Source organism: Vigna angularis, chromosome 6, assembly GCF_016808095.1.
Source record: "Vigna angularis cultivar LongXiaoDou No.4 chromosome 6, ASM1680809v1, whole genome shotgun sequence".
NCBI classification, from domain to species: Eukaryota; Viridiplantae; Streptophyta; class Magnoliopsida; order Fabales; family Fabaceae; genus Vigna; species Vigna angularis.
In genome coordinates, this window is record NC_068975.1 from 15,779,834 (window position 1) to 15,851,922 (window position 72,089).

The 72,089-nt window shown below is 38.3% G+C and overlaps 1 protein-coding gene across 3 annotated transcripts; it reads right to left on the reverse strand.

The window, feature by feature from the left end:
• Positions 1-13,060: 13,060 nt before the first annotated feature.
• Positions 13,061-49,703, reverse strand: LOC108318922 (uncharacterized). 3 transcript variants are annotated; one of them, XM_017549913.2, is made up of 11 exons: positions 49,258-49,703; positions 48,373-48,494; positions 48,130-48,281; positions 37,632-37,713; positions 37,513-37,549; positions 30,129-30,373; positions 29,415-29,657; positions 29,155-29,256; positions 28,969-29,019; positions 28,655-28,739; positions 13,061-13,432 (listed from the first exon to the last, which is right to left on the reverse strand). In XM_017549913.2, the coding sequence occupies exons 1-11, from the start codon at positions 49,436-49,438 to the stop codon at positions 13,263-13,265; spliced, it is 1,470 nt and encodes a 489-aa protein (XP_017405402.1). In that variant the 5' UTR covers positions 49,439-49,703; the 3' UTR covers positions 13,061-13,262. The 3 variants fall into 3 exon arrangements, with proteins under 3 accessions (XP_017405402.1, XP_017405401.1, XP_052734923.1); XM_017549912.2 differs by having other exon boundaries at positions 30,129-30,388; XM_052878963.1 differs by lacking the exon at positions 13,061-13,432 and adding an exon at positions 20,499-20,635 and having other exon boundaries at positions 30,129-30,388.
• Positions 49,704-72,089: the final 22,386 nt, after the last annotated feature.

Below are 72,089 nucleotides of genomic sequence, written 5' to 3' on the forward strand. Positions count from 1 at the left end.
AAATAAGGAATTCCCTTGGTGATACCCGTCCTCGTTTGGCAATTGGCCGGGTGCGAAATAATGTAAGAAAGTAGCAGGGGTGGGCGTTAAATCGAGCACTTGGTATACTATTGCGAGCGCCTGTATATACGGCCAAGTATTTGGATGAAGTTGTTAAGGTGCTATATTCAACGCTTTCAACACGCCCATTTGAAAATTGCTAAATGGTAGTCGTACAAACATTTCATGAAAAAGATAAGCATAGGCAAAAAAGAATTCATTGGTATGGCTACCCTTTCCGGGGAAAACTCGCTCGTTTCCTTTATAGGTTATTAACCTAATCAGTGGACAAAAATCTAGGGTTTTTATTATACAGTTACGCTCAGCCCAATCCTTGAAATGTACTGTAGTGGTAAAGTAAGTAGCAAATTCACTAACGTCTTGGGATGCCCACTCGTAGCCAGCAATACTAGGAGGGTTTCCCTAGAAGCCTCTTCCTCTTCAGGGCCCTCGACCATGACGTTACCATAGATGAAAGCCCTCTCACCACTAAATAGCGTTTCTTTTGTTTCCTCTTGCTCATTGGGTTTACTGTAGGAAGACGATGACTTGGGCACCACCGTAGGTGATGCACCATCATTGTTGCCTCGCCTTCCCCTTCCACCGACTCTTTGGGTGAAGATAAGTTTACAGTAGTCATTATTACCTTTTACTATGGGTAAATCGAACGTTGTGCTATGAAGTTATTGTTGTAAAAGTGAAATGCCGTAATGGGCCTACCATATTTAAAGGAACTAAATCGCGAATTGAAAACCCTTCTTAGTCGTAGGATGAAGCTTCATCCAATGGATTAGTTTGGACGACTCTGTAACTTCCAACAGCGCGGGAAACAACAATGTTCATCCAATGATGCACCATTCTCATCCAACACGTTTAAATTTTTTCCTACGCTATTTTCTTGGGTGTGCGAACACATGAATTTTTAAAGGGTGACGAGGCTAACAGGCGAAATAGTTAAAGCTACTATAAGTCCTGTCGCCAACTATAGTCGTCTCGGACTTGGGGGTAGGCGTATAGTATGATCTAGGATCCGGACGGTATGCCATGTGATGAAGCAGTGCCGACGGTAAACACATTTTGTCAACCGAACGGTGTTGGTAGGATAGCTAGCACTGTTCGTTATATTGGCTTCATATTATAAATTAAACAGGAAAAAAGGGCTTATGGGCCTATGTAGTGTTGGGCTGCAATTGGGCCAACACAGACATTAGTATTATTGGGCTAATATTAGCTTAAAGTCCATTATAAACTCTATAAATAGAGAGGTAAACTACAGAAGTAAGGTTAGCTTGATTGAATTTTGATATTTAATTGTGGATTAAGTTCATTGATTAAAATTTGACTTGATCATCGGAGTCCCTTTGGCAGGTATCACCGCTTGGCTTGTACTGGAAGAAGACGGACCAAGTGATTCAGAAGAAAGAAAGAAGAGAATGTAACAACGGGAAGGTGTGTTTCTTGCCCCTACTCACAGAGAGAAAATGATTTTTTTATAATTATTTGGTTAAATTGAAAATTAAATGAATATAAAATATTCTGTTATAGCCAGAATATGTTTTTGTACATTATGTATTAGAAATTTTTGCTACACTATTATGATTTAAAAATTAGTTTTAATATACATGTTTACCTGATTTTCATCTCTACTTGTGTTATTGTTTATTTCACAAACATTACCATGGCAAAAGAAATGGTTAAAGATAATTTGGTAAATATGTTGAAAGGTATGGAGAATTTATTGAATGCTGTTATAACTTTAGCTCGTGAAGATACTGCACGGATAAACAACTGAAAAATTGAATTAATATTAAGGTTTAATGTTTCGGTAGGTCCCTATTTTCGTCTAGAATCTCAAATAGGTCCCCTACTTGTTCGGTGTCTCAATTGGGTCCTTATTTTTGTAAAATTTAAACAAATAGAGGTCTTCCGTCAAATTGGACAAACGACGTTGAAGATGGTGTTACGTGGCATGCTGAGGGTATTGTTTAATCTGACGTGGAATTAAAAACGTGTGTGAAGTGTATTTTGTATGAAAAAAGGGAGTGCAAAGAGGGGAAATCAAATTTAATTAAGGGCAAAGTGGGCAAACCAAATTAAATTAAGTGCAGCCCTTTCTCTTCCATTGACAAATCTAAATCAGATTGGGAAAAAAAGCGAACAAGCAAAATATTCCCAAGTTTCAAGTCACGGTGCACAAGTGGTTCTGGTTTTGTCTGGTTTAGGAAAAGGAGCCCAGTTGCAATCTTTGGAACAATTCAGAATCTCAGCTACCAGGGAAGAGCTCTTTTGTTGCCCCTCCAAAGAAGGCAATCTCTGCAACAATTTTGAATCTCGCGTTTTCCACACCTCCTACTGAAATTGTGCTTGTCCCTGAGCTGCATCTGGTTTCAATATCTTCACTGCACCTGGTGTGTGATCTAGTTCACATTTGTAGACTGGCCCATAACCACCTTCACCGACCTTGAGAGAGTTTGAAAATAAATTTGTTGCTTCTTTTATTTCCTCTATAGTATACTTCTGTACCTGGTGGGACAATGTGAAAACATATTTGTAGTCTTCTTCTTATGCCTAGATTCTACAATCATTCTCTTTCGTGCTTTCAACTCTGCAATTTTTTGAGATGTTTGTGTTGCTTCCATGGTAGCTACACATTTTGCTTTCTCCTTCTCAACCATTGACAATGTTGTTTCTTCAGTTAATTGTGCCTCTTCCATTTTCCTTTGTTCTTCCACTCTCCAATGTTGAAGTTCTAGTGCCTTATTTTAAGCTAATGTTCTTCACCTAGAAACCCTTGCGTTTCCAATCGAACAAAAATTATCTTTTTTTCTCTCCCACGAACCCTAATATGAAGCCCCAATCTTCTTTCCCCAATCTGATTTCGATTTCTCAATTGCAGAGAAAGGATTGCACATAATTTAATTTGTTTTGCCCACTTTTCCCTTAATTAAATTTGATTTTCCCTCTTTGAACTCCAATTTTTAATACAAAATACATTTCAGACACGTTTTTAACGACACGTCAGATTAAACAATACCCTCAGCATGCCACGTAATGCCATCTTAAACGTCGTTTGTCCAATTTGACAGAAGACCTCTATTTGTTTTAATTTTACAAAATAAGGATCTAATTGAGACACCAAACAAGTAAGGGATCTATTTGAGATTCTGAACAAAAATAGAAACCTACTAAAACATTAAACCTAATATTAAAAGTCTCATGTTATATAAAAACAAGACTAATTTAAAATACATAAGTACAAATCTTATTTCACAAGTTTTGTGAGATTAAGTTCATTTAAATTTCACTTCTTATCATACTTTCAAAGCCAAATTAAAATTTATTTTAACAATATTTGTTGTTTATTTGTTGGTCAAGAACCGAGCAACCTTGGAAGCAAAAGAAGTGACTCGAATGCACAACTAAAACTGAGCTTAATCTTCTCTAGTAAAAGCAAAACATGAAATACCAATATCCTTCCTTCAAGGATTCAATTGCGCAATTATGCAAGCTACTAATCTTGTTTATGCTCTTTTCAGTATCTATTTTTGTGTTTATTTTCATCTTATGTTTCCATCTTGGTGAACTTTGTGTTTTTTGAAGGAGATTGCCACTATGTGTGAGACCCTGGAAAATTAACACTGCAAATCAGCTGTCAAATCACAATTAATGCACCCCACATCACTGCTTAAGGTAATTAAAACCCACTACTGCACTGAAAGACGCGCCACGTCACTCCACTGAAACATTAAAAGCGCACTTTGCACCGCATGCACGCACGCCACCTGTCGCGAGAGAAGCTTCCAATTTAGAAGTGGGTGTGCAGGTGTCGGCTTGAGAGACATTCGTTCGAACGAACGTGGGTTTAACAAAACTGGGTTTTTGAAAAACTCTCTCTCACCTGCACCACTCATCTTCTTCCTCTGAACCCAACCTTTCGTTTTCTCCCGCTTCTCTCTAAAAACCTTCAACTTCTCTCTACTGTAGATCTCACGCCTCTCCTCCGATCACATTTCTGAACCGTAGGAACGTTCCCTAAGACGCGGACGTTATTTTGGACCGAACAGAATTAGAATCTAAGCTGGTAAGTCCTCTTCTCTAGTAGTTCGTCCATTAGGGTTTCATGCGAAACCAAGTTCTGGGTTCATGCATGGATTATATCTGAGTCATCTCTGATTTTGGTGTTTAGATCAAGTGAAAGTGTTTAGTAAAACTGAGGGTAGAACGCTGTTAGAGGACGCACCATACCCTTGCTTTAGGACGTTCGCATACTGATCCGGGTAAGGGAAGCTTATATATTTAATTTATACTTGCATGTTGTATGATTTGACTTGGATGTATGAAAAATATGCCGATTTAGCTGTTATGAGCGATCACTGATATTGAATATGTTTTCTGTTGTTTGAAATGCATGTTGATTTGGATACGTATGAAAGGTGTATGATTATAGTATAGTTTGATTTATTAATATAATGAAATCTGTATAGTATGAGAATTGATAATGGATATGAATTTTCAAAGTAAGAATCACATGAGAAAGGTTGAGTTAACTTAGTTGAAAATCTGGATATGATAAATTCCCTATGATAAATTACGCTCGTCATCGTACGGTCTTATACCGTTCGGTTTCCCTGAAAATTACTTAGAGTAAAATTCTTTCATTTGGGAAGAATTCGATTTGAGAACGAGCGTCCTTATTTCGAATTACTATGTTTGAGCGTTCGGCTCAGCATAGAGATGTCGTACACCTTAAATTGAATAAAACTGAAATAAGTAACGTTGGGTCTTATACCAGGCGTTCGTCCTAAATAGCGCTCGGTCTTATACCAAGCGTTCGTCCTAAATAGCGCTCGGTTTTATACCAAGCGTTCGTCCTAAATAGCGCTCGGTCTTATACCAAGCGTTCGTCCTAAATAGCGCTCGGTCTTATACCAAGCGTTCGTCCTAAATAGCGCTCGGTCTTATACCAAGCGTTCGTCATAATTGATGCTCGGTCATCTACCTAGCGTTCGTCATAATCGGTGTTCGGTCACATACCAAGCGCTCGTAATATTGAATAATCACTTGGATAAAACAACGTTCGTTCAAGTATTAAAATATTCATCTTCCTACGTTCGTTCAAATACTAGTATCGGTTTTTCATATGCAAACTTCTTCAAAGAAAATTTCTAAGTATTATTGAACATCCTTCTTATATTAAATCTGGTCCAAGATCTGTATTATGAAATTTTTCTAAGTATCAGTACACCTTCAATTGAGTCAGTTCATTTAACTGACCAAATAGATAGTCACGTTCGTCCTGTCTTTGCAATGATCATCCGTGTGGATGTGAGCAGATGGCGGTGCGTCACTTGAAGAAGTGCTAGAAGAAGAAAATTTGGAAGACGCCAATCTGGTGAAAGTGGAAGTTAAAGCCGAGCCTTAGAGCGCTCGCGTGTTTGCTTTCTTAGTTCGTTAGTTTTATTTTTGGACGTTCGGTCATAGTTTTGTAAGACCGTTCGTCTCTGAACTTTCTGTCTTTATCGCGTTCGTTATTTCTGTATGTTAAACCGTTCGTTTTTTTTTACCGCTCGTTCAGAATTGTAAAGACTGCACTGTTTTATTTGCTTAATGTAATTAATTCTGATTATGGTAATTACTATATTTTGGGATGTTACATTAGTGATATCAGAGCAGTTTTGTTCTATTAAAGGACACTGTAGGTTATGAGTATACCATGTTTTTGTTGTGTGCTCAACGTTCGTTAGTATAGTTTGGTTTTCCTGGTGATCGTATGGTCTCTTGCTAACTTGCTAGTGACTGAACGTTCTATTAATTGAACCGTTCGGTCATGCACTGTCTTGTTGAATAAACTGATTTGGCTTCTGGCGGTAGTCAGCGTTAGGTTTTGATAGTATCCTTGTTTCCTTGAATTAGACCGATGGTTATTTCTTCCTGTAAGATTGGAAGAGGACATCTAGGTCTCTCTCTCTCTCATCTGCGATCATGGATGCACTTAACCCCACGACATTGACGGAATGAAGAATCACAGATATGCGGCAACAGGACGTCGCGTTAGTTCAGGCCCTTCCGCTTTTGGGAAGCGCTCGGGTTTCAGCAGAGAAGTCTCAGCAGCAGCATGTGCATTTGATGAATTGAGAACGGAACTACAACTAAGGCGTATACTTCTTATACTCTTCATCACCAAGAGTGGAGCTTAGAAGATTCTTTGCTAGTTCATCCCGGTTGAGTCCAGTGGGAAATGCAGTCTGGATAAGAACGACCAGTGGTTCTAAGGTGTGGAGAGAATCTCTAATACTAAGAAGTGTCTTAGCGGGAACCAGTTTAATCATTCAGGGTATTTGCTGACTGGGGAACAAATCATTGGTGGAGTAACAATACATTCCTCTCATAGGAATTAGTCAAGTAAGAGTTTTTTTTTTACTTAGATTATTTCCCAACAATGTTCGGTTTGCGAAGGAAAATGGAGTTTTTGGAATGGGTCCAATGGAACATGACGTTGTACGGATATGCTGATCGATTTAAACATATTATGAGGTCTCATACTGTGAGAATGGATAAAGAAGGGCAGTGTAGAAAGTTCGCGAACGAGTTAAGGAGTGAGGTTAAGTTGATGATCAAGTGTTTGTGCATTCAGAGGTTTCCAGTTTTGATTGATATAGCGAGCGTATTTGACGAAGGCGTAAGTAGGAAGTCAGCAGATGCAATCACTAAGAGACGGAGGACGAAGGTGTATGGAGATACGGTTCTAGGAAGATTTTTTTATCATCTGTACCGTTCGGTATTTCAGGACAACAAGGTTAGTAAGTTGTTTTAAACTGCGGAGGACATCATCTGTGGACGGTCGATCCTAACATAGAGGGATACAGGTAGTGTAAGCGGGGTATAATGAAGAGTTATTACGAACAAGAATGCTTACTGGGCAGAAAAGTTAGTTCACGATCGCTACTTGCTGGGAGATTTCAACCAAAGGAAGATGGTAGATCTTAGAGTAAAAAAAGCCGAATGTCAGAGTCATAGGTAGTAATGTTCGAAGTCAAGACGAGTGTCTGATATTTTTGTTCGACCAAACAGTTTTTGTTTAACTGTCCTTGATGGTTGCTTTTCAGTTTTAAAAATGCTAAATCCTTGTACTTGTAAAGCTAATTGAAGATCAGTGGAATACAAATCCTCAGTGCGTGAGTTTTTACTATCTCTTTCTTACTTCCATTCTTGACCGTTCGTTACAAAGGGATTTACCGTTCGGTTTGATACTTTTGACGTTTCAAACCAATTGATTTGACGTTCGGTACAAAAATCTCGTCCTTTTTCTATATCCGTAAGTTAGATGTTCCGTAATATAGATGTGAGCGTGTTACTTTTTGGCGTTATCTCACTTGGAAGTTATTCCTAGTAGATAGCGTGTAACTTGCTCGTCTTTTTCTTGTGGTATGGACCGTTCCGCATCAAGTGGTATACATTGAACGACAATGAGGGACGTTTGGGACGTGTTTCATAAAGAGTACCTTTGAGTTATCCCTTCAGCATGAGGATGGTGTCCCTTCCTTATGGGAAAGTTTCAACTGAGTTGGCAGATCTGAAGAAGGACTAGCTGAAGTAGTTTAGAGCCGCACGTTCTGATTTAAGTACATACAAACCTTGCTAAGGAAGAATCAGAGTGGCGCAGCGGAAGCGTGGTGATTATTAGTTGAGAAGTAAATTATAAGGATTGAGTCAACACTACGACGAGGAAGTGGTTCGGTGGCTAGGAACGCTGTGTAGTAATGATTTGGATGGGGATACTCACCTACCTCTCAATTTCGACATCCATTGCGGAGAAGTGGACAACCAATTGAAGATTCGTTCAACTTATTATCCCAGACGAACGGCCAGGCGGATAGGACAAACCAAAAATTTGAAGACTTAAACGTGTGCACACGTTTTGAATCAATTAGGGGTCAGAGATAAGAATTATCTTTAGTATAGATAAAGAAGAAAATCCTAGTAAACGATCTCTAAGGATCTTTCTTTTTCTACGCTAACCAAGAAATTCATTACCTACTCTAAACCTAAAATATTTGATACTCTACTTCAAATTATATTTATTCAGTTTCTTGTTGTAAATCGTTTGGTTTTGTCTGATCAATTGTGGCCAAACATTCTCTTCCTTTGAGCGTTCGATTATGAATGAACGTTCAAATCTTTTGGGCTGCTCGGTTTCGATAGTTCTTTATCGTTCGATTATGAACGAACGTTCGTGTCTTTTGACTGCTCGGATTCATTTGTTCCTTATCGTTTAACCCTTTTCGTTCGTTCCTTATTGATTGGTTCCTTATTATTTGTTCTTTACATTTCGTTCATTCTTTATCGTTCGTTCTTTATCTTTCGTTATTTATCTAACGTTCGTCATTTTTGTCCTTCACTTGGATTAGCTATATATATATATATATATTGTAACTGTCTTGGTTTTCAATAATAATTTATTCCGGGATATTCAGATTATTCTTTTATGTTTTCTCTCCTTTGTTTCTCTGTTTCTTCTGTTTCTCTGTTTCACACTCAAATCAAATAATAAGAAACTTCCATATTAATTTTCCTCTTAGAAAACTTGTGACTCTTCCTAATAATAACTTCTTCTCTCGTTCGGTATTTATGTTACCGATCGGTTAACCTCTCAAAGCCAATATCTCTTTGTTTAAAAGTTATCGACTGGTTCCTTACTTCAGGGTTCTCCTGAAGTTTACTATCTCCCCATAAACATTTAGTCCTTGCCCAAACATAACCGTTTGTTATAGTTGAACCAGTCAACATTGAAGAATTGCTAAAGACGTGCTTGTGGGAAGAAGTCGTTTGTCCTAGGAAGCTGCTGCTGAAGGTTCTTGGACTGTAGACGCATTGGGACGGTAGCGTATGAAAATATCATTGCCTCCTCAATTAGCTAATCATCATCTAGTTTTCGCGAATCACCACTCTGGAAGTGTATTGGAGACTCGTCTAAACGTACTAGATCTAGAAGACGTTCGTATTTAGGGATACCGATTTGTATAGATCCAACCAGTATGTATTGGAGATACCCCAACCAAGTGTTTCAAGAGAAAATCCATCAGAGAGGTGAGAGTGGTCCGGAACGAGAAGAATGACGACATTAAGAGAGAAGTTGAAGAATTGCAAGTAGGGACAAAGTACCCCGTCTACCCTTTAGTATGCCTTGATTTTCGAGGACGAAAATTTTTGTAATTAGGAGGAATGTGAGACCCTGGAAAATTAACACTGCAAATCAGCTGTCAAATCATAATTAATGCACCCCACATCACTGCTCAGGGTAATTAAAACCCACTACTGCACTGAAAGACGCGCCACATCACTCCACTGAAACATTAAAAGCGCACTTTGCATCGCATGCACGCACGCCACCTGTCGCGAGAGAAGCTTCCAATTTAGAAGTGGGTGTGCAGGTGTCGGCTTGAGAGACGTTCGTTCGAACGAACGTGGGTTTAACAAAACTGGGTTTTTGAAAAACTCTCTCTCACCTGCACCACTCATCTTCTTCCTCTAAACCCAACCTTTCGTTTTCTCCCGCTTCTCTCTAAAAACCTTCAACTTCTCTCTACTGTAGATCTCACGCCTCTCCTCCGATCACATTTCTGAACCGTAGGAACGTTCCCGGAGACACGGACGTTATTTTGGACCGAACAGAATTAGAATCTAAGCTGGTAAGTCCTCTTCTCTAGTAGTTCGTCCATTAGGGTTTCATGCGAAACCAAGTTCTGGGTTCATGCATGGATTATATCTGAGTCATCTCTGATTTTGGTGTTTAGATCAAGTGAAAGTGTTTAGTAAAACTGAGGGTAGAACGCTGTTAGAGGACGCACCATACCCTTGCTTTAGGACGTTCGCATACTGATCCGGGTAAGGGAAGCTTATATATTTAATTTATACTTGCATGTTGTATGATTTGACTTGGATGTATGAAAAATATGCCGATTTAGCTGTTATGAACGATCATTGATATTGAATATGTTTTCTGTTGTTTGAAATGCATGTTGATTTGGATACGTATGAAAGGTGTATGATTATAGTATAGTTTGATTTATTAATATAATGAAATCTGTATAGTATGAGAATTGATAATGGATATGAATTTTCAAAGTAAGAATCACATGACAAAAGGTTGAGTTAACTTAGTTGAAAATCTGGATATGATAAATTCCCTATGATAAATTACGCTCGTCATCGTACGGTCTTATACCGTTCGGTTTCCCTGAAAATTACTTAGAGTAAAATTCTTTCATTTGGGAAGAATTCGATTTGAGAACGAGCGTCCTTATTTCGAATTACTATGTTTGAGCGTTCGGCTAAGCATAGAGATGTCGTACACCTTAAATTGAATAAAACTGAAATAAGTAATGTTCGGTCTTATACCAAGCGTTCGTCCTAAATAGCGCTCGGTCTTATACCAAGCGTTCGTCCCAAATAGCGCTCGGTTTTATACCAAGCGTTCGTCCTAAATAGCGCTCGGTCTTATACCAAGCGTTCGTCCTAAATAGCGTCCGGTCTTATACCAAGCGTTCGTCCGAAATAGCGCTTGGTCTTATACACTCGGGTGCAAAGACACCTCACATACAGTCCGTTCTTACGTGAGTTGAGCATTGTTAAAATTATTGATTATTGTGTTTAGAGCTGAGTGTGTGTTGTATCTGAGTGTGTGTGAGGTGTCTTCCATTCACTTAATCCTATAAATATAGGATTAAAGAGAAGGGTGTAAACATTCAAGAGAACCAAGTCATTCAATAGAATTTCATTTTCACATGGTATCAGAGCTAGTTCTCTGATCCTCTTCTGGTGGTCTATGTCGTCTGCCGGCAGCCGGTCGCCAAGGCCGCCGGTAGCCCCTAAAAATTTCAGTCGACAGTCCATTGTCTCTTCTTCTCAGTGCAGCCAGTCGCCTTTGTCGTCGACCATCACCGCTTTCCGCAGTCGTCGCTACTATCGCTGTTGCCGCCACTTTCCGCCACCGTCGCTGCTAACTCCGTCGCCTTCGCCACTGCCGGCCACCGTCACAGTTTCGACGGGTGACCTGCGGATCTGGACAGTCTCTTCGAGCGACGGCCAACCATGCCGGTTTCGAGAGCCACTTCTCAGTCAGCACCGCCACGCAGCGCTTCTTTCCGGCCAGTCCCCCATCGTCGCCGGCCGCCGTCACAGTTTGGACCGATGACCAGCAGATCTGAAGCGTCTCCTTGAGCGATGGCCAACCCCGCCAAAGTAAAGACCAGACTCCTCTCCACACGCCTCCACGCACCGCCTTCTCGGCTTCGGCGTCAAACCGCACCGCTGCCGGTCGTCTCGCTGGACCTCCCTCTCTCTGTTCAGACCCTCCAGAGCAGCCATTGCTACCATCTTTGTCTGTCTTTGTCTTCAACTCTTTTTGCCACTGTCCGGCACTGTTTGCCGCTGTCCAGGCACTGTTTGCCGATGTCCAGTTTGCTGCTGTCCGGCACTGTTTGCTGCTGTTCGGCACTGTTTGCCGCTGTCTGGCATCGTTTGCCGCTGTCCATGCGCTGTTTGCCGTTGTCCATGCGCTGTTTGTCGTTGGCTGGCGCCGTTTGCCGTTGTCTGGCGCCGTTTGCCACTATCCTGGCGCCGTTTGCCGCTGTTTGTCTACTTGTGATACACTACTAAGTATCACCACTTGGGAGTTGTCCAGCAAAGATTTTTGGACCTCCAACATGTCTTTGGATCTTTGATGCCTTTGTTTCAGCATTGTAACTTAATATTTCGTTTTGTTTTAGTGGCCCAGCAACTGTGATATCTCACATTTCTGCGTTCACACTAAGGGGAGTACGTTTCCAAGACACTACAAGTCACATATATATGGGTGTAGTCCCTGCAGTTTTGTAGATTTCAGCTACTACTGTTGATCCCGTCACCCAGCCATCATTGATGAGGATTTAGTGTAGTCCCTGCAGTTGTTTAGCTCTTAGCTTTCAGCTACCACTGTTGATCCCATCACTCATCCATCATTGATTGGAAATCAGTCCTTGCAGTTTGTCATTGTCCACCACTGGTTCCCTTCATCCACTTTTGAAGTTGAAGTTTCACAAGCTACTGTTAGTCCATCTATGTTTGCCTCACACTCTTGAAGACAAATCATCTGATTCAACACTGAGTTCATTTATTCCAAGCTTAGTTCATACAATCTGTATGTTCCAGCTTGAGGGGGAGTGTTAGAATTATTGATTATTGTGTTTAGAGCTGTGTGTGTATGTGCTGTATGTAAGTGTGTGTGTGAGGTGCCTTCCATTCACTTAATCCTATAAATATAGGATTAAGGAGAAAAGTGTAAACATTCAAGAGAACCAATCCATTCAATAGAATTCCATTTTCACAAGCATGAAAGATTCACATGCATGTCTAAGATTCACAGAACATTTATAAATATAGTTGGAGCTTACTAATCAATGAAGTGTTTTATCAGCAAGAACTTAAGTATTTGTAGAATACCAGTTTGATCCATCAATTATATTAACCTTATTAGTTAGTATATTATTTCTTATTCCTTATAAGCTGTGATGTAGCTTCATGTTCTTCCTTTGCCTCCACCCAACCAAAAGAACTAATAACGTTCTTACTACATTCTTGGTCTAAAATCCAGAAACTCTTGCCAACTTGTCATAATGTTTTTATTAAAACTGAAAAACGAAATTCACAAATACTTTGAGTTAATTTAACAATCATTTCAGTTTTCACTCCTATTGATTACAGTTAATTTAATTAATTGTATATAAAAATAAAAACCAAAGGCTCAGAATGTCCCCAAACTCTTGGTTTATTTAATTTTTAAATTTTGTTACATTCAATGTTTAATGTTTGTAACGAACTCATTCAAGATTAGTTAGTCACAAATAAAAAAGCAATCGAGATTTGCATTCAATATGCTTAATTTTATAATGAATTCCTCAAGATCAATTGCCAAACATATAAAATCAACCTTTAAAGGATGAAATCTTCCCCAATTCCAATGATACAATTGAACCTTGAGGACTTCCAAAACTTCTCAAACATATACTGCTTAAATATCAGGTAATCGTCCAGCTGAAAGTCACTGTACACTCAGTTCTTACAAATAAGAGAGGACAAAATTTGTATAGCATAATAATCTATTAGGGAAAAACAAAGAAAAAGAAAAAGGAAAATGAGCCTTGACTCAAGGGATACTAACACCAGAAATGTGAATGAAAATTTCACTAAAATTTAGTACCATAGAAGCCGTTTGGTCCTGGGACTGAAATAGGTCGTGTGACAGGAAAGCCAGGTTGCAGAAGTGGAATGTGGCTTTGAAGTGAAAAGGGCTGATGTCCACTGGTTAGGACAGGAGGGGGCACACAAACTGGCATTACTGGACCAATTGTCCCTCCTGCTTTTGCAAAACAGAACCATTATCACAAGGGAAATGCAAGTCCTTCTGTCCAAATTCTTCAATTTCAATGCCAATATAAAAGGAAACTATTCTCTGGTTTGGAAATATTTTTTCATAAACGCTTACAAGAGAAGAAAATAAATGAATTTTGCTTCTCCTACAAACTATAAATTCAGTTTATGCACTCTAGTTTTTGGAAGAGTTAAATGAGAGCTTCTACGAATATACTTAAATTGATTTTAATTTATCAGAGAAGCTTATAGGTTTAGTGGTCAGGTTTATTGTGAGAAGAAATACAGAAGGCAGGTAGTTATAAATTCCTAGTAGTAGTTATAACCTCTTGCAGTTGTGTTGTGTAATTATCTTTTATATTTTCTGTGTTAGATAATGGTAGGCAGTTTTTAGTGGGTTGTAAAGGGAAATTATGGAGAGACCAGTCCTCTCGAAAGACTTGGAGCATTGTATGTTGAAGTTCTTCTGTTTTTATCACTTGGGTATAACAGTTGTGGTTTCTAATTAAGTTCTTCTGACTAATATATTTTTACATCTATTTAGTGAATTCTGGATACCTATCAATTTGGTATTAAGAGCCTCTTTCTTGGTACAGTGAGGGCGTGTGGGGAGTATGGTGAATACAAGAATGGAATCTAGATTAGATGTTGTGGACAAGATGTTGCAGGAATTAATCCAAGATAAGGACAAACATGAAAATCAGTCTCATGAGCGCTTCCAGTGTTTTGAGGACATGATTAGAGGCTTAACAGCCATGGTTGAATCGCTATCTTGTAGTGCTACAAAGGGTGAAACTGCTTCAACGATGAATGTTGGTCAAGGGTCACGTTGGGAGAAAGAGACAAGTCATGATTTGTCTTCCTCAAAATGGCAGACATTCCAGTTTTTGTGAGGGAGGAGGCATATGGTTGGACTAACCCTCTTGAATGTTATTTTCGATTGAAGGAAGTCAGTGAGGAGGAATGCATGCAGGCTGTCATAGTTGCAGTTCAAGGTTGCAGTTGTCTGTCGTTTTCAACCCACGATGCTTCAGAATCCTTTCGAAATTCTGATTGGCTTGCGCCAATCGGGGTAGGTGGAGGAGTATATAGAGCAATTTGAACAATATGCTGGGTTTTTGAAGGGGATTCATCAGGATTATTTGGTTGGCATTTTTTTGAATGGGTTGAAAGAGGAAATCAAGGCTGAAGTTGTACGAACCTAGCACTCTTCCTAAGTTAATGATGAAGGCTCAAATAGTGGAGGAAAAGGTTCGAATCATCTCAAAAGGTGGACCTTTCCATGTTCAACGCTATAACAATGTCTCCAAACCTATTTCAGTGACTCACAGTTATTCAAAGGACAGGGGCAGTTCATTAGGCTTTAATAATTCCAACAATGATCGAGGGGACAACAGCACTTCTGCAGGAACGTTTCATAGTGTAAGATTAAGAAGGGCTTATGTTTCACGTGTGATGAGAAGTTTGGTCCTAGTCATATTTGTAGAAATAAACAATTGCAAATGTTACTTATGTCTAAGGAGGAATTATTTGGCCTAGATACCCTTCAAACTCCTATTGATACTCAAGAGGAAGAGACAAAAGAGATAGGTCAGATTTTACAACTATCTCAATGTACCATGGCGGGACTTACAACCACGAAGTCTTGGAAACTTTGGGGGACAATTGGTCATGAGAAAGTAGTGGTTTTGTTGGACTCTGAAGCCTCACACAATTTTATTTCACCAGATCTGATTGCCAGATGTGGGTTACATCAAGAACCCACTCTTCCATATGTGGTAGAGGTGGGTGATGGACATAAGGTGCATTGTCACGGGAAGTGTCATGGTTTTATTCTAGAAGTACAGGGCCTGAAAATTCAACAAGAATTTTTTGTTTTCACATTGGGGGGTGCGGGGATGTTATCTTGGCTTTAGAATGGTTGGCTTGATTAGGTGAGGTAAGGGCTGATTTTGGCAGTTTACGACTAACAATTGGTAAGGGGAACGACAAGCACATCCTTGTGGGTGATCCCACTCTTTCCAAATCAGAATCTTCTTTCAAAAAGTTGGTGCGTGATTTTAAGAACACAGGCTCATGTTATGTGATTAAATGGGACCAAGAGAAGGAAGAGAATGGTAGTATTGTTCATGTACAACTTCTCCCTATTTTGGAGTCCCATAATGACCTTTTTCAAGATCCAATTTGGCCTTCCACCTAGTCGCCCTTATGATCATGCTATACATCTTCATGAGGGAGCATATATTCCTAATCTTAGGCCCTACAAATACTCTCATCAACAAAAGAATGAGACTGAACGCTTAGTCAAAGAAATGTTGCAGGCGGGAATCATCAAACCAAGCATTAGTCCTTATTCAAGCCCCATCATATTGGTCAAGAAGAAAGATGGAGGGTGGCGGTTTTGTGTAGACTATCGGGCTCTCAATAAGATCATTATTCCCAACAAATTTCCTATTCCTGTCAGAGGAATTGTTGGATGAGTTGGCTGGTGCAACCACATTTTCAAAACTGGATTTAAAATCTGGTTATCATCAAATTCTCATGAGAGAGGAGGACATTGAGAAGACTGTTTTTCGAACCCATGAAGGCCATTATGAGTTTTTGGTTATGCCTTTTGGCTTGACTAATGTTCCAGCCACTTTTCAAGCTTTAATGAATCAGATTCTTAAACCATTTTTAAGGAAGTTTGTCCTTGCTTTTTTTATGACATACTGGTTTATAGCCCTACTATGGCTACTCATATGACTCATCTACAAGAGGTTTTAAAGTTGTTGCAGTGTCATCATTTAAAACGTAATCATAAGTGTATATTTGGCCAACTACAACTGGACTATTTGGGTCACATCATTTCCAAGGATAGAGTGGCTGTAGATCCAACTAAAGTGGAAGCTATGACCAATTGACCATTTCCAAAAAATGCCAAGGCTTTGAGGAGATTTTTGGGGTTAACCGGATATTATAGAAGATTTGTGAAAGGGTTTGGTCAAACTGCCAAACCTCTCACACAGTTATTAACTAAGGAGGGATTTTGCTGGACGCTTGAGGCTCAACGGGCATTTGACGCATTAAAGGGTGCTGTTTCTAAATTGCCAGTATTGGTTGTTCCACATTTTTCCAAATCTTTCACCTTGGAAACAGATGCATCTATCAAAGGATTAAGGGTTGTTTTATTGCAAGAGGGTCGGCCTTTGGCCTTTGGCCTTTTGAAGTCAAGCCTTGTCCGACAGGGGTCAGCAAAACTCAGTGTATGAGCGGGAGTTGATGGCTATAGTCCAAGTAGTTCAGAAATGGAAACATTACCTCATGGGCAATCATTTTGTTATCGTTACAGACCAAAAGAGCTTGAAATTTCTCACTGACAAACGCTTACTAACAGAACAACAATTTAAATGGGCTTCCAAGCTAATTGGCTATGATTTTGAGATACGTTTTCGCCCTGGCAAGGAGAATCACGTGGATGATGCTTTGTCCAGGAGACAATATTTTATGACTGTCTTTGTTTCAAACGGATGAATGGGAGACTTGGGAAACTGAAGTTCAACATGATCCTAAGCTGGTTTCTCTCATCCAAGAATTATTGTTAAATCCAAAAGCTCATGAGCGGTATGAGTTGAAGAAAGGAAGGTTGTTCTACAATGGGACATTGGTGTTACCTAGGAACTTTTCTCGCATTCCTAGTATCATCAAGGAGCTGCATGAGTCTCCTATAGGAGGCCACAGTGGGGACTTTAGGACTTTTAAAAGGGTAGCAGGGGTACTCTACTAGGAAGGGATGAAGCGGGATATCAAGGAGTTTGTGATGTAGTGTGCAGTATGCCAATGCAATAAAACATAGACATTGGCCCGTATAGGTCTGTTACAGCCACTACCCATTCCTACCCTGGGCAAGGATATCTTGGTTGTGGTGGATCGGCTTACCAAATATGCCCACTGTTAGATGTTAAGATGTGTGTTTCTGTTATTTGGGCTTAGTCTATTCTATATTAAGGGCATTGGCCCATATCTTACAATATAAATAAACTACCCTATGTGTAGTCTAAACACATAAGGGATATTTTATCCCAATCTTCTTTATTTCTCATATGGTATCAGAGCACAGGAATAGTTCCAGTACTTAAGATTGAAACTGTAAAATAATTCTAGAGGGCTTGATTGATCCCTCTCACAATCTTCTATTTATAAGAATAAATTGATACACAAATACATGATAAATAGGGTAATCCTAGACATAATATAATCATGATAAATAGGGTAACCCTTGACACACTATAATGATGATAAAATAGGATAAATATCCTAACACTCCCCCTCAAGCTGGAGCATACAAATTGTATGTACCAAGCTTGGAACAAATAAACTCAATCCGAGGACCCCTTAATGACTTGGTCAATACATCTGCGAGTTGATCGTTTGACCCAATAAACTCAGTACATATTTCTTTGGTCAACAACTTTTCACGAACAAAATGACAATCAATTTCTATATGTTTAGTCCTCTCGTGAAACACTGGATTTGATGCAATGTGGAGAGCAGCTTGATTGTCGCAATACATCTTCATAGTATGGATGTCACAAAATTTAACCTCTTGAAGGAATTGTTTCACCCATATAAGTTCACATGTTAGTGATGCCATTGCCTTATACTCGGCTTCCGCGGTTGATCGAGCTACTACATTCTGTTTCTTACTTTTCCATGAAATAATGTTTCCTCCTAGAAAAACACAATATCCTGTTGTAGACCGTCTATCAATAGGTGAACCTGCCCAATCTGCATCACAATACCCAGAGACATGAATGCTTCCTTTATCTTCATATAACAATCCTTGCCCGGGAGCCTTCTTTACATACCTTAGAATGCGAATGAGAGCATTCCAATGGTCAATACATGGAGCCTGCATGAACTGACTAACCACTCCAACTGCAAAGGATAGATCTGGCCTTGTAATAGTGAGATAAATCAGTTTGCCAACCAGCCTCCTATACCTCTCTGGATCGGAGAATAATTCACCTTCTTCTGTCCTTAATTTCTGGTTTGGGTCCATGGGACTGTCTACCGGTCTACAATCAATCATGCCTGTTTCTTGTAATATATCAAGAGCATACTTCCTTTGGGAGATTACAACTCCATCTTTTGATTGCGCTACTTCAATGCCTAAGAAATATTTGAGACTTCCAAGATCCTTGGTTTGAAAATGTCTACACAAGTACTCTTTTAGTTGAGATATTCCAACAGCATCATTTCCTGTAATGACCATATCATCAACATATACTATTAAGTAAACACATTTCCCGAGAGAAGAATGACAATAAAAAACTGAATGGTCTGCTTCACTGCGTTTTAGCCTAAATTTTTGAACAATGGAGCTAAACTTTCCAAACCAAGCACGTGGGGATTGCTTGAGGCCATATAGAGATCGATGCAATTTGCATACCATACCAGACTCCCCCTGAGCAACAAACCCTGGAGGTTGCTCCATATAAACTTCTTCCTCAAGATCACCATGTAGGAAGGCATTCTTGATATCCAATTGATGAAGTGGCCAGTGACGAATGGCTGCCATGGCAAAGAAGAGACGAATAGTAGTCATCTTGGCTACAGGAGAGAAAGTGTCACAATAATCAAGACCATAAACCTGAGTGTAACCTTTTGCAACAAGCCGAGCTTTGAGCCGATCAATTTCACCATCAGGGCCAACTTTAACTGCATACACCCATCGACAACCAACCGCCTTTTTTCCTGGGGGAAGGGGCACCAGCTCCCAAGTATTACTGTGGTCAAGAGCCTCCATTTCTGCAATCATAGCTTGTCGCCATCCAGGATGATCAAGTGCTTCTTTCACATTCTTGGGTATAACAACAGAGGACACTGAGGATAAAAGAGAAAAATAGGAGGGCGACAATCGATGATAGCTTAGAAAATTATAAATGGGATGAGGGTTCCGAGTGGAACGAGTACCTTTTCTGAGGGCAATAGGCCATGCTGAATCATTTGCACCAGGAGGCGTGGGAGGAGGTGACGAGGGAGAAGAATCTGAAGTAGGAGATTCACCATTGTCTTGGGGAGGTGGACTATCCATTGGGGCCCTGTGTGGGATGATCTCAGTATGTGGAGAAACAGGTGTAGAAGGATTGTGATCATGACTGGGAATGACAGAGACAGTGGAGCTATTTGACTCAACCATTGGAATAGGAAGGACCTGCTGGAGGATAGAAACATCCTGAACAGATGGAGAGAAGTAAGGAGTCTGTTCAAAGAATGTGACATTGGCAGACATGTAATACTTCTTAGTTTCAGGAGAGTAACACCGATATCCTTTTTGAAGTCGAGAATAGCCTAAGAAGACACATTTGAGAGCGCGAGCGGAGAGTTTGTCTAGACCTGGAGACATGTCATGAACAAAACATACACAGCCAAACACTCGGGGAGATGTATGAAAGAGAGGATCATTAGGAAACAAAATGGAGAAAGGGACTTTATTATCAAGAGAGGAGGAGGGCATCCTATTAATAAGATAACATGCAGTTAAGATGGCATCCCCCCAGTGATGGACAGGAATATGGGCACCAAGCAAAAGGGTACGAGCAGTTTCAACCAAGTGTCTATTTTTTCGTTCTGCTATACCATTTTGCTGTGGTGTATGAGGACAAGTAGACTGATGTAAGATACCATGGGAACTCAAGATGGCAGAAAAGGAGGATGAAAAATACTCTTTGGCATTATCACTTCTTAATATTTTGATTACTTGACCAAATTGATTCTTGATTTCATTCAAAAAGGATGTAAAGATAGCTAACAATTCAGAACGATTTTTCATAAGATAAACCCAAGTACATCTTGAATATTCATCAATAAAGGTAACAAAATATCTATAACCAAAGGAGGAGATACGACTAGGTCCCCATATATCAGAATGGATGATGGAAAAACTAGAATTACATATTGATTGAGACCTTTTAGGAAAGGAAGATCTAACATGTTTTCCTAATTGACATGACTCACATTCTAAGGTTTGGAGACCACTAAGTTCAGGACACATCTTTTTTAATTTGGACAAATGAGGATGGCCAAGTCGATCATGTAGCACTTTAGGATTAAGAGCAGCAACACAAGACACCCTTGGACGAGATCCAAAATGGTATAATCCGCCAGCTTCATATCCTTCTCCAATCTGTCTCCCCGAACCACGCTCCTGTATAACAAAAGATTTATGATCAAAGGTTATTGAACAATTTAACATTTTAGTCAACTGGCTTAAGGAAATTAAATTAAAAGGACAATTAGGGACAAAAAGGACTGAGTTGAGATTGAGGGAGGGAGACAAAGAAACATGACCGACTCCTTTGGAAGAAGTTTTAGATCCATTTGCAAGGGTTATGAAATGAGGTTTTTCTCGAAAGGAAATAGATGAGAACAAAGAGGTATTACCAGAAATGTGATCAGAAGCACCTGAGTCAATTACCCATGAATTTTGACATTCCATAGATTGAGAAACGCAGGCTGTTGATGTATTGGGAGATTGAGATGGTTGTGCCAAGCTGTTAGACTTTAACCTTAAATACTCTTGATATTCATCCTCAGAAAACATAGAAGTAGAGGTTTCAGTTTTCAAAGTGGAAGTTTCAGTCTTCGAAATATTGGCGGTTTTGGAAGGGAAACCATGTAAGGAGTAGCAATTCTCTTGAGTATGACCCATCCTTTTACAATATGTGCATTGAGTACGTCCCCGACCTCCTCGTCCTCCTCCTCTAGTGCCACGTCCTCCTCTTCCTCGTGTGGCAACCATGACAGATGGTTCCACTAGTTCATGCGCTTCTTGAGTTTGAGATACCGGGACACGCAGAAGGCGAGTGGTCAATGTTTCCATAGAGGGGACCTCATGACTAGTTAGAAGTTGATCTCTGAGATGATCAAAATCGGGATGTAGGGCACGAAGGATCAACACCATGTAGAATTTGTCTAGTTTCTTTTTTATATCCTCTAATGGATCTACTTCCAAAAACATCCTTAAGTTCTTCGACAGCAGATTGGGCTTCAGTCATGAAGGACACCATATCATGGTCTGCCATTTTAAGAGATGCAAGTTTATTCGTAGTGTCATAGAGACGTTGAATATCGTTGGCATAAATGCTTTGGGCTTTCTTCCAAAAGGAGTGACAAGTTTTGAAAGCCCTCAAAGATACAAAAAGTTTGGGTTCCACTGATTGCCATAACAGGGCACACAACTGGAAATCTGCTTGTTTCCACTGATCAGCTTTTTCAGTAGGCACATGGCTTCCATCTCGCTCAAGGTGGTCATAATGCCCTTGGCCAAGGAACCACATTTCAACGGCAGCAGACCATGATAGATAATTTTTTCCATTTAGCTTCTCGGAGGTAATTGATGGACTTCCAGAGAAGGAAAGAGTACTGCCAGACGCCATTTCTGAAGAAGACGAATAGTACTAACGAAGAACAAGAAAACCCTAAGGGTTTAGACGAAGGAAACTTTGACAGTGATGGACGACGGTGGCCGGCAATGGCGGGCGGTGGCCGGCGGTGACGGTGGCCGGACGGTGGCCGGAGACGGTGGCCGGACGGTGGCCGGCGACGGCCGACGGTGGCCGACGGTTGACGGTGGCCGGCGGCGGGCAGCGGCGGGCGACAAAGAACTGTGGCGCCGGACAAATATATATTACGAGACAGAAACCAGAGCGGGATCGACCCGCTCTGATACCAACTTAAGATTGAAACTGTAAAATAATTCTAGAGGGCTTGATTGATCCCTCTCACAATCTTCTATTTATAAGAATAAATTGATACACAAATACATGATAAATAGGGTAATCCTAGACATAATATAATCATGATAAATAGGGTAACCCTTGACACACTATAATGATGATAAAATAGGATAAATATCCTAACACCAGTCAACTCCACGGTCTCCGGCACCCATCACTGCTGCTGTTGTTGCGTCGCCGCCACCGCCGCCGATCAGCACCGCCGTGATCGCCTCCTCGCCCTCTTTCTGGATCTGTGGTCGTTGCGTCAATCGGAGCACTTTGAATTTTTAGGGTTTCTCCCTCTCCATGGCGTCTTCCTCGTCTACAAACACCTCTATTGGTGGCTCATCTTCTGATCCCTCAATATATACTAATTATGTGAATGTACACTTGTCCATTGACAAGTTAGATGGCACAAATTATGCAACCTGGGCGTCCGACATCAAACTTTGGTTGAAGAGTCAGGGGTACTTAGATCATCTTACTCAAAATGTGACTACTGCTCTCATAGATGACACTTCCCGCTGGATGAAAATTGATGCTCAGTTATGCATTGTTATAAAGTCCACCATTCACTCCTCACTGAAACAAATGTTTCGATCCTATGAGACATGTTCAGAAGTATGGGCACAAGCGAAGTTGTTATACACAAATGACACTCAGCGTCTTTATGGTGTTTGTCAGGACCTATTAACTGTTATTGGTCCGCACAATCCTGGTCCCATGGCAGAATATTTGGGTAAAATTCATGCCCTTCTTCATGACTTTAATGATATATTACCTCCTGCTTCGACTCCTGCTGAAGAATTGGAACAACGATCAAAGTTCTTCATGTTGTTGGCATTATACGGACTCTCTGATGATGTTTCTCATGTCCGTGATCAGATTTTGGGTTCTCCTGTCATACCCAACTTTACTTCTACTTGTTCTGCTCTTTTGCGTATACCGAGCAAACCCGTCACTGAGACATCTCCTCGTACTGATGATTCCTCTGTTATGGCTGCTCAACGTGATGATCGAAGTCGGTCTCGCAAGCCAAGTAAAGGACGTCCAAAATGTGACCATTGTGGCAAGTTAGGCCACAAGATTGATAGATGTTATGCTCTCCATGGACGTCCTCCTCGACCTGTAGCAGTGGCAAATTCTGATCCACCTCCCCGATCACCGTCTGCAGACCATCCTACTTCATCTAATATCGTAGACAAACCTGCAATCTTTAACGAATTTCTCAGATGGTATGAGGATCATCAGCACTCTGGTTCCACTACATCTGCATCTGTTGCATGTACAGGTACACCTTTTGTTGGTCTAACTCACTCCCTTGGACCTTGGGTCCTTGACTCAGGCGCCACCGATCATATCACTGGTAACAAGTCCTTGTTTTCTTCCTTGTCATGTCCGGCTAATTTACCCTCGGTTACAATGGCTGATGGGTCTAGAGTCTCATCTCATGGTATTGGTACTGTTAATATTTTTCCATCCATATCCATTGATCATGTACTTTATGTCCCTGGGTCTCCCTTCAACTTATTTTCCATTAGTTGTTTAACTCGTACTCTTAATTGTGTTATTTCCTTTACTAAAGATTCTGTTTGGTTGCAGGACCGGAGTTCGAAACACATGATTGGCACAGAATGTGAGTCTCATGGCCTTTATCATCTCCGCCCTTCTCCACATGTTGGCGTAGTCATGGAGTCACCATCCCTTCTTCATGCTCAGTTCGGTCATCCTAGTCTTGCCAAACTACAACAACTTGTCCCGAGGTTGTCCACATTATCAAGTTTGTCGTGTGAGTCTTGTCAGTTAGGGAAGCATACTCGTAGTTCCTTTCCTCGTAGTGTCTCACAACGGACGTCGTCCCCCTTTTCATTGGTTCATTCTGACATTTGGGGACCTAGTCGTGTTAAGTCCATTTTAGGTTTTCAGTATTTTGTTACCTTTATTGATGACTATTCCAGATGTACTTGGTTGTTTTTAATGAAGAATCGTTCTGAGTTGTTTTCTATTTTTCAATCTTTTTTCAATGAAATAAAAACACAGTTTGGGGTGTCTATTCGAAATTTACGTAGTGATAATGGCCGTGAATACCTTTCTCAACCGTTTAAACAGTTTATGGCTTCTCATGGCATTCTTCACCAAACCTCATGTGCTTATACCCCTCAACAAAATGGGGTGGCTGAGCGTAAGAATAGACACCTTATTGAAACAACTCGTACACTTCTTATTCATGGTCAAGTACCCTCACGTTTTTGGGGTGATGCAGTTCTCACAGCATGTTATCTTATCAACCGCATGCCATCTTCCGTCCTAGATAACAAAATCCCTCATGCTATCTTATTTCCTCAAGACCCTCTGCATCCATTACCTCTTCGAGTTTTTGGGTCTACATGTTTTGTTCATAATTTTAGTCCTGGTCTTGATAAGTTATCTCCTAGGTCTCACAAATGTGTCTTCTTAGGATTTCCACGGTCACAAAAGGGCTATAAGTGTTTTTCCCCTTCCCTCAATCGTTATTTTATCTCTGCTGATGTCACTTTTGATGAGTCTTCTTTTTTACTTTTCACATCTATCTTCTAGTTCTGTACCTCTCCCTGTTACTGTTGATATTCCTCTTATCTGTGATCCTCCTGGTGATGCTCCACCCATTTTGTCTTCTCCTTCTTTATAGACTCTCATTCACCACAGGATCATCCTTCACCTCCACCCCTTCAGGTTTATAGTCGCCGTAATTGTCTCCCTCATGACTCACTTCCGGTGCCGCCTCATGTGTCTCCTCCGGCTCCAGCAACTGAGTCTGACTTGCCTATTGCCCTCCGTAAAGGTATACGCTCTGCCCGTAACCCTTCCCCCCATTATACTGTTCTTAATTACCACAGATTATCTCCATCTTTTTATACTTGTCTCTCATCCATTTCTTCTGTGTCAATTCCCAAATCTGTGGGTGATGCCTTAACTCATCCTGGTTGGCGTCAAGCTATGATGGATGAATTAAGTGCTTTACAGGAAAGTGGAACTTGGGAGCTTGTCCAATTACCATCTGGAAAGTCTATTGTTGGTTGCAGGTGGGTGTATGCTATCAAGGTTGGTCCTGATGGCACAATTGATCGTTTGAAAACTCGACTGGTTGCCAAAGGCTACACATAGATTTTTGGTTTGGATTATCGTGATACTTTTTCTCCAGTGGCAAAAATGACCTCTATTCGCCTTTTCATTGCCATGGCCGCTCTTCGACAATGGCCTCTTTACCAACTTGATGTCAAAAATGCTTTTCTCAATGGTGATTTGCAGGAAGAAATTTATATGGAGCAACCGCCTGGCTTTGTTGCTCAGGGGGAGTCATCTGGATTGGTATGTCGTCTTCACAAATCCTTGTATGGCCTAAAACAGTCTCCTCGGGCCTGGTTTGGTAAATTCAGTTGTGTTGTTCAACAATTTGGTATGTCTCGCAGTGAAGCGGATCATTCAGTGTTCTATCGCCACTCGAGTGCTGGATGTATCTATTTAATAGTGTATGTCGATGATATTGTTCTCACAGGAAGCGACTATCTTGGCATCTCTCAGATGAAACAACACCTTTGTCATCATTTTCAAACCAAAGATCTTGGCAAACTCCGGTACTTTTTGGGTATTGAAGTAGCACAATCCAATGATGGTATTGTCATATCTCAGAGGAAGTATGCGTTAGACATCTTGGAGGAAACAGGGTTAATGAACTGTAAATCTGTTGAGACACCTATGGACCCTAACATCAAACTCCTACCAAATCAGGGTGAGCCTTTCTCAGATCCAAACGGTACAGAAGACTAGTTGGTAAATTAAACTATCTTATTGTTACGCGTCCTGACATTTCCTTCGCAGTTAGTGTGGTGAGTCAATTTCTAAACTCCCCATGTGAAGACCATTGGGATGCAGTTGTTCGTATACTGAAGTATATTAAAAGATCACCTGGAAAAGGTTTGCTATATGGCCCTAACAACGATACAAAGATCGTTTGCTATTCAGATGCTGATTGGGCTGGTTCCCCTTCTGATAGGAGGTCTACTTCTGGATATTGTGTCTCTATTGGTAGCAACTTGATATCTTGGAAAAGTAAGAAGCAAAGTGTTGTGGCAAGGTCGAGTGCTGAAGCAGAATATAGAGCTATGGCATCAGCTACTTGCGAGCTTGTGTGGCTTAAACAATTGCTTAGTGAATTGAAATTTGGAGATGTCACTCACATGATACTTATATGTGATAATCAAGCTGCTCTCCATATTAGCTCTAACCCTGTCTTCCATGAGAGAACCAAACACATTGAAGTTGATTGTCATTTCATTTGAGAAAAAATCATATCCGGAGATATCAAGACTGAGTTTGTTAACTCAAGCAACCAGTTGGTAGACATATTCACTAAGTCCTTACGAGGACCTAGAATTGATTATCTTTGTAACAAGCTTGGAACATATGATCTATATGCTCCAGCTTGAGGGGGAGTGTTAGATGTTAAGATGTGTGTTTCTGTTATTTAGGCTTAGCCTATTCTGTATTAAGGGCATTGGCCCATATCTTACAATATAAATAAACTACCCTATGTGTAGTCTAAACACATAAGGGATATTTTATCCCAATCTTCTTTATTTCTCATACCCACTTTTTGGCACTCACTCATCCTTTTACAACAATTCAAGTGGCTAACTTATTCATCAAAGAAGAGGTAAAACTCCATGGGTTCCCTTCCACACTAGTATTTGACCATGACAAGTTTTTTCTAAGCACTTTTTGGCGTGAATTATTTAGACAGGCTAGCACCAAGCTAAAGTTTAGCACAACCTACCATCCCCAATCAGACGGCCAAACAGAGGTTGTTAATCGTTGTTTGGGGACTTATCTATGGTGTATGACAGGGTCTCAACCCAGAAAATGGCCATAGTGATCGCCCTGGGCTGAATTCTAGTTTAATACCAATTATAGTGCCTTTACAAAAATGACCCCTTTCAAAGCTCTCTATGGCCATGACCCTTCGTTAATTTTCAAGGGAAATACTATTCCATCTAAAGTTCAAAGTGTTAATCAACTCCAACAGGAACGTGATGCACTCTTGCAGGAGTTACAGGCAAATATATGCAAAGCCCAACAGCAAAATCGGGTTCAAGCTAATAAGCATAGGCAGGAGGTGGAATTTCAGGTTGGTGACTGGGTTTATCTTAAATTGCAACCTTATAGATTAAAGTCCTGGGCAAGACGACCAAATGAAAAATTAAGTCCAAGGTTCTATGGCCCCTACAAGGTGCTGGAACGTATAGGGATAGTTGCTTACAAGTTAGAACTTCTTGCTCACTCCAGAATCCATACAGTCTTCCATGTGTCTCTCCTCAAGCGCTCAATCCAACCAACAACTCCTATTCAGGCCCTCGCATCTGCACTAATGGAGGAATTAATCCTTGATATTTCTCCCCAAGCTCTTTTGGATACCTGATTCAATAAGGATGGTGACTTGGAGGTTTTAATCCAGTGGCAGCATCTCCCCTCTTTTGAAAATAGTTGGGAAGCAACAACTACCATCAGCAAGGAGTTTCCTGCTTTTCCCCTTGAGGACAAGGTGAAACTTCATGGAGGAGTATTGATAGGTTTAGTGGCCATGTTTATGTGAGAAGAAATAGAGGAGGGAGGTAGTTATAAATTCCTAGTAGGTAGTTATAACCTCTTGTAGTTGTGTTGTATAATTATGTTTTATATTTTCTTTATTTTAGATGATGGTAGGCAGTTTTTAGTGGGTTGTAAAAGGGAAATTATGGAGAGACCGGTCCTCTCGAAAGACCTGGAACATTGTATGTTGAAGTTTTTCTGTTTTTATCACTTGGGTATAACAGTTGTGGTTTCTAATTAAGTTCTTCTGAGTAATATATTTTTACATCTATTTAGTGAATTCTGGATACCTGGATACCTATCAGAAGCTCAATTCATTAAATCTTACGTTCTTTTCTTATGAGTTTATAATAGGTTTATAGAGAGATTTATACAAACATGATTATATACAGTTCTAGCATAAGCATAGTTTCATTTACTACTATGGTGTCAAAAAGGAAAATGTTAAGGAGTTTCCTAGAACACTTGTTAAAGATTCAAAAAATGAAAAGTACCAACTTTCCAATATATAATGTTGTACTTTTCATTAAATGTTTTTGTAAGTACACATAGTAAGTTCCCTTTTAGAATCTCATTAGTAAAACTCAACAGAAAAGTTTAGATATTATTGAGTTCATGTCAAAATGTGTTAGTTATTCATTCACCGTGTAACTAACTAGTTTATTAAGATGATACAAATAACAATGATAAATTTGGATCTTTGACCGCATATCTCTACAAGCATAGCCATGAAAGTAATCCTTGACAAGGGCTGGTTATGGGCATAACAAGATAATGCAGTAAACAACCTTTTTTTTTTCTTATAAAAATTAAGATTTTACCTTGCTGCTTTGGAAATGGTACATGATGATTCAACAGAGGGCGAGCCGAGACTGGTGCAACGGTCGGTGTTCCATGAATTAAATCCTTCAATCATAAGTAAACGTGTAAAATGACTAAGCTAATAATGGTCAAAACTGCAATAAACATTTCTAAAGGAAAAAAAAATCTACAAATTGATCTGACCGACCATGTAAATATTAAATCCTTAGTGTTTTTTAACATATTCTATGTAATTAATTTATTCCAATTTTGGGTTAACTTTTTTTAACTTGGACAAATTGAATTCCAAAAGTTACAGAGCAAGCTATCTTACGTGGGAAAGTGACTGAACATATACTAACTGGGGGGAACGTCCAATCATTACCTGCATTCAGAAAAAGGTAAACATATGGTTGATTCTTCAGCATATAAATACTGATTATCTTCTAAACCAATTATAAGAATTTACATAAGAAAACTCAAATTAGATACATGGAATATAAGATCTTTTCGTACTTACAGCAGGAGAGCTTGGTTGCATATAAGCAGGTTCAGACAAAACAGGAGTGTAGTGTGTAGGATACCGGAGGGGTTGGTTTCTATGCGGCACATGTCCAATAATCTGTTGTTAAAGAAATTATCAAATTAACTAGAATGTGTACTGAATAATATATAGTTTTAGATTATTCCTGCATTTATGACATTTGCTATCGAATAGACATGCCCATTCAGGCACAGTGCAGATGAGATAAAATATCAGAAAATTTAATTTATACATACAGGTTGTGAAAACTGAGAGCCACTTCCACCATTTCCCACTGGCAAATTACTATATTGTGCAACCTTTACAGGCACTGAAGGCCGAGAAGCAAAAGTGTTGAATCCAGCTTCTGGTTGAATACTACCAACAGGTACCACAGGAGAGCTATTTTGTACGTATAACAAATTTGCCACAGAAGCTGATGATATAGGATTCACAAAAGATGGAGAGAAGGTTTTGGCAGCTGGATTGAGCTTAAATTCCTAAATGATTGTCAAGAAAAAAACAAGTTAAAAGCATACCAACACCGACTGAATGAAATTACTCATTATCTTAAACTTGGCACTAGCAATCCTATTACGCTGTTTGCAAAAGAAACTATACTGAAAATTTGAATCAATATACTCTAAGGATTTTAAAATGGTGGATGCCATTAGCTAAGGATCAAACCATGAAAAAATAATGGATCACTAATCAATATGTTTAGAAATAATGTAACTAACAGAGGACTTGAGAGATGAATTATATGATTTGTGGAAAGTCCGATGGATGATCGATGTCAACAGATAAGATTCCAAAATGAAACCCCACTTAAAAAAGATTCATCTAATAAGAAACAAAAATGCATTTGATATGATTTACAGTGATGTATAAATCCCCAACCTACATCTTTTTCTTTTTATCCGGAGCTGTTTGCCCAAAGCTTTTAAAGTAAGTTAAACTGATTTATTTACCTTAGCATTTCTGGTATAATCTGTACTCCTTGGAACAGATATTTCAATGGGCTTAGCTGTATGTGACTCTGTGATGAGATCCGCACCTTGGGTTGAATTTGTAGAGATAGACTCTGGTGAAACAGACCTTTCACCAAACCAGTCATTGGCTTTAACAGATGCAGGAGCACTGCAGCAGAATAATCCGCCATTAGAAGGATTTGATGTCCTATCTGTGCCTCCATGCTCAACAGCTACCTGTTGGCCTATACATGTATCAGCTGTAATTTAAGTACAAGAGAATTGAATAAGAAAACAGAATCATGTAAGCAATGTCATAATCTTTTTCTGGGATGAGGGGATTTAAGAAATTCAGGCAACCATAGTCCATACTAAAGCCCAAATCAAATTAGATTTAGCAGGAGTTGTTTAACTAAAAAGGTATTGGTAATATAACGTAAAAAACTATTGGAAGAAAAATAGAAAGGTAAAATGTTTTTTCCTTAGATATCTTAGAAACATATCTTATCTTTATTTTATATCTTCAGTTAGTTTTTTATTATTCTTTATTTGTATTTTGAACTTAGTCCATATTTTTTTTATTACAAATATAGTATCCGAAGTGTACATTCAACATAAGGAAGGCTAATCTTATACATAATTTTCACTATATTGAACATGGTATCTAGAGCCAGGTTCTTTTAGGAAAAAAATTGTCACATTTACCACTGCAAAACTACCGCCACTGCCGGCGACGGTGCCGTCTACTACCGCTAGAGTTCTAGTTTCAACTAGTGACCACAAGATTTTAATTGTCTCGACCAGGCGACCACTGTGCCGTCAACGAGACATTCATCGGAGCTCCTACATGCTCTGAACTCCTTTCGAAGTTTTGGATCAACTCCCTTTTCCGCCGTGAGTGGTGATGCATCCCGTTTCCTCTCAGGTAGCGATTCAAAGCATCGAGGTTGCCCCTTTTTCCTCTTTAAGGTGCCTTGATTGGAGTAACTTGAAATTTTAGGGTTTCTTTCTCTTGTTCATCCAAGGCTTCGTTCGCTACTGTCTCTTCTGATCTCTCTTCTGTCACCAGTGTATCTGGCCCGTCCATATATACTTTTTCTCCAATGGCAAAGATAGCTTCTATTATTTTATTTATAACCATGGTGGCTCTTTAATAATGGCATTTTTAACAACTGGAGTACCTTAACAACGATTTGCATGAAGAGATTTATATGGAACAACCTCTCGGATTTGTTGCTTAGGGAAAGTTTTCTGGGTTGGTGTTAGGATACAATATATATGAGAGAAGAAGGTATAGGAGAGAAGAAGGTCGAACAGTGGAAGCGGAGAGAGGTCAGGCCGAACGATGGAAGGCGGAGAAAGGTCAGGCCGAACGGTGGAATGCGGAGAGAGGTCAAGCCGAACGGTGGAAGACGGTGAGAAGTCGAGCCGAATGGCTGAAGGCGATGAGAGCTCGAGCCGAACGGGGGGAAGCAGCGAAGAACCTGAGCCGAACAGTTGAAGAAGTTACTAACCTAACTGCTCGCAGTTAGGATAGGCGGGAAATATTTAGTATATTTAGAGCGATATTCAGGGATATATATTCTAGGGAAAGATTTTATTCTAGGGAAATATTTTATTTAGAACAATATTCATATTTTATTCTAGGGAAATATTTTATTCTAGGGTAATATTTTATTTAGAACAATATTCATATTTTATTCTAGGGAATAGCCACCAATCTATCTTTATATCTTTCTATTGTCCCATCTGCCTTATGTTTCACTGTGAATAGCCATCTACATCCTACTGCCTTCATGTCTCTTGGCTTATCAACAATCTCCCAAGTTGAATTTCTTTCTAATGCATTCATCTCTTCTTTCATAGCTCGATTCCAATATTCAAGTTTCATGGCCCCCTAGATTGAGGTAGGAATTTTTGTGGCATTAATGGGAGCAATAAAGCTTATGTGCTTATCAGAGAGATTCTTAGTGCAAACATACTGAGAAATAGGATATTTAGAACATGATCTTCTTTCATTTCTTAATGTAATGGGTAAATCCTTAGTAATATTTACCTCCTCCTCACTGATATCTTCAGGGATCCTCACCTCCTGATTAGACAATTTTTCTTGCTCGAGAGTCCAAGTGGGTTGTTTTCTTCTTTCATATTTTTTGCCAAAAAATTTGTCTTCTTCCTCTTCTTCCTCACTATGGACTATGGTAGCTTCATTGCTCAGATCTTGGGCATCCTGCAAAGACAAATATGGTAATGACAAGAAGGAGAGTTCATCCACTTCAAGTGCTTTCTCCCCCTAAAGTGGTGGACTGACATAAAGGATTGTGTTTCATGAAAGGTGACATCCATGGTGATAAAGACGTGACGACTCTGAGGATGATAACATTTATACCCTTTTTTATTAGAAGGATACCCAATAAAGATACATTTAAGAGCGTTGGGATCTAATTTACTACGGTTAGGATGATGAGAGTGAACAAAAACAACACATCCAAAGACTCGATTACGTAAACCGTTATTAGGGGAGAAGGACCAAAAGACAATAGAGACTCTATAGGACTAATGTCATTTAAGATACGAGTGAGTAACCTGTTGATGAGATATTTGACTGTTAACACAGCGTCTCCCCAGTAATTTTTTGGAATATTTAAAAAAGAAGAGCTCTACTTACTTCAAGAAGGTGATGATTCTTTCTTTCTACAATCCCATTTTGTTGAGGGGTGTTTACACATGTGAGTTCATGAACAATACCATTATGAGATGAAAAAATTGAGAAATTCATGATTCACATATTCAATACCATTATCAGACCTGATTGTTTTGATATTTTTACCAAATTGATTTTCGACTAGATGGAAAAAATTAACAAAAATTTGGAAAACTTCTGGTTTATTTTTCATATGGTATGCCCACGTGACACGGGTACAATCGTCAATAAAGGTAACAAACCATTTGGCTCCGGAAATAGATTCTATGACAGGACTCCAAACATCAAAGTGAATTAAATCAAATGGAGAAGCACTCTTTTCATTACTAATAGGATAAGATACACGATGGTGTTTTGAAAACTGACAAATATCACAATTAAAAGACTCAACAGACTCCTTGGTAAACAAATGGGGAAATAAGGACTTGATAAGATTAAATGAAGGATGCCCAAGCCTTTGATGATGTAACCATATTTGGGAATTTGCCCATGTCTTAGATGTAGCTTGTTGACTCATGATTTTTGTGTTGCTTTGGTCATCAGACTCCAAAAGATACAACCTTTGTTCTTAAGCAATCTTTTGTGATTCACCTCCCTTTCTTGGAAGTGAACTTGGGCATCTTTTACTTCCTTAAGTCTCCGAGGGAACTTCTCTTGAAATTCTAAGTAATTTGTTTGTTGCATTCATATTTTTGAAAACTTTGAGAATGTCTAAGACCACATCCTTTGAAATTGGTAGTGACTCTAGTAACGTGACCAAGCCTACTTTTAAAAACTTGGCCAAAGAACTAAAGTCACTAAAAAATTGGCAAAAGCAAGAAGCTATTTTGAAAGAAAAAGAAAAGATAGAAAGAGAACAATATCTTGCTAAATTGGATGAGGAACTTAGAATTCTCAATGAAAAACAAGAGAAAACCCAAGAAGAAATTAGGAAAAGCAAGAGCAAAACCAAGAGTATGAGTAGGAGTCACACAAGAAGGAGTTCTAGAACTCCAACTCAACCCACACACTATGAGGTAGATAGTAGGCTTGCCCATCAATACTATCAACCTCCCCAACTTAGAATTTAAAGAGAGCACCCTCCAAGAGAGGTTAAAGTAGACCTCCCCCATTTTCATGGAAAAGATGTTGAGGCATACTTAGATTGGGAAATGAAAGTTGAACAACGCTTTGAGTGTCATCAAGTTAGTGAGGAAAAAAAAAGTCTCCTTATCCACCCTAAGTTTTCAAGGGAATGCCTTAAATTGGTGGGCTTCCTTAGTGAGAGAAAGAAGGCTCTCCAACTTTCCTCCAATTCAATATTGGAATGAGCTCAAGAGTGCCATGAGAAGGAGGCACATACCCTCTTACTACAATAGAGAGCTTATGGACAAACTCCAAAGGCTCCAACAAAGGGAGTTAAGTGTAGAGGAGTATAGGCAAAAGATGGAGTTCTATATGATGAGGGCGGGAACTAGAGAGGAGAATGAGATCACCATCTCTAGGTTTCTTAGTGGTCTTAAACCTAAAATTAGAGATAAAGTGGAGTTGCTACCATATCAAGATTTGAATGATTTGGTACAATTAAGCATCAAAGTGGAACAACAACTTTTGAGAAGCAAGCTTCACTCTAGCTCTAATATTAAGAAAGACTACAAGAGAGAGGGAAAACAAGTAGTAGAAGAAGAACCCTCTAGGAATCTAGGGAAAGAGAAGAGAGAAGAGAAGAAAAGAGAAAGACCAAGGGTGGGAACATCATCTCATACTCGCACTAGTAACATTAAATGTTTCAAGTGTCTTGGTAGAGGTCACATTGCCTCACAGTGCCCCACCAAAAGAATCATGATCTTAAGGGGTGATGATGCCTATAGTAGCCAAGAAGAAGAAACTGAAAGTGAAAGTGAGAGTGAGAGAAGAGGCGCAAAGAAGCAAGTAGAAGGCACAAGTGAGGATGCCCACCCTTGTGAGGGAGAACTTCTTATGATAAGAAGAATTCTCCATAACCAACCTAGTTCACAAGAGTCCACACAAAAGGACAACATCTTTCACACTAGATGCAAAATCTTAGACAACACATGTTCTCTTATTGTGGATAGTGGTTCATGTTCAAATTGTTGTAGCACTAGGTTGATTAACAAGCTTGGATTAGCTACTTTTCCTCATCCTCAACCTTATAAACTTCAATGGACCAATGAGAACAAGGAAATGGAAGTTAATCTACAAGTGATTGTTAAGCTATCCATACAGAATTATGAAGATAAAGTGCTATGTGACATTACCTATGGATGCTTGTCACATTTTGTTGGGAAGGCCTTGGCTTTTTGATAAAGAATCTTTACATAATGGCCACACCAATGCGATAACCATCAATCATAATAAAAGGAAGTTTGTACTTCATTCTCTCACACCTTCTCAAGTGGAAGAGGATCAAGCGCAAATGAGGAAGAAAATAGAAAAAGAAATAGAAAAAGAAAAAGGTAAAAAGAAAATAAAAGACTCATTTTGTTCTAAGTGTCAAAGCATGATGCACAAGTCTCAAGAGTACCCCCAACAAGCAAATTATGATGTTAAGGGCCAAAGATTTGTGTAAAGATGTAAAGGTGTCCTTACCATCTTCCTCTATAAGCATGGCAAGAAAAGACCTCAAGGATCCTTGTGTTAGGAATAGGATCTTCAAGAAACATGCTCCTACCTTCCAAGACCTTAATCACTCATTTGATTCAAGGTGTATCTTTCTTGGGAGCTATATCCTTCATATACTCACTACTATAACATTTGTTCCAACTTGTGTTATAAAATGGGTATTTGACCCTGGTGGAGAAGCCCACAAAAAAAAAAAAACAACTCCAAAGAAGATAAGGATGTTTGCCTTGTTGATTTGAGGGCAAATCCTTTTCAAGAGGGAGGGAATGATAGAAAATCCCTAGCCATGGTCAAGCACTTTCAAGAGAGTGGAAGTCATCCATGAAGATGACATCAACTCTACCTAGTGGGCTACCTTTGGAGCCATCATGGAGCATAGATTGAAGAGTAACGTAGGTTTATTTAGACCTTGTATTTGGTCATGTAGTGTAGGTTTGATTAAGGCTTGTATTAAGGCCTAAGTAGTATAGGATTTTCCTTAAGTTGGATATCCAAACAAAGTGGATAGTGTGTGCAATGTGTCATGCTTCCATTGGAGAGGATTTACTTTTTAAAAGGTAGCCACATGGCACCCTAGGAGTGGAGAGGATTTACTTTTAGTAGTAGCCACATGGCACTCTAGGAATGGAGAGAATTGTGTTTTGTGAGTAGTCACATGTCCTCCCATCATTGGAGAGGTTAGAAGGCCTAATTTTTTGCCAATGAGAGCAAAGGTGGGAGATCATGCTTTTAGGGTTAGAAGGAGACACCCTTGGCCTATAAATAGAGGTGTCTCCACCCTTGTATTTCATCTTGGAATTAAGTAATGTTATGCTACCAAAATATGGCTATACTCTTCCTTGATCAAGACTATAACAACCCTAGAGGCCCTTCTAGTCACCTTCCTCCTTGAGTTGGTCTAACCAAACACTACACCACCACCACCATATCTCCTAGAGGCTTTGAGCTTCTACCCCATCCATACCTTAGCTCATCATCCTTGGACCATTTACCACCATATTTCTGCACCATTCATCCAAGGACACACACCTACATGCACATCTCCTAGCTTTGGCCCAACCTAGCCAAGGAGGTTGCCATCAATAGGTTTGTTGGGCATATCATTCCAACCGCTATCAGACCGTTATCGGACCACCCATTAATGTCTAGTCTCACGCACAAGATGTATATACCTCGACGTGAGAGGGGTGTGCTGAAAGTTCCACATTGACTAAATATAAGGCTAATTTAAAGTATATATTTAGGTGCAAACCTCACCTAACAAGCCAGTAGGTTGACTTAGATTTAAAATCCACTTCTTAATATTATGTAATCAGAGCTTTACAGATACCAAGATAGTAAAAGATGCCAATCCACAAAAAAGTTCAAATTGAGAACAAAGGTGGCTTTTTCAACAGTGGATATTCATAAGGTTGAGGCCCATGCTATCAACATTGCAGCCCAAATAAATAGGGCACCAGGAGGCCTTCACATTTGAGTGACTACATCTAGAATGTTCTCACAGCATAACACTAATTTGTTACAGCTGTGATGAAGTTGAAATAATTCCTTTTTCTATATTCCTTTTTAGTTGCCACAAGTGCAGAGAGTCAATGCTTGTATTGTACTGAACCTATATATTCTAACATGACTGAATGAAAAAGACATGGAAGAATCAATCTATTAGAATTCATTTTGTTGGTTGTAGCTCTAAATCCTTCCTCTAAGCCCACAAATAAATCTTTATATCAAGGTCAAGGTTTCAATTTGCAATTGCCGTGTGGTTGTCACAATTCTTGACACTGAGGAAAATTGTGGGCAAATGCAGCCACAATTACAGTAGCAATGTGTCTGCACTAAGCCCAAAATTTTGAAGTTGAGTGAAATCCCATAATTTTGGAATGCCTTTTAAAACCATAATCAGGATAACAAATTTGGTTATCGTGCACATCATTTTACATGCAAAATTTGCTAAAGTGCACAACACAAATATCCAGAATCATTATACTTATGCCATCTCAGTATACACTGACTAAGGATAATTTTGCATACAGTAGATTTTGGAGAAATCTAACTCACTTTCATGCCTTGAATTGGGACTTTGAATCTTTTCATCCTGCCGAATATCAGAGCTTTAGAAATAAAAAATTAAAACCATCAAAATTTATGGAAATCCTGCCCAATATGTGTCTACATACATTTTTTTCATTAAAAACCTCAGACTTCTGTATGTGGTCATGGGCTTTCCCTTCTAAGTTTGACCTTTCATCTCCGACTTGTCTGTAAAATAAAAATTGGCAAAAACACAAGAATGAAATAAAATAATTGCATAAATTTGTAATTTTACAATACCTTTTCTAGCAAATCCAAATTCTCTAGTTAAAAAAACCGGAATCCATTAGGTGCAAGAAGATACTTTTACTCCAGAAAGAAAAATCTTAACAGTTACATGATATATTTATATAAAATAAATACAATTGCAAAAATGTATATTAACCTATCATAGTTTAAGTTTTTATCATTGAAAGTAGAGTTTTCCCCACTCTGTAATAATTTAAGTTTTTAGCTCTGAAAAAGTAGAGTTATCCCCATATTTATGTAACTAAAAGTCCATTTTCTTTTCTTTGTTCTCCTTAAAAGGGTCTCAGTTGCAGGGGACATTAAAGAGCATGAAAGGATGGACTCTAGAACATTACTGAAATAAGTCAAGAAAAATGATATTCACAAAAATGTATATCTAGCTTTTGCAAATAAGGACTACTTCAATGTCCATTTCCAAATGAAAACAACAAAGCATAATGCTCCAAATAGGTATACTGTTAGGGGTTGGAAGGTATACGAGAGAAGAAGAAAGTATATGAGAGAAGAAGAAGGACACCGAACGGTGGAAGGCAAGGAGAGGTCGAGCCGAACGGTGGAAGGCGGTAAGGGAGAAGAAGAAGAGCACCGAACGGTGGAAGGCGAGGAGATGTCGAGCCGGACGATGGAAGGCGGTGAGGAATCGAGCCAAACGGTTAAAGCCTATGAAGACTTGATTCGAACGATGGTAAGAAGTGAAGAACTGGAGCCGATCGATTGAAGAATCCTAACTGTTGTAGCAGTGAGGATGGGCGGAAAATAATTATAGTAAATAGAAATATATCATGGGGAAATATTGAGTATAAGATAATTATAGTAAATAGAGCTATATTATAGGGAAATATTCAGTATAAGATAATTATAGTAAATAAGGCTATATTCTAGGGAAATATTCCGTAGAAGATGGACGGGAAATACTCAAAATAAATAGGGTTGGAGTATATTGTTTGGGATATGTTTTGATTATTGAGTTTGTTAACAGGCGGCTTGATAGACGAGGCCCAAGCCCAATTAGTTTAGTATAGTATTTCTTTTACTTTTATTAAAACATGTGTAAAAGGTGTTAGGCATGTGCTAGATAGGAGGGACTTTTAGTCCTATATATAGCCATGTCACCACCTCTTGTAAGATACTTTTGAGAATAATGAATTAAACTTTCTGTAAAGAAAACTCCAGAATTTAATTACCTTGAAAGTCAAGGCTAGAGAATCCCAAAGGATCTCCTCTAGCCACCTTCTATCTCACGTTATCATTCTCTCATTTTCCATTATCAGATTCTCTCTCCTCCGTAGCATCCATCTCACGCCACTCTCACCAATTACTAGCTTCCTCGTGGCTTGCATCAGGTCTACTGCCACACATGCCTTTTCCCTCACGAGATTCCATCAGCATAGCTTCCATATCCTCATTTCGCGTCCTCACCTACGTTTTCTCTCTCGAAAGCTCTTCAACCACAAACCTAATCCTCATCATCGCTGAACCTTCACTGAACATCATCAGGAGCCTAGGGTTTCTTCCGCCTCTAGGTTATTTCTTAGATTTCCTTCAGTTCCATCGGTCAGATCTTCTTCTCCACCGAGTAAATCCTCCCTTACCTTCAATCCTAGAGTTTTCACTGATTAAATCCCAAACCTAGGGTTCTTAGTTCTTCTGCTATTTTCGCTGCCTCTTTTGCTTCCTCTGCTTCTTTCCGCTGCGCATCAATGTCAAGGATGCCTCGAGGAGTCCAAATCTCGCGAGTTTCGTCTTCTCCTCGGAGCGTCGCCTATCACGGCTACACTCCTGTGAGGGAGGTTATGCTCCCAACTATCCTTTGTTTACAGAATTCTATTACCATCAATAAAGAGAAATTCATTCTTTCATTATCTTTTCTGCCTACTGTGATCGTGATTAATCAGGTTTCCTACTCAGGAACCTAACAATTGGTCTGACCTGTCAGATCCTGTTGAGAGGAGTGAAAGGCGTGATGGAGGGAAGAATGGAAGGAAGATTGAACGTTGTGGAGGGAAGACTGGAAACGATTGAAATTGCGGTTGATGGAATGAAGGCTGAGACAGTGGCGTTGCGACAAGATTTTGCAGCAATGCGCCAAGAGTCTACAGCAATGCGCCAAGATTTGCAAGAAATCATGAGGATATTGGGTGGTCGAGGCCACAACCGGGACGGCCAACATTCGGACGATAGTCAAGCTTCTATTAATGAAAACAAAAGTAGGCAAGGGGAAGACGTTGGAGGAAGAGAGGGCAGACGCCAGGAGGAGCAACCAAATTGGAGGAAGAGGGTAGATTTACCCGTTTTCTAAGGAATTGATCCGTTGAATTAGATCAATAGAGCTGAGAAATTTTTTGAACTACAAGGGGTGTCGGAGGAAGAGAAGGTGTGCCTTGCCTACATCAGTATGGAGGGAAGTGTCGGATATTGGTTTAGATTTTGGAGGGAGAAGGCCAGGAACCGTTCGTGGGCGGGCTTAAAGGAGGCATTGGTGATCCGTTTCGGAGGAAGAAACAGGGGATCAGTCTTCGAGAGATTGGCGGCCAGTAAGCAATCGGGTTCCGTGGAAGAATACATCCAAGATTTTGAAATCTTGGTGGGCCAGACAAAAGGAGTGGCCGAAGAACAGCTGATGGGGTACCTTATGGCAGGGTTACAGGAGCAGATTCGTAATCAAGTGCGGTTGCTTCACCCGCAGGAGTTGATAATCGCCATGAGAATGGCATTGGACATGGAGGAGCTCCACGGGGGCACGAAGGCTGGGGGCGGAAGTATGATTAAGAATCAGTTTTGGGGGAAACCGAACGGTGCGGTGACGCGGATGGAGTTCAATTGACCTAACCAAAGCCGAGCGATAGCTACTAAGGAGAGCCGAGCGGGAGGCACGGAGATTGTGGGGTCCAGAAGAAAGGAAGGAACCCAAGGGAGGGGATAGGCTGATCCGGTTTCGAAAACAAGGGAAGAAACATGAGGAATTTGCCCTATGCGGAATTTGTGAAACGAAGGGAAGAAAGGAGGTGCTTCAGGTGTGGGGGACTGTTCGGTCCAAGCCACCAATGTCCAGAAAGGAGTCTTCGGATGGTTATACTGGCAGAAGATGAGGAGAAAAGTGAAGAAGCTGAGACTGAACTCGACCAGATGCAGATGGAGTTGTCGGCCTTCTCAACTGGGGGCCTTACCCAACCAAGGACGATGAAGTTACATGGACAGATAGGGAAGAAGCAGGTGTTGATCTTGATGGACAGGCGCTAGCCACAACTTCATAAGCAAGGAACTGGTAAAAGAGCTGGGATTACCCGTGGTAGATACTCCACCATATCTGGTGAGCTTGGGAGACAGAAAAAGAAGACAAGAGGGTGTTGTGAAGAGGTAGTGATTCACATAGGAGAAGCAGAGGTCACGAACAAGTTCCATCTTTTTGAATTGGGCAGAGTAGATGTAATCTTGGGGGACCATAAGAGGGGACGAGAGGAGGAAGGTGACCATAAGAGGGGACCCTACTTTAGCTAGAAGATTGGTTGAACCGGGAACATTGTTCAAAATGAAAGAGGTGGAAGCCTGGATGTTAGTGTGGGAGTTAGGGAGGATAGGAAGGAGTGAGGAAGGAGACGACCAGGGATTGACAGGGGCGCAAAGACAGGCAATAGGTCAGATTTTAGACCAATATTCAAGGGTATTCCACGAGCTCAAAGGATTACCTCCGGACAGAGGCATGGTACACCAGATACCGCTGAAGGAGGGGGCGGACCCAGTAAATGTAAGGCCATATCGATACTCCCACGTGATGAAAGGCGAAATTGAGAAACAGGTGACCGAGATGCTTAAGACAGGGATCATCAGGCCGAGCACCAGTCCATACTCAAGCCCAATTATATTAGTTAAGAAGAAGGATTGCAGTTGTAGGTTTTGGGTGGACTATAGAGCTCTGAACCGAGCCACTGTACCTGACAAATTTTCCATTCCTATAATAGAAGAGTTATTGGATGAATTGAGGGGAGCTCGGTATTCTCTAAAATAGATTTGAAGGCAGGATACCATCAGATTCGGATGGTGGAAGGGGATATTGAGAAGACGGCTTTCCGGACTCATCAAGGTCATTATGAGTTCATGGTGATGCCCTTTGGCCTCACCAACGCACCTGCAACCTTCCAAAGCGCTATGAACAGTCTGATGCAACCCTATATGAGAAAATTTGTTTTAGTGCTCTTTGATGACATATTGGTTTCTAGCCAATCTTGGGAGGAGCATTTGGAGCATGTGGGGTTAGTGTTGAGGAAACTGGGGGAGAACAGCTAAGTGGCCAACAGGAAGAAATGTGAATTTGGCAAAGTCCAGATAAGATACCTGGGCCATCTGATTTCAGAAAGGGGGGTGGACATGGACCAAGAGAAGGTGAGGGTTGTGCTGGATTGGGAAAAACCCAGAACATTGAAGGCTTTATGGGGGTTCCTAGGGTTGACAGGGTATTACAGGCGTTTCGTGAAGGATTATGGGAAGATCGCCGTTGACCGAGTTGCTTAAGAAGGGGCAGTTTACATGGACTGAGCGGGCTGATGTAGCCATGACTAGATTGAAGGAGGCCATTACCACTGCACCGGTATTGATTTTACCTGACTTTGACCAACCTTTCCATATTCAGTGTGATGCATCAGGAGGAGTAGAGCAGTCCTCACACAAGGAAAAAGGCCCATTGCTTTCTTCAGCAAGGCTTTATCTGAGGGATTGTTGAATAAATCGATATACGAGAAGGAACTTATGGCTTTGGTCATGGCCATATAACACTGGAGACCCTATCTATTGGGCCATAGATTTATGGTTCACACTGACCAAAGGAGCCTTAGATACCTATTGGCGCAGCGCATCACCACCCAGAATCAGCAGAATTGGATTGCAAAGCTCCTAGGATATGATTTTGAAATTATGTATAAGTCTGGGGTTACCAATAGGGTTGTCGATGCCCTATCTCGAAAGAGGGAGGAAGTTATAGAAGAAGAGAAAGAGTTGAGGGTTGTGGCCAGGCTTTATTGGCAAGATTTTGGGGAGATCTTGAAGGAGGTTGAGGAGGATGAGGCATTGAAAAGGATAATGGGAGACATTAAAAGGGATCCAACTCGCACCCAGCTTTTACCATGGAGCACGACAGATTGCACTACAAGGGAAGGCTCGTGATTTCAGCTCAATCAGCCTGGGTACCTAAGCTAATAGCTAAATTTCACATGACTTATAGCAAGGTAGCTCAATCACTTATTGGATAGGAATGAAGAAAGCAGTGACTGACTTCGTTGCAAGCTTCCTGGTATGCCAGCAGCATAAATATTTGTCATCCTCCCCACAAGGGTTGCTACAACCTTTGCCCATACCCAACGTCATTTGGGAGGAAGTGAGCATGGATTTTATAGTGAAGTTGCCCAAATCCCAAGGGATGATGTCGTAATGGTGGTGGTGGACTGTCTTAGTAAATATGGGCATTTTTTACCACTGAAACATCCCTATTCAGCCCGCACCATAGCTAAGGTATTTGTTAAGGAGATTGTCCGGCTGCATGGGGTACCAATATCTATTGTTAGTGACAGGGATCCACTGTTTTTGACTGTTTTCTAGAAGGAGTTATTCAAACTGCAGGGGACCCAACTAAAGATGAGCACAGCCTATCATCCTGAATCGGACGGGTAGACCGAGGTGTTAAACAGGGTGTTGGAGGGTTATCTGAGATGTTTCTGCTCAGAACAACCAAAGGGGTGGAGTTATGTACTACCATGGGCTAAGTATTGGTACAATACTAGCTACCAAGAAGCGGCAAGGTGCACTCCATTTAAAACAGTGTATGGGAGATCTCCCCCTTCATTGCACAGGTTCATACCAGGGGAAACCTTAGTGGAAGTCGTAGGTCAGGAGTTGCAGACAAGGGAGGAAGCTGAAACAGCTAAAATTTCATTTAGCACGAGCTCAAGAACTGATGGTGAAATAGGCCAATAAAAATAGGAGACCAGTAGATGTAGCGGTTGGGGATTGGGTGTACTTAAAGATCAGACCGCACAAGCAGAGTTCTATGCCGTTCAGACTACATCCTAAGTTAACCACTCAGTATTTTGGGCCTTTCCAAGTTACACAGAAGGTCAGAGAGGTGGCTTTTAGGCTCCAATTGCCCGATACCGCACGGATACACCCGGTGTTCCATGTATCCCAGTGGAAGAAGGCAGTGGGTGAAAGAAGTGTGGAGAAGGAATTGCCAACAGACTTGCAAGTGGATGGAACGTCCTTTTGGCCTATCAGAATTTTGGATAGAAAGATAGATACAAGGGGAGGACGAGGTGCAACAAGTGTTAATAGAATGGCAAGAGGAGAGACCGGATGGAGCAACGTGGGAAGATGTAATGACTATCAAAGATCAATATCCAGAATTCAACGTTAAGGACAAGGTTCAACATCAGGCGGTGGGTAATGTTAGAGGTTGGAAGGTGTTGAATATAGTGAAAAACTATATTTAGATTAATCTCCCTTGTGTTAAATACGCACATAGGGTTCTCTATTTATAATAGAAGAAATATGGGCTAATCCCAAAATACAAATGAGAAATAATAACAAACTAACTAAAAGATAAAAGATATAATATATCTAACACTCCCCCTCAAGCTGGAGCATACAAATTGTATGAACTAAGCTTGGAATAGATGAACTCAGTGTTGAACTAGATGATTTGTCTTCAAGAGTGTGAGGCAAACATAGATGGACTAACAACAGCTTGTGAAACTTCAACTTCAAAAGTGAATGAAGGAGAGCAGTGGTGGACAATGACAAACTGCAAGGACTGATTCCCAATCAATGATGGATGAGTGACGGGATCAACAGTAGTAGCTGAAAGCTAAGAGCTACAAAACTGCACGGACTATACTAAATCCTCATCAATGATGGATGGGTGACGGGATCAACAGTAGTAGCTGAAATCTACAAAACTGCAGGGACTACACCCATATTTATGTGACTTGCAGTGTCTTGGAAACGTACTCCCCCTTAGAGTGAAGGGCGGAAATGTGAAATATCACAATTGTTGGACCACTAAAACAAAACAAAATATTAAGCTACAATGCTGAAACAAAGGCATCAAAGATCCAAAGACATGTTGGAGGTCCAAAATTCTTTGCTGGAAAACTCCCAAGTGGTGATACTTAGCAGTGTATCACAAGAAGATCGGGCTAAACTCTAGCCCAAGAAGAACTGACGCAGTTGCGTCTATCTGAGACGGTAGTTGGCAGCGGAAGGTGGTCGGCAACGGACAGCTGCGGACAGTGGGAAACAACGGATAGCGGCAGACAATGACGAACGATGTCAAACAGCGACAAACATCGCCTGGACAGCGGCAAACGGCGCCTGGACAGCGGCAAACGGCGCGGGACAGCGGCAAACGGCGCGGTACAGCGGCAAACGGCGCCGGACAGCGGCAAACGGCGCGGTACAGCGGCAAACGGCGCCGGACAGCGGCAAACGGTGCCTGTATAGCGGAAAACGATGCTGGAACGGCATCAGCAGTTGAGACGAAGCACACAACGCAGAAAGGAAGGTCCGACAATGCGGAACGTGCGGCGAGATGAAGATGCTTTGAAGACAAACGAAGATGGTAGCAATGGCTGCTCTGGAAGGTCTAAACAGAGAGAGGGAGGTCCGGCGAGACAACCGGAAGCGTCGCGGTTTGATGTCGATGCTTGGAAGGCGGCGCGTGACAAGCACGCACCCGAGATCTGACGGAGAAGAAGCGGCGCGTGGCAGAGCGTGGGAAAGAGTCAGACGTCGGCACCGGTGGGGTTGGTCGTCGCGTGAAGAGGCGAACCAAATCCAGTGGTCGCCGGACGGAACTGTGACGGTGGCCGGCGACAAGGCGGCGGCGGACTGGCCGAAAAGAAGTGTTGCGTGGCGGCGCGTGACTGAGAGGTGGCTCTCGAAACCGACATGGTTGGCCGTCGCTCGAAGAGACGGTCCAGATCCGTAGGTCACCCATCGAATCTGTGACGGTGGCCAGCGGCGGCAGCGACGGTGGCTGGAGTTAGCAGTGCGGCAGCGGAAAGTGGCGGCGACAGCAGTGGCACACTAGGTCTGGACTGGTGCTGACTGTGGCAGAGATTTAAGAAGAAAAATGGACTGCCCACTGAGATTTTAGGGGCTGCCGGCGGCCATGGCGGCCGGCCGCCGGCAGACAGCAGAGACCACCAAAAGAGGATCAGAGAACTTGCTCTGATACCATGTTGAATATAATGAAAAACTATATTTAGATTAATCTCCCTTGTGTTAAATACGCACATAGGGTTCTCTATTTATAATAGAAGAAATATGGGCTAAGCCCAAAATACAAATGAGAAATAATAACAAACTAACTAAAAGATAAAAGATATAATATATCTATCAGAAGGTATACGAGAGAAGAAGAGAGTATATGAGAGAAGAAGGACACCGAACGGTGGAAGGCGGGGAGAGGTCAAGCCGAACGGTGGAAGGCAGTAAGGGAGAAGAAGAAGAGCACCGAACGGTGGAAGGCGAGGAGATGTCGAGCCGGACGATGGAAGGCGGTGAACGGCTGAAGGCGGTGAAGGCTCGATTCAAACAGTGGAAAGAACTGAAGATATGGAGCCGATCAATTGAAGAATCCTAACTATTGTAGCAGTGAGGATGGGCGGGAAATAATTATAGTAAATAGAACTATATCATGGAGAAATATTCAGTATAAGATAATTATAGTAAATAAGGCTATATTCTAGGAAAATATTCCGTAGAAGATGGGCGGGAAATATTTAAAATAAATAGGGTTAGAGTCTATTGTTTGGGGTATGTTTTGATTATTGAGTTTGTTAACAGGCTACTACAGTCATGTGAGGGAGGTTATGCTCCCAACTATCCTTTGTTTACAGAATTCTATTAACATCAATAAAGATAAATTCATTCTTTCATTATCTTTTCTGCCTACTATGATCGTGATTAGTTAGGTTTCCTACTCAGGAACCTAACATATACAATGTGGAAATGCCATTGACCTATGTAAGATTATAAATTTAGTTTCTACTAAGAAGGGTTTCACACGCAGTAAACTATTGATTCTAGCATGAAGTGTTTTTATGTTAGTTTAGTTTCCTTTGATCTTATCATGAAATACATTATTTAGGCCTTGTTCTTTTGAGTGGATTTGAGGGAGTGGATTTGAGGGGATTTGAGAGGATTTGAAGATAAAATTTTTTGTCATTTATTTGAGTGAATTTGGAGGTAAATGAGAGTGAATTTGGAAATAAATTTTTTTAATTTGTCACGTCAATACAATTCTATACTAATTCTCACAAATTTTATTTCCAAATTCACTCTCATTTACCTCCAAATTCACTCAAATAAACGACAAAAAAAATTTATCTTCAAATCCTCTCAAATCCACTCAAAAGAACAAAGCCTTAGAGATCTTTCTTCAGAGACAAAAATGGATGACCAACTTAATGTCTCTCCCTCTCACGAAAGGGAAATTTGAAACACAACCCTTTTCCTATTGTGCTCAATAATTTTAACCCACATATCATGATAAAATATATCTCAATACCATTTTGTAGCACCTCAACTACTAATTAACAAGGTAGCTTTAACATGTCCAAATCAAAGGGCTAGGAGGCGTAAGCCCCCACTACAGGTATGCAATCTTGATCATGTTATGTATGTATGACCAAAGCTGATGAACAACACATATAATCCTGTTGGACACAAGTCACGCCACCTGACACCTGTATTCCTTTTGTAGCCTTTTCCTATATTACTGTTTTTCTAAGATAAGCTGTGAATCCTAAGCTTTCATAATAAAAAATTTAACCAGAACTTTAAATGGGCAAAGCTTCATGATCAACATTTTCATAATGAAGAGGTTACTCGAGGAGAACAAATTTACACAAGAGCCAAAGGAGAAACAGAAAAATTGATGTTGAACAAAAATTATAGGTATACATATTTTGCTCGATAAATAAGAACATGGATCCTTGAGCAACCAGAAAATTGAAGTTGTGAGAGCATTTAAACACATTAACTTCAGTTTCAGCCAATGGAAATTAGCAAATGGCAGGAAAGCACCCACTTATTCAAACGGTAACTTTTGTAGAGAAGACTACTCAACAATGGCATGTCAGGATGTGTGTATAGGGTATTCGAGGGGACATTTTTGGCCATAGAAAAAGTGTAAACCAAAGGATAAGAAGGCAATAGGCAAACAAAGAACATAAAACGAATGCTTCCATAGGATGTCGGTTATAAAACAGTAAAAACTAACTCAAGTATGCATAAAACACATCTCTCCATGCATGTGAACAAATTTGATTGGAGATACCATAGTACCTTGATTGATTAACTTGTTTTGCATCCATTAAGGGCTTTGTATGATTCTCTACCTCACACGTTAGACTCTCAGAAGATACATTATGTGCATCAGCGTCTTCATCATCACCAGTTATGTTTTCACCAACACCATCTGCAGGAAGCATTACTTCCTATGCACAAAGCAATACGTACATTAGTTAATTACACTCCAGTTCGATATGTTTGAATGCATATGTGGATACATTGCAAGCCGTGCCTTACCTTAGCAACAACTTGCACAAGATCACTGGATACAATCACCAATGTATCCACAAAGCCCTCAATTCCAACATTGGTGTTGCCTTTTCCCTTCTTGGTCATCCTTGCTTTCTTTAAAACAATACCTGGTTATGGCATAAAGCAAAGGAATGATGAGTTTTAGTAATATGAAAGATGTTCACTAAAACTCAAATGAGGCTTTATGCCAAAACTTAATAATTAAAACATTAAAAAAACATCTGACTTTGCTGATAACCCATTTTAATCTGTCTATATAATCATAAACAAGATGATTTAATGCTCTTCTTACCCCCAAAAGCTAATTAAACTTCTCATGTAAACGAGTTCACTCAGTAATCCTAGATCCAATACTAAAACAGCAGTTATATTATTCATTTAGTCTCAGCAGTTATCTCATATTCCATTTCAGTTCTTATATTGGAAAGTAGCAAGTTTTAATTTTGCAAAGTTTTTTATTTTGTAGAGAATGATTACAACCAGAAAAGTTTTTATAACGGTTTTATATCATTAGAGAGTTTTATCTATTAGTATTGATAGCAACAAAATTTAACTTTTATGCATCATAAGGACTGCCGATTTCTCATCAGGGACTGAAACTTAAAGTCTAAAGCAAATAAATGAATAATTTAACCTAAAACAATGCTACAACTAGAAGAAATAAATTCGATGACAGAATTTATTCCATATCAATTCCTCATATTTTATCGGCTAAGAACAAAATAATTGAAGCTAAAAACAATCCACAATTTCAGGATCTATGATTAATGCTTCAACAGAAAGAAATGAAAGACAAAGAAAGGCACTCCAGATGAAAACCCCAGAAATGGAAGTGTGAAGAAAGGAAAGAGATAGGAAGAAGAAGTGAACCATAATCGGAATGAGCAGAAGCAGTGTGGAAGATTCCAGAATACACAGAACCATCCTTGACATGAACATCTACTGGGAGACCTACGATGAACATGGTGGTAAAAAGTAAGGGCTCGCTCAGCGAATCAAAAGAAGGTGAAGAATGATTATCTGCGAAGAAGTCCCTGTTTCGGCAACCCATTTCCGATTTCTTCTCTTCTCTCCCGCTCTCTCAAGAATCTTCTGCTCTTCTGTGTTGCAATTGGATGAAGAGATCTGGCAATTGCGAAAAATGAGTTTGGTTACGAACAAGCACGATGCACACACGTTTTGTTGTTGTTGTTGTGATTCATTATATTATTCATGCCATGTTCTCCTTGTCTCTTTTCTCTAACCTAAAACTAAGTACCAGGATTGTTGTACACTTTCCAACATTGTCACTGTTTTTCTACAGTAATTCCATTTATTTTCTGAGTAAGCATTCTTCCACACACACACACACACATATATATATATATATATAATAAAATATATTTGTTAGTCGTAGGTAATTTTATTTTATATTGGTCTTATATTTTGTGTTTTTATTTGGGTTTAATCCTTTTCGACATCCCGAATGTCTCAATTGGGTCCTCGTTTTTTAAAGTGTATCAAAATGGACGAGCGTTCGTTCGCTGATGGACGAGCGTTCGTTCGCTGGTGGACGAGCGTTCGTTCGTCATCTCAGCATCCACTCATCAATTTTTGTAACGCCGTCCAGTCAACTTAACGGAAAGGACTCAATTGATATCAATTTTCAAAATTAGGGACCATTTTGATACACTTTAAAAGATGAGGACCCAATTGAGACATTCGTACATAAATAGGGATGTCGAAAAGGATTAAACCTATTATTTGAGAAGTAATTCTTTTAATTTAATTAAGCTCGTACCAAAACTTGGTTATATATAGATACTTTATTTTATATTTCTGAATCTTGAGTAGTTTTCTTGCTTGAGCCGGAAATTTATTTGGAATAAGAAATTTCATGTAAAGAAAGTTTCTAATTTTTTTATCTCAATTAAGTTAGTTTGAATATTTTAAAATTAGATTTATGTAGTTTTTTTTTATATTTTATAAAGAAAATTTTATGTGACAAAATCGTGTTATGTTAAAGTAATGTATTGTGATAGTGTCACATATTATTATTAGTGTCAAATGTCATTCTCTTATTATTACTTTGATTCATGTATTTGTTTATTTAATTTAGTTCTAATTTTCTTAAAAATGAAGTAATATTGTTTATCTCTAAATTAAGACTAAATTTAATTTTTATATAGATGTTATACTAATATTTTTATAAAAAATTAATATTTTTATTAAATATTTTTTAAATTATTTTTAAACTAATTATATTTAAAAGTATTTTTAACAAAGTTGATTGTGCATAACATTCCAATTTATCCTAATATTTTAAAAATATATTGTTGAAGGAAACGAGTTGTTAATCTAAGACCAAATAAAATTGTGTTCAAAAACTTTTCAAAATTGACCTTGTCTAATAGTTGAAATAAAGGTTTAATAGTTAAAATATAACATCGGTCTTGTTGTCTAATACAAGTATATCATTTATAGGAAAATAAGAACTCTAAACCAAATGAATGAGAGTCAAGTACACTTTAAGAAAATTTAGTAACAATGAAATATTTTCAAGAAAAATGTTAAAGATCGAGAATGTTTACATAATTGTTCTTAAAGCAAGGAAAAAAAAACATTTGGAAACTCTCTAGAAATATGATCCAAATTGAAGTATCGATGCATTTAGCTCAACTCCTTCATCAAAGTTGTACACTAAGACTTAAATCATCATCTTCTCCCATATTACGCACGTGATCATGCGTAGTTAGAAATTACTGTCAAAAAATATAACAAAAATAATCACTAAATATCATTGATATCACATACATCACAAAACACAATCAATTTACCTAAAACTTATAAAACTTCACAAATTTTTAGGTTATTATTTCAACTTTACAAATTTAAAAAAGATTGCAACAAAACAAAATTTACCTAAAACTTATAAAACTTCACCTCTTCTGAATGTCTAATTGTAGCACTTGGCCTTTATTACCGAATTAGAAATATGAAATCGAATCTACAACTCTTTCACAACTAATACCCACATTCCAAATCATATTTTCATACACATACCTAGAGATTAAACCAAATTACTTATCAAAAACTCAACAATTAGAACACAAACAATTAATACAAAGCAGAAACACAATTCATTTAGACCCATACAGACTATGCACAACATACGCACAATAAGCTCACTCTCCACATCTTCTAAGACACAAAACCATTGCTTTGATATCAACTGTAATATCCCTATATTGTCTAATATTTTAAAACCATATTATTTTAATAAAGCGAATTGTTAATTCAAAACTAAAGAAAATTTGGGTGAAATTTTTTTCATAATTTGCCTTGTCTAATAGCTGAAACATGAAGTTTAATAGTTAAAATACAACTATGGTCATGTCGTCTAATGCCTAGTATATTGCCTATAGGAAAATAAGACATTTTAACCAAATAAAGGAGAGTAAAATCTCCTTTAAGAAAATTTATTAACACTAAAATATTTTTAAAGAAAATCTCCAAGCTTACATCAATATTCTTGCAAATGCAAGGAAAGAAAATTAAATTGAAAGGTTCTGAAAAATGTTATCATCTTGTGTCTTAGCTCGCACTCAATTCCTTCATCAAGTTGTCATAACACAAACCAAGTTGTGTCAAATATATGAGTTTTTCAACTAGATCTACTAACTCAACTATGAGTTTTGTTAAGATTGGACATTTTTCTATCATCAAAGAATTTAGACTTGAAAATTCTAAATGACCACTATAGATTAATGACCACTATAGATTTTTCTCAAATTTGAGAGACTTTAACTCCGTTTTGTTGAGTAATGGAAACTTAGTTCTTGGACCAACTTAATGAAAATGAGCCTAAAAAATGGTGTACCGTTTGTTGCATGCCTCTATAATTAATTCTCTTAGTTGGTGAAGCTTTTCAGATAGGTACCAATAGAATATATATTTGAAAAAGGGACAATCTTTGATGTGTAAAATTTGTAGGCTTCCAAGGTCGATAGTTGTTGGTCTATTATATTTCTATATTTTTATTATCATAACTATTTTTATTAGTTTTAGTTCTTTTAGTTGTCTAAAAAATTTGTCATCTTCGACCTTTTTGTCATCATGATAAGAAGTGTCAAAAGTGGTTAGGACAATGCCCTAACTTGCATTTCTCAATGTTGATAACTTCAAGTTTATATGACGTTCATCGATAAAATAGATAATCGATAAAATAGACAGTAATATTTTCAAATGTCCTTAAGCCCAATTTCCATATTGATTCTTAAATTCAGTTTTCACACTAGCTCATAAACTAACATGTCTTACCCTATCAAAGTCAATTTTCTCTGACCCCAAAAATACAGAAGCAAAAACAAAATTAAAGGATTCATGCTCATACATATCAAGGTTTTGTTACAAAAATAAAAAATGAACACAAACAAATAAGCTTCCTTCTTTAATATGCATCCATGCACCTTGTGAAAGAGAAAATTAAGTTTTTATACATATTGAGGTCTCAATACCCTGATTTTGGCACAAAAGTTTGCACGCCTTATGTTACATCCAAACAAAAATAAAAAACAATTTTTTTTCTTATTATGTATCAGCATAATCATCCATCATGCACGTATCATTATCAAATTCAAAAAATAAAATCATAACATGTGTCAACATTATCATGCATCATGTCATCAATGTTCCAAAACTAAACATCTTTGGAATCAAAACTTGCTACATTCATATGAATGGTTGTCAAATCCTTCTTTTTATACAAAATCAAAACAAACACAAATTTAGGTTCTTAAACATTTCCTGGAATATGGTCTTCTTCATTCATATAAACGACCTATACATAAAAAAATGAAAAAATATATATATATATAGAGAGAGAGAGAGATAAATATAAAGGAAAAAAGAGGAAAAGATAAAATTAAATCAAAGAAATTATGAAAAATAAATGAGTCACATGCATTTACACATTCATGAAGTATTACTCGCTTACAAATTTGATTTGACTGTGATATAGTGATTGTTGCCTTAAAACCCTTTTCTCTAAATGATTGAATCTAGGACTTTTGAAATGAGACCCTCACCTTGGTATTGGTCTAATCCGTTTTTAAGAAAATCAAAATTTCAAAAAAAAATAAGGTTTTTGGATCTAGATCCTCTACTTTGTAATGATCGTCGAATCTTTTGGATATAGACTCTCTCCTCAGGATTTTGTTATAGAAAGATTAATCCTTCTACTTGTGAAGAAAAGAATAATTTTTTAAAGGATAACATGTATAAGTTGTTTCAAGAATATGTCAAATTAAATTCAATTGAGTCAAACACTTCAAGTTCTCAAGTTTCTCTTCCAACACAACAACCTTCTTTTACTAGTGATGAGCCGGTGATGGATGCATTTGATGTAAGTTTTTAATTTTCAACTTATTTTATTTTATTTCTTACTTATGATGAATGACATATTAAATATGTTTCATGATGTTTTTGGAATATGTGGGTTATTTGAGCCAACATGTTAATGACACTAGAAGGTCTGAATTGGACTTTTATTTAGATGAAGGGAATCTTGATCCAAATTTTTTGGATAAGTTGAATGTATTGAGTTATTGGAGGGATTGTTGAGATCGATATCCAAATTTATCTAAGATGGCTTGTGAAATTCTTAGCATTCTAATCACAACAATTGTTAGTAAGTCTATCTTTAGTCTTGATTCTCGTGGGCTAACCAAATATCGTTCCTCCATTCTACTAGAGAATGTTGAGGCACCCATTTTAACTCAAAATTGGTTACATGGTTTTGAATTAACAAGTAACATTATTATTAGTACTACGATCTTTATTTAATTATTTACTACTTTGTGTTTCAATATTATTAGCTAACACTTTTTCTTATTAAATTGTAGATGGGGATAAAGAAGACGATGATTCAAGAGAACAAAATATTGTGGATTTATCCATTCAAGATTCTAATATTGTAAATGGATAAGGAACAAAAAAATGATGAATATAAGAAACTTATTTATATGTTTTGTGTGTTTGTTTTTGGATGACAATTAGATTGTATTGTACTTTTTATTATTATTTTGAATTGTCTTGAGTTTAACATCATTTTGGGAGTGAAATTTGTTTTGATTTGAATTACAGAAAGTTTGTAATTTGTTTTTATTTAAAGAAAATTGTAATTGAATGAGCCAATGAGTTAACCCATTTACCCACCAACCTGTGGTGGGTTGGGTCGGGTTCAAATTTTTCTGTCTCCCTAATAATGAGTCGGATTGGGTTGGTTCACTAAGCTATCAACCCGTGGTGGACCAGGCCGAGTCGGGCTAGGGCGGGTGACCCGTTTTGACAACAATATACATGACATACATGGAAAATAAGGAAAATTGATGACAATCATCCATGTAGTAGAGAATTCAATGTTGGTTTAATAACATCCAAGTGGTTAAGTGAGAAGATAGAAAACACAATAATAAAAAAGCTAGACATTCGTAACAAAGTTGTTAGGAAGTGGAATGTTTGTGTGACTAGGTCAATGGCACTTAAGGCAAAAGCATTAGCTATAGACTATATTAATGGTTCATTGATAACAGTTGAAAAACTGTTATTTTCATGCTTAAAATTGATACTAAAAGCAACCTTTAACACTTAGAAACTAGCTTGGAATCATGCTTTTGTTCATATTTTTGGAAATAAGAGAGCTGGACAGGTTTATGCTTGATTTCAGTGTTTTATGCAGGTTTTAAGGTGAATTTGGTGAAAGAAGTGAAGAAGGATAGAGATGGAATCAGAAAAGAACTCAAAAAGTGCAAAAGGAGAAGCCGCAAGTACCGCTCAGCGGCAGTTTACCACTGAGCGGCACTCAGGAACACCCGCTGGCTCCGCTGAGGGGTGAAAATGCAGTTGAGGGGAAAATTGACATTGCGCTAGTACCGCTGAGCGGCAGTTTACCACTGAGCGGTGGTATTTTGGGCTTAGGCCCACTTTTCTGTAATATTACGAATAATATATAAGCTTTAGGACTTCCTAGGGTTTGTATCTTTGGTTGAGACGAAGCAAACACACACATTTCCACCCCTTGAAGGAAGAACTTGGATGCTTAGGCTACCTTCTCATCTTTCTAGGGTTTTATCTTTCATTCTTTCATTATTGTTCATCTAGTTTCACCATGAATAAGGTGAACTAAACCTTGTATTATTGTTGGGGAATCAATATAGTCTTGTGAAACTCTCATATATGAAATTTATGTTTTAACATCTTATTTTAAGATACATGCTTTCTTTCATCATTAGTTAGGGTTTTTCCTCCTTCCTTAAAGCTTGCATTGTTTAACTCATTCAATGCCATGATTATTGATTTTGTCGATATAGGAACGTATGGGGAAATCTAGATCCGGGGAATTTCTCCCAATAGCATATTGCCTAGACATAGGAATATGAGGGTTGGTTACCGTTAAGCTTCTGCACTTCAGAATTAATTATTAGGGATGCTAGGAATTGTATGAACTCGTAATTAAGGATAAGCCTTCTTGCAAGGTGATTTAGAGAGTGACATTAACATTGATGAAAAGAATGATGAATTCCTAAAGTATATGAGAGTGGATAAGATGAAATTGATTACCCCAACAACATACTCATCCATCTAATTCATTAAAGTGTTTGATTTCCTCTTTTCCATTGATCAAATTCATGCATACATGTTTAATTATTGTCTTTTGCATTTAAAACCTACAAACAATTGTTCACAAGTCTTAAATAATCAACAATTCATATAACTAACTAGGCCGTGAGTCCTTTGGGAGAACGATACTTGGTCTTACCGAATTTATTACTTGATACGATTCGGTCACACTTGCCGAGGGTTAAACAAGTTTTTGGCGCCGTTTTTTGGTGTTCATAAATTTTTCATCATTCATTTAGAGAACAAATTAAAAAAACTATATGACTATATGAATGAGATTTTTAGATCCAATCCTAGTTTTATTGCAAAGGTTAAAGTTGACGAAATTGATGGGACAATTTAGATGCGTGTCTCGCAAAAACCAGGCAGGTTTTGGTTCTCTCTGATGGGAGCTACCCTTATAACATGATTCTCGCTCAACTCCTTTCCTTTTAGCTGACATGGTCACATATTTTACCTTGTTTTGATACTCTTTTACTTCCTCCAACTGCATGAACTTGGCAGCCCACTATCTCAGCTCATCCATGCTTGTAAGCAACGCCATACACAAATCATCCGCAAAGGGACCCGACCTTAATGTACATGATGGTATCGTTAGTAAAGTAGAAACTAATCTGAGTGGTATTAACGAAAATGTGTTCATTCGGGTCGATGCTACCGTTATACCGATCTAGGATAAGTGCCTTCAATTACTTAATGTCATTTATGAAGGGGTATCAACGACTCCCTTCTACTGTTGAGGAGTTGTGTGCCTTTGAAGCGAGGTTGTACTCGCTTTCCTCTTCACTTCCATAGATAGGATCGGTGCGAGGTGAACCTTTTTGCAACGAATTTGTGTTATCAAAGGGTTTCCTTCTCCTTTCCCTTGTCAGTTGTTCCTTCAGCCTCGACCTTTATTTTTAGCTTGACATTCTCCTACCTCAGGGCGTACCTCCCTTCAAAATTTCTTTTCTTAAATTTGACGAACTCCAGTTGCATATTTGCCTAGGCTTCCAAGATAGAAACTATGTCTACCCAAGAGGGTCTTACTTTTCTTGCTCCAACAATTATGCTTCTTTTAGACACCATAAAAGTCTCTTCATAGAATACAAGTCAGCCCCATGGTAGATATCAAATGTTCTTATAAAGTTGAAGATGCATCCTACAAAGACTCCAAGGGTACTCCAAACACTTCAAACCTTCAACCTTCAAGGTATTGGTCCTTGTTCTCCTTTAGATGTGTAGGGGTTATGCCTACAGAAGATATTTTGACACTCAAGTCAACACAATACATCAACAAACAATAAAAGCAATATAATTAATGAACGTAATTAACATACCTCAAAAGATGTGCTATTTATGCTACTATTTACAAGTCTTTACCTGAATGGGTCTAGGCCCATTGGCCCAAATACTTGTTAGATTCTGAATTATTACAATTAACCATGTACCATTATGATTAGGTGGCTTATGCGATGTCGCACTGATTGAGTAGAAATGGATTGAGTACATGTCAACTTAGTAGTTTGATAAGTATTCGACCAAGAACGAGTCTAATACTAGCATGGCCAAAGAATGTTCAGTCATATACAATACAGATAATGACTCTTCTTAACTTCGTTATTAATAGCGAGTTAGATAGATTAATCATAATACAATTGATGTGGTGAATCCGTTAAAGTATGAGAATATATGATCTATTACTTCGGTTTGGAGGGACAAACAAATTTACTTTTCCTATTTATCTAACCTTCTTGAATTGTTTTAGTTTTCCATTTTATTAGAAGTCTTATTTTTCTTTCATGCTTTACCATGTTTAAATTCAGTTTTAGCTCTTTTTTATTTTATTTTATTTCCATATAACTTTGTTTATTATTAAGCCTTAATCAAACATTTCAAAATTTATCTCAATTGTTCCATTTTTTTTTCATGTTTTTGACCTAAATTTATTTTTGTTTAATTAATGAAGATATTTAAATGGATTAAAACAAACTTTTAGCACAGAGTTCTAATATAAGTTATGTTAGTTTTCATTGAGTAAAACCATTAGATACAAAGTTTTTTATATCTTTGTCATTTCAAAACGAAATTAATGACATGAAAATAATTTCATTCTTTTTCAGCAAAAAAAAATGAGAAAATTTGAATTGAGATTAAACATGTAACATCCCAAAATATAGTATAAACTATAGAAGAGAGTCATCACATACATGATAAGGTAGAACAGTTGTCCATTCTAGAATATAAAGTATTCTCTTTACAGTTATCCAAAAACAACTATAAATTTAAAACTTTATATATATACATTAAGATACTCAAAACTATCTACAAGATTCACATAAACTAACTACTCCGCAACATCACCTTCATCCAATGCCTGCTCCAGGGATATCTCATCTCCTTTTGCTCACATCCATATGATGACCATTACAGAAGAAAGAACACCAATACATACAAAACACAAACACACAACAGGGTAAGCTAGTTTAAACAAGATTAATCATATATTCAATTACTAAGTTTCATACAATCATACATATTCATTCACATCATATAAACTCTTCATACATGACTCTACACTGACTTTGACTGTCCAGACTTAAAATGATTGTCAAGCTATGGCGGGTCGTGCACTTGTGGTGGCTTCTACTGCTTTGCAAAGCCATTGCAAATGGGTTTCACCCTACCACACTTACGAGGTTAGTCTATACCACGCCTTGGAGCATACTAGAAGCCCCCAAGACTAAGACCTCCTGCTACTCCTCACGACATGGATCAATCCTTTCTACTTGAGAATGAAAGACCATTGGAGTTTCACGATAACCCCTAAGACTAAGCTCATGCATTCATTCTAAACATACTTGAATCTCAACAAGAGAGTTCACTTTGAATCACAACATAGGGCACCACCATGTAACCTCTCCGTTAGGTTCATGGAATTACGTCCATCAACCATACTTTGAAATCACATACTTTGAAATTACCAACTTTCACTTTGGAACATAAATCATAACAATAATCAATTATGTAATGTAGGACAACTCAAACATGCTCCATAGTGTACTTAAATATTCATTTAAAACAACTTAGAAGTAAAAGAAAAGAGTGAACTAGACTTGGACCATTCGCACAGCCCACGCATTCGCAGAGCGAATCTAGATGTATCTCGCACAGTGACCCAACTCATTGTGTGAATCCTCAAACAGAGACTCACCCATCATAACCATTCGCACAACGATTAAACTCGCTATGCGACATCTCTTAAAGCTTGAATTGAACTAGGAACTTAAGAAAAAAACTACAAGACACATGCAACAGAAGAATTCACATCATCTTGACTCAAGAACATGCGGTGAAAAGGGAAAAACAACTTACCAGCTAAAATCTAGAAATTGATCGGTCATTTGTGTAGCCCTCTACGTCGTGAACGTTTGGGCACCTCCTAATCGTCAATCAGACAGCTCAAATGTGAGAAACTCTAGAGAAATGTTAGAGAACTTTGAGGAATAGTGTTCTAGAGAGATGAATTGTATTTAGATAATGAACCGAGCTTTAGAAAGTTCTATTTATATTATAAGGTTATTTTAAATTAAAATTGCTCGTCTCATTATTTTAATACACCGATATACTCTAATACTCTATTTTCTAGGTTCTTACAAAACACACTTCCTAGACCTATGTAGATTTGGATTGATTTTTTTTCTTGATTGTAAGTTTGGTAGGGTTTCAAAGTTGATCATGTGATAGGGTTTCCCAAGTCTAAGGTCTTGCAGGGTCCAAGATCTTTGTTTTAATTATTAGGTTTTCTCTTATTTTTTAATAGATGTATAAAAAAACCTGAAAATTTAGTGGATAAGTCAGGTGGTTAAGTTGTGAGAATAAAGGAAGTTAAAGGATGAGGGTGAATTGAACCTTTTAAATATTTTTTGAAAGTGATGAATGAAAAATTTTATTCAATCTATGAATAAGGAACTGAAGCAAAAAACAACTACAAGCCAATCACTTTGGTGTAAACATTTTCTAGACAAAACAACAATATTTTCAGAATATATCGACCAAGGAACACAATATTTTTATTAAAAAATTGAATGTATTTTTACTTTGTTTTTAAATGTATTTTTATAACTGTTTCGATTTAATTGGTCTAAGGGTCGGTCGTCCTTCTTTGCTCTGCTCTTTTTTGATTGTCAAATGCTCTCTGAAAACGTAATCCACTCCGATGGGTGGTTGACCTACATAAGACACTCCGACGCTCAAGTCAGATATGTTTCATAAAGAGGTCTATATTCTATTATAATAGATTCAGATCCCGTTACTTGGGCATTAACCCTATATTTATAGGGCTTATAGCAATTAAGCTCATTAATTCATATTTGATATGACAATAAATCCAATAATACTTGCTAATATACTTGCTAATATACTTGCTAATTGTCCATTAATATCATATTCTTGTGCAATATGACCAGTCAATCAGCCATAAATAGCGTATATTCGCATTTAATATGGCCATTAAACGTATTAATTGGCCATTAATGATATTTACCTTTCCTAATTGATGTGTCTGACAGCCGATCGGCTGCCTGTTTTGGCTTCGGATTCTCCTTAGCCAATTGGTCACCAGATATAGTACAATAACTATCGAAATGATTCGTCAACATATACCTACTTTACTTGAAATACATCACATGAAAAAAAAAATAGTTTGATATCTAATATAATAATATACATAGATCAGGGGTAAATTAAATGAAGTTAGAGTTGTTAACATATTTTCTTTTTAAATGTATGTTTCATAATGTGTGAGCCAAATTGTTTAGGAAATGATATCTGACCATGAATATCGTGTTGTCGTCGAAGCCTATTTTCTCGAAGAATTTCAATCATCTCTGCCACAACGATGACCGTTCGAAGTCTATATATAATCGGCATATCTGTCCCTTCGGCTATCCGTGGGAATATGTCTCGTTTCTCTCTTCAAGTCAAACATTTGAATTAATATACTCTTTTTCATAATTGAATTTCATTCAACTTTCCATAATTTTACAGGTCTAACATAAGTAATGAGAAAGATTGTGTTTTGGTTTAGTTTCTTGTATGCTATATATGTAATAGTAAATAATCTTTTCACACCTTCTTCAGACACTATTTTTGAGAACGAACATATACATATATCTCAACTAAAGAATCAATGGTTGTATTCTGTACCAGATGACCCTCAGACGGTCCCAAACAAAACACATAGGACGTTCGGCAGGACTCGAGCACTCAGAGTGGACGGACATGACAAGTAGGTCTGTAGTGGTGATTAAGGTAAAACACTGATTAGAGGGTTGGGCTCGGGATTGGGCCGTGATTAAGGCCCTGCTAATCCTAGGCCCATGACCAAAACTATAAATACAAGTCAAAGGTAAGAGGTAGGCAGATTCATTAATTGCACATTTATTGCGGTACTAAAACAACCGATCAGACCTTTTACTGACTTAAGCATCAGAGCACCTTTAACAGAGGCGCACACCATGAGGCCAGATGGACATAGAAGAAAGCGTGCAGATTTAGGTGACTTGACGCCATACAGGAACATTTTGGCGCCCACCATGAGGCCGAGTGACTAAACTCAATGGTGACCACGAGAAACATGAGCAACGAGGACCCGATCGAGATGATAAGGATGTTACAACAGTAGATGGAGGAGTTGTAGCAACGACATGAAGCGGAGATGGTGGCCGTGCGGGCCAAATGCTCAACCCACATAACACAAGAGAGAAGATCAGGGGCGGGAGACAAAACCGAAGAAGAGTGCGGCAAGACCGCCCAGGAAGGTGTTTCGGAGCATAGTGATAACTCCCAAATTTTCCCCATTTTTGTGTGATAATAATATGTTTTTAGGATATTTTAGTTTTTAATTCATTAGAAATAATATAGTTTAGAGTAATTAGGATAAAAATTGGTTTTTGTGAAAATAGTGTTAATTTTACCTTTTTAGTTAAATAAATAATTTTTTTTATATGAATATTTTGCTTTTGCAGGCTTTCATATTTTCTTTTTAAAATCTTAATTTTTTATTTTATTAGATCAAATAATTTGGGCTGTTTGGGATGAAGAAAACTGAATTGGGATGAGCACTGAATTGTTGAAGCTGTTGTGCCGAATTGGGCCAAGCGCTAATGGGCCAGTGATTGATATTGAATATCCATGAGAGAGAATGGGGTGAAGAAGTTGTGTGGAAAAGGAACTTCGATGTGCGGATGTTGGGCTGGAAGTGGCTGAAGCAAAGGAAGAAAATACATTAGGGGCTGCTGTATAGAGAAGAAAACCGAGTTAGGCTAAAGCCTTTTTGTTGAGTTAGTAATACGGTGTGTTTTGCTCAAAGCTGAAGGGGGTCTTGTGTTCTACACTTCATTTGTGCCGAGATGCGATCAATTGAGGATTTTATCCCAAATTCTCTCAACCCTCGACCTAGGGTTCGCCAACGAGGAGGAGAAGTAGCGATGCGAGCTCCACGGTCCAAAGAAGAAAGCCCAGAAGGATAATCAGATCAAAGGAGGCCAACCCATAGTGTTGATCGGTCAGAATGAATGGAGGCACATGCGGAGCTGAATGGGCCGAGGAAGGAGTGCGAAGCGGTTCGAGAGTTAGTTGAAGATGATACTCGAGAAGCTTCCATAGTTAGTTTGATGGTATCGGAGGGGGTATTTTTCGAAGAGTATAGCGCAGTTGAATTAAAACTCAGAGAGCGGGAAGCGTATTCGATCACAATTAAAATTAATTTTGTCCTTTTAGTTAAAATAATTTTCTTTCAGAAAATTAATCAAACAGTTGATATACGTAAACTAATATGAGTGTAGGGAATAAGAAGATCAACACAGAATTTTTATCCTGGTTCGAATCAAAAGATTCTACGTCCAGTCGTTAATCACTATAAATAGTGATTGACCTTTTTCACTAAAAATGGTTTAACAGATTACAAGATAATGAACAGGAATAAAATGAAAAGAACCACTCTACCAACTTGAAGAGAACCGCTCCAGCAATCGACCAACGATTCACAAGCTTCTCCTTTCACAAGACCAGGCAGAGCACCTTGCTAACTTGAAGAGAGTCTGCTCCGACTATCGTTACACGATACGCGAGCCTCTCCTTTCACAAGACCAAGCAAGGGAACAATGAACAAAAAGCTCTCTAAGAACGTTCCTCTGATACACAGTGTTCTAAGCTTTCTCAGTTCAAAAAACGTTCCCTTCTGATTTCTCCAAATCAAATTATATAGCCAAGTACACTGAGTGCCAAAGGTCAGCTCTCAACTGCCATGAATAATCGATTATTGTAAGTGATAATCGATTATTCAAGTCCGTTACAGGTTTCCAAAAATGTGATAATCGATTATATGAAGTGATAATCGATTATTCAAGTATGACTTGTGATAATCGATTATTGCTTAACCATAATCGATTATACTAGTAAAAATTACAATGTTTAACATTTTCCTACTACATTCAAAATCTACAAGTTGCTTTTTTAAATATTTTCCTACTACATCCAAAATCTATAAGTTGCAGCATCATCAAAACACATCTTCAGGTTTTACCAATACTCCTTATTGGTAACAATCTCCCCCTTTTTGATGATGATCAAAAACTCTCTTTTTAAAAGCAACTCAGGTTTACCTGCAACATATATAAACTAATGGACAACCACAGTTAGCAGTACCTGTACAATTAAAAACTATTATTTTTTTTTTCTTCAATCCTCCCCTTATATTTCTTCTCCCCCTTTTTGATCATAAGCAAAAAGAATAATGTAATAACCTCCCCCTTAATATGAGCTCCCCTTCAAAAATGGAATATATGCAAAAAATAAAAGCTCATTATATTAAGAACAGAAAGGAATTACATGAAATTCATAAAGATTAAGAAACTAAATACCATAAAGAAAATAACATAACAATCAAACTTAGAGGCCTAAAACCTAGAATTCAGGACTAGGAGAACGTTCAGGAGGTGGGATATTAAGATGACCCTCGATGTTAGATAGGCGAACATCAAGATCAAGAAATTGATCAACCATGTACTCATCAACAGATCGCTGCCACTCATAAATCTCCTCAAAGTGAGTCTTTTGTGCAAGACTCATATCCTCCAATTGTTTAGATAACCTTGCAAAATGTTCTTCCATAGAAGTTGAGGAAGAGGAGGGTATGTTGGATGGTCCAGCATCAGACGGAGCAGCATCACTTACTGGGTCAGCCATATGAGTGTCCATGTCATCATCTTCATCTACATCAGGATGGTCATCATCTTTGTGAATAAGGACTCTGCCTCTAGTAATGAATCCCATTTGACGAAAGGTAGTATCTCCAATTTCTGATCCCACAGCTTCAATAGTTTGAACGAGTTCTCCTTTAACAGGTACACCTTTGAATTCTAAAATCCTAGAAATAAGAAGAGCATAGGGAAATTGATATGAATGGGATTTCTTGGCTTTTACCATTGTGTTAGCAATGAGAGCAGGCCAGTCGATGTGTATGTGATTTAGAATCCCATACAACAAAAGTAAATCCTGCTCAGAGCATTGAGCATGGTTGGTTGCTCTAGGACATAAAATCCAGACAATCAAGTAGTGGATCATCCTTTCTTCAACTTTAAAACCTCCAACTAGTAATTGCCTTCTATTTGTTTGTCGTTCAGGATGACGCATGAAGGATTGAAAAGTCATCATCCTGTTGAAATCTTCAAGTCCTAAATGGACTTTGACAGCATCATCCCAGATGGGAAGTTGAGCAACATTTGTCCATACGTTATCATCTAAAATGATGTGTACTCCCTTGACCTTAGTAGATATTATCCCATCTCGATAGCGCAAGTTGAAGTAGAAGACTCTTATAAGATCAGGATAAATGCATCCTTTTTGTTCTAACAGATGCGTTAACCCCTGCTCAGTAAAAGTGTTTGGAAATTGAAAGCCATAGAAGCGGAAAAAGTCAAGACGAATAAACTTTACTGCCATGATCTTCCTTTCTTGCTAAGAATTAACAAAGTCTGCATGTTTCCCTTGATCTGAAATTCATCCATCTATGTTTGCAAGACGTGGTTGAGAAGAAGAGGAGGCTCCAGCTGTTCTGCGACGGTGCCTTCTTGAGTCAGCCATGGAGGAAGAATGGGAAAATGAGATTTTGAGAAGGTGAAGGGAAATGAAGAAGATTTGAGCTCTAGATTTGATTTCAGCAGTATTTGGGTGCAAAGGAGTGTCTAATAATCGATTATGGGGGGCTATTTATAAGAAAAATGGAAAAACTAGCCGTTTATGGTCGTTTATAGCCGTTATGGGATGCTCCAACGGCTCTATTTTTGAAACTGTCAGCGCGATAATCGATTATGGCTCGTGATAATCGATTATCAGTTCAATAATTACTGCCCAGAATTGCATGATAATCGATAATGCATAATGATAATCGATTATCTGCTCAAGATTTTCCAGAATTGAATTTTATGCATGAATAATCGATTATAACTTAGTGATAATCGATTATGAAGCGTTAAGTTTACGAAAAATGCAAAAATTTGCATAGATTTTGATTCTAAGATATGTCTAACACTCCTAACTCTCTTCTAAGCTCAAAAAATATATCTTTAGGTAGAGCCTTGGTAAAGATATCAGCTAATTGATGTAAGGTATCAACATATTCAATTTGACAATCCCCCTTTTGAATATGATCTCTTAAGAAATGGTGCCTAATTTCTATATGCTTAGTTCTTGAATGCATTATGGGGTTCTTGGTCAAATTTATCGCACTAGTATTGTCACATTTTAGAGGAATTTTGTCAAGGAAGATATCAAAGTCTTCCAATTGTTGTTTCATCCACAAAATTTGGGCACAACAGTTTCCAGCTGCAATATATTCAGCTTCGGTGGTAGACAAAGCTACACATGCTTGTTTCTTTGAGTGCCATGACACTAAAGAACATCCCAAAAAATGACAGGTTCCACTAGTACTTTTTCTATCAATTTTACAGCCACCATAATCTGCATCAGAGTATCCTATTAAACTAGGTGAGACATCAGAGGGATACCAAAGTCCAAATGAAGTAGTTCCCTTAAGATATTTTAGAATTCTCTTAACTGCAGTCAAATGAGATTCTTTAGGATTGGCTTGGTATCTAGCACATACACAAACACTCTGCATAATATCTAGTCTACTAGTAGTTAAGTATAGCAAGGATCCTATCATGCCTCTAAACATGGTTTCATTCACTCCTTTTCCAATTTCATCCTTATCTAAATAACATGGAGTACCCATGGGTGTACTAGCTTCCTTGCAGCTATTCATACCAAATTTCCTAAGAATTTCTCTACAGTATTTAGTTTGGGAGATGAATGTTCCACCATTCATTTGTTTTATCTGTAGTCCTAAGAAAAAGTTTAACTCACCCATCATGGACATCTCAAATTCACCTTGCATTATTTTTGCAAACTCTTCACACAAAGAATCATCAGTTGACCCAAAAATGATATCATCTACATAAACTTGCACGATTAAAATGTGTTTTCCTACTTTCTTAATGAATAAGGTTGAATCAACCTTTCCTCTAGAAAATTCATTTTCAATTAAAAAGGTACTAAGTCTTTCATACCAAGACCTAGATGCTTGTTTAAGACCATAAAGGGCCCTTTTCAACTTGTAAACATGATCAGGAAATTTAAAATCTTCAAAGCCAGGAGGTTGACTAACATACACTTCTTCTTTTATAAAGCCATTTAAGAAAGCACTTTTTACATCCATTTGATATAGTTTAAATTTCATCAAAGATGCATATGCAAGTAATAATCTAATTGCTTCTAACCTGGCTACCGGTGCATACGTTTCATCATAATCTATACCTTCCTCTTGACAGTATCCCTTAGCAACTAGCCTTGCTTTATTCTTTGTGATGTTTCCATCCTCATCAAGCTTGTTCCTGAATACCCATTTTGTTCCTATGACTTGGAATTCTTCTTGTTTTGGAATAAGTTCCCAAACTTCATTCCTTTCAAATTGATTTAGCTCTTCTTGCATAGCAATGCACCACTTGTCATCTTGAAGAGCTTCCTTTATATTTTTAGGTTCTACCTGAGACACAAAAGCAACAGTTAGACAAAAATTATTTAAATTATGTCTAGTAGTTACCCCTTTTGATATATCTCCTATGATGTTGTCCAAAGATAGTCCTCTTGGTTGTTGATAGCTTTTGGAATCAACGACTTGGGGTGTTTCTTGAAGCTCCGGAGGATAATTTTCATTTAGATACATCTCCTCAAGGGCTTCTCTTAAGTAATCCTCATCACCTGCAATGGGTCTATTTGACTCAAGAGGATTTACCTCAAGGTCTACAATCTCATCAAAGACAACATGCATTGATTCTTCAATTATCAGTGTTCTTCTATTGAACACTCTATAAGCTTTGCTAGTCAAAGAATATCCTAGAAAAATTGCTTCATCAGATTTTGCATCAAATTTTCCAAGATTATCTTTTCCATTATTTAAGACAAAGCATTTGCATCCAAAAATTTTCAAATGAGATATATTTGGTTTTCTACCATTCAACAGTTCATATGGAGTTAGTTTTAGAATTGGCCTAATAAGCATCCTATTTAACACATAACAAGCAGTACTTACTGCATCGGACCAAAAGTATTTTGGCACATTAGATTCATTCATAAGCGTTCTAGCTAATTCTTCTAATGATCTATTTTTCCTTTCAACAACACCATTCTGTTGGGGAGTTCTAGGTGTAGAAAAATTATGTGCAATGCCAAATTCTTCACAAAATTTTCCAAACGATTCATTTTCAAATTCACCACCATGATCACTTCTTAAAGTTTTGATTTTCAAATCTTTTTCATTTTGAATACGTTTAGCAAAAGTTTTAAATGCTTTGAAAGCTTCACTTTTCAGAGTTAAAAAGAAAGTCCAAGTAAATCTAGAGTAATCATCAACAATTACAAGAGCATAGTAGTTTCCACCAAAACTTTTAATTCTAGATGGACCAAACAAGTCCATATGCAAAAGTTCTAAAGGTTTTGATGTTGAAATCATGCTTTTCGATGAAAATGAAGATTTGGTTTGTTTACCCTTTTGACATGCAGAACAAAGTTTATCTTTCTCAAATTTTAGTTTAGGCAAACCAATCACAAGATCCTTAGAGATTAATTTATTTAAGTGTTGCATGTGAATATGTGCAGCTCTTTTGTGCCATAGCCATGGATTTTCTTCTTTAGCAACTAAGCATGTTATACTATGACTAGATGCACTCTCAATATCAATCAAATATATTTTATTATGCCTAACACCTTGCAAAGCAATTTTAGTAGAATTTTTAAAATAAACAGTACATTTGTCACTCTCAAAAGTTACCTTGAAACCTTTGTCGCATAGTTGGCCTATGCTTAGAAGATTATGTTTGAGGCCTTCAACGTATAAGACGTCTTTTATTGTCAAAGTGTTTCCTCCTCCAATGTTTCCAGTACCCATTATTCTGCCTTTGTTGTTATCCCCATACGTTACAAATCCTTGCTTCTTCTTCTCAAAAGAGATGAATCTTTTCTTGTCACCAGTCATGTGTCTTGAGCAACCACTGTCAAGATACCACAGTGACTTCTTGGACTTAGATTGATCCTACAAAACAAGTTAGCAAGAGTTTTAGGTCCCCAATCTAATTATGGGTCCTTGGGGTTAGTTCATGAGAGTATAAATCATTTCACAACTTTAACCCATGCATATTTACCATTTGGAATACCAAAATGTTTAATGTTGCATTTGTTTGATGTGTGTCCATGCTTCATACAGTAAAAACAACAAGCATTACTTACTTTGTTTTTAACAAAAGTCCCTTTTTCAACCCAAACTCTACGAGTTCTTCTTACTTTGGACTTATTTATTTGATGCATATTTCTATTTTCAACATTGCTTCTATTAAGGTTTGTCTGAGCAGGTGAATTTGTCTTGGTTGCCTTTGCAAGTAAGTTTTCAAGTATGTCAATATCAAACATATGACTCTTACAAGACAAGCATTCAACAGGTTCAACAGTAGCATTTGCATCAGATAATTTTGTTTCTAAAGTACTAACTTTATTTCTTAAGACAACTTCATCATCAAGCAACTTTTCATAATTCAATTTTAATTCATTGTGCTCTTTCTTAAGTTTTTTATGTGCAGCATCAAGTTTTTCAGATTCAACCAACAATTCAAAGAAGGCCTTTTGCAAGTCTAATTCACTAGATTCAAAGCTGGAATCACTTACTTGGCTTCCAGTATCTTCTGAGTCAGCCATTAGATAAATATTGGCTTCTTCATCTGAATCACTTGAGCTTGTTGAGCTAGATGTATTGTCTTCCCAAGCTATGTATGCTTTCTTTTTCTTTTGAAATTTTCTTTCCTTCTTGTTTTCACTTTTCTTGCTTTTTGGACACTCAGATTTTACGTGCCCTCTTTCTCCACAACCGAAGCACTTTAAGTTTGATGGAGATTCTTGACTTTCTTTCCTATCTTTGTGAAACTTGTCCTTTCCCTTTGCTTTCATGAACTTTGCAAATTTCTTTATCATCAAGCTCATGTTTTCTTCATCATCAGAATCATCTTCTTCGATCCTCTTAGAGCTTTTTCCTTTAGATATTTCAGACTTGAAAGCTAGAGTTTTCCTTTTGCCTTGATCCTCTTCAGCAGTCAATCTCCTCAGCTCAAGTTCATGCTCACGGAGCTTTCAAAACAAGATTGCCATTGACATTTGAGTAAGATTTTGAGACTCCGAAATGGGAGTCACCTTTGGTTGCCAAGACCTGTCCAAAGATTTCAGAATTTTCACATTAAGTTCATCAGTATCAAAAGTCTTACCCAACCCTGTTAAATGATTCACAATATGAGTAAATCGTTTTTGAACGTCAGAGATCGTTTCTCCAGGTTGCATTCTGAACATCTCATATTCCTGAATGAGAGTGTTCTTCCTAGCGCGCTTCACGTCCTCTATTCCTTCATGAGTGACTCTGAGGACTTCCCACATTTCATGTGCTGTCTTACACACTGAAATTCTATAAAATTCATCAAGTACAACAACAGATGAAATTATATTGCGAGCTTTAATATCAAATTGAGCTCGTCTATTTTCTTCAGCAGTCCAATTAAAATAAGGTTTTTCAGTCTCTACACCATCAACAGTATTCATAGGAATATAAGGGCCATTTTGTACAGCTTCCCAGATACCTCTATCAACAGACCCCATAAAAATCTCCATTCTCACTTTCCAAAAAGCATAGTTATCACCAGTAAACAATGGAGGTCTGTTAATGGAAGCACCCTCAGCATATACATGTTTTTGATTGTGACCGGCCATTTTCGCAAATAAATTTTTTTGAAAAACTATCAAAGCAAGCTCTGATACCAATTGATGGTATCAGAGGGGGTATTTTTCGAAGAGTATAGCGCAGCGGAATTAAAACTCAAAGAGTGGGAAGCGTATTCGATCACAATTAAAATTAATTTTGTCCTTTTAGTAAAAATAATTTTCTTTCAGAAAATTAATCAAACAGTTGATATACGTAAAACTAATATGAGTGTAGGGAATAAGAAGATCAACACAGAATTTTTATCCTGGTTCGAATCAAAAGATTCTACGTCTAGTCGTTAATCACTATAAATAGTGATTAACCTTTTTCACTAAAATTGGTTTAACAGATTACAAGATAATGAACAGGAATAAAATGAAAAGAACCACTCTACCAACTTGAAGAGAACCGCTCCAGCAATCGACCAACGATTCACAAGCTTCTCCTTTCACAAGACCAGGCAGAGAACCTTGCTAACTTGAAGAGAGTCTGCTCCGACTATCGACACACGATACGCGAGCCTCTCCTTTCACAAGACCAAGCAAGGGAACAATGAACAAAAAGCTCTTTAAGAACGTTCCTCTGATACACAGTGTTCTAAGCTTTCTCAGTTCAAAAAACGTTCCCTTCTGATTTCTCCAAATCAAATTATATAGCCAAGTACACTGAGTGCCAAAGGTCAGCTCTCAACTGCCATGAATAATCGATTATTGTAAGTGATAATCGATTATTCAAGTCCGTTACAGGTTTCCAAAAATGTGATAATCGATTATATGAAGTGATAATCGATTATTCAAGTATGACTTGTGATAATCGATTATTACTTAACCATAATCGATTATACTAGTAAAAATTACAATGTTTAACATTTTCCTACTACATTCAAAATCTACAAGTTGCTTTTTTAAATATTTTCCTACTACATCCAAAATCTATAAGTTGCAGCATCATCAAAACACATCTTCAGGTTTTACCAATACTCCTTATTGGTAACATAGTTGGTAGTTCTTCCCCCCTTTCCCTCTTTCTTTTTCTTTTTCTATTTCTGACTTTCCCTATAAAAAGGACGTTTTGTAATGTAGTAGAGTACGTGCTCTGGTTGAAATAACGTTATTTTTATACTTAATTTGGATAATAAATCAACCTTTTTTGACTTAGAAACTTGCTTTAACTCATGTTTTTGCTTCAGTTTTGTGAATAAGAGAGTTGAAGATGAATTTAATGGTTTTATGCTAGATTCCCTTAATTTTGTAGGCTATTGGAATGATTTGAAAGAAGAGTTAAAGTACCGAATGGTTGGAATGCAGAAAAGTCAACCAGAATGCAGAAAAGTCAACCAGAGTGCAGAAAAACTTGCGCTGAGCACCAATTTTTGCTGTCTCACGCTTGCCAAAATTGCCACTGAGCGTCATTTTGAAGAGTCGCACTTACCGCTGAGTGCCAAAACTGCCACTGAGCGCCATTTAATTGGATTTGGGCCTATTTTCTGTAAATTTTAATAAACTATATAAGGTTTTAATTGACCTAGGGTTGATATCTTTGGACAAAAAGAGGCGAAATCACACTTTCTTCACCCCTTGGAGGCGAATTTTGGATGCGGAAGCTCCTTTCTTCAAATTCTAGGGTTTTATATTTCATTCTTTCATTGTTTTTCATCTAGTTTCACCATGTCTATGGTGAACTAAACCTCCATTGTTGTTGGGGAACC

What these genes read in the sequence shown, in the direction of transcription:
- LOC108318922 (XM_017549912.2), bottom strand. Translation starts at nt 49,438, where the DNA reads ATGGGTTGCCGAAACAGGGACTTCTTCGCAGATAATCATTCTTCACCT. An exon ending in AAACAAGTTAATCAATCAAG is followed by an intron (nt 37,714 to 48,129) that starts GTACTATGGTAT and finishes TTTATTTTACAG; the next exon opens with ACAAGTCGGAGATGAAAGGT. An exon ending in ATGTTCAGTCACTTTCCCAC is followed by an intron (nt 28,740 to 28,968) that starts GTAAGATAGCTT and finishes TTATGATTGAAG; the next exon opens with GATTTAATTCATGGAACACC.